The sequence below is a fragment of the Quercus lobata genome, chromosome 4 (assembly GCF_001633185.2).
Source record: "Quercus lobata isolate SW786 chromosome 4, ValleyOak3.0 Primary Assembly, whole genome shotgun sequence".
NCBI lineage: Eukaryota > Viridiplantae > Streptophyta > Magnoliopsida > Fagales > Fagaceae > Quercus > Quercus lobata.
This window is the reverse complement of record NC_044907.1, coordinates 40856061-40924073: the sequence shown is the minus strand read 5'-3', so window position 1 is coordinate 40924073 and position 68013 is coordinate 40856061. Positions and strand designations below refer to the sequence as shown.

At 32.6% G+C, this 68013-nt stretch overlaps 2 protein-coding genes across 5 annotated transcripts; one reads left to right on the top strand and one right to left on the bottom strand.

Moving 5' to 3' along the window:
* Nucleotides 1-7350: 7350 nt before the first annotated feature.
* Nucleotides 7351-16204, bottom strand: LOC115987173 (DEAD-box ATP-dependent RNA helicase 5). The gene is made up of 7 exons (XM_031110671.1): nt 15986-16204; nt 12901-13539; nt 12387-12475; nt 11924-12023; nt 10793-11047; nt 9363-9535; nt 7351-7977 (listed from the first exon to the last, which is right to left on the bottom strand). The coding sequence occupies exons 1-7, from the start codon at nt 16133-16135 to the stop codon at nt 7716-7718; spliced, it is 1668 nt and encodes a 555-aa protein (XP_030966531.1). The 5' UTR covers nt 16136-16204; the 3' UTR covers nt 7351-7715.
* Nucleotides 16205-44098: 27894 nt separating this feature from the next.
* On the top strand, nt 44099-47767 carry LOC115986510 (GABA transporter 1-like). Of its 4 annotated transcripts, none has more exons than XM_031109621.1 (7): nt 44099-44281; nt 44370-44600; nt 44788-44885; nt 45077-45263; nt 45344-45474; nt 45744-45977; nt 46670-47767. In XM_031109621.1, the coding sequence occupies exons 1-7, from the start codon at nt 44173-44175 to the stop codon at nt 47048-47050; spliced, it is 1371 nt and encodes a 456-aa protein (XP_030965481.1). In that variant the 5' UTR covers nt 44099-44172; the 3' UTR covers nt 47051-47767. The 4 variants fall into 4 exon arrangements, with proteins under 4 accessions (XP_030965481.1, XP_030965480.1, XP_030965483.1 ...); XM_031109620.1 differs by having other exon boundaries at nt 44788-44918; XM_031109623.1 differs by having other exon boundaries at nt 44171-44281; nt 44699-44885.
* Nucleotides 47768-68013: the final 20246 nt, after the last annotated feature.

The window sequence follows — 68013 nt, the reverse complement described above, 5'->3', positions numbered from 1 at the left end:
ACAAATGAGAGGATTGTTCGAAGAGGAACTCCTCCTCGGATATGATGAATATAGTTCAAAGTATGTACTCCAGCAATTAGGGTGATCCCTAAGAAGCTCCAATGATAGGGACATACCTCATGAACATATGAGAAGGAAGGAAACCTAAAAATATCTAAGGGAAAACTGCCACCACCGCGTTAAATGCATTGCAGCTATTTTTTTTTGCCACATTTATGTGAAGAAGACCTCTAAACAGTGTTACCTTGGCTACCACAACTCAGAAAACCAAAGAGGGTGTCTGATGAGACAGGTACTCAAGTAAGGGCTCGGATGATCAACAGGTGTAGGATGAAGATGGTCCAAAGGAGGATATATAATGTGAAAGACTCTTCATGAAAAGGGGATCGGAAAAAAGAGAAAAGAAAAGACTATAGCAATCTAAATGATCTTGGTATCCAATTGTAATTAATTTATAGAAGGAGGACCTCCTCAGACTGAAAATATATTAAGATCAAGTCTCTTGTTTGTGTTTTACAGTCGTTCAAATGAAATCTATCCGTTGTTCAATTCATTAGGGCCTAGTTCTTTAACTCACTCTCTACAAATTTATTGTATTAGGCTCATTGGGCCAACACCCCATACGTTTTGGGCTTAGATCGTAAATCGAGACCCTACAGCTACCTTTTGAATTCATGAGATAAATTATATTGTTTTTATTTTGGTGCGATATAAATTATATATATTACATTTGTGATTGTCCCTATAATGTATGAAAATATGATTATGAAATACATTAATATTTATTTAATTAGTCTAAATTGCAAAAAATAAATTTAATAGGACCACTCTAAAAATATTATCACCCGTAACGTGTGGGTTCGTGAGTCTGTGACTAGTATATATATAACACTCAATTTCTTTGGAAGTTTTAGCCCTCACTCATTACTTGTTTGGCATTCCATATTTTTTTGGTAGGTTTTTTTTTTTAAGACCCCAAAAAAAGAGGTTTTTTAAAACATAATAATTTTTTTAAGTGAAAAAAAGAGAAAAAGAAAAAAACAACAACAACTACAACATTTTGCCTTTTGCCAATTCCAGTCCTTTTGCAGTTTGTCAAAACCGCAACAATCAGCATCTGCAGAACATTCTTGTCTAAAAAAACAATCATGTTCCACAGCTACTACGGATTATATGCATGATATAGATGCTAAAGAGAAGATAAAGAGGGACTAGATATGTGAAATTTCCATAATAGATGGCTTCCAAAAGAAGGATTAAGAACATACAAAAAGTAGGTTTTTATTTTTTATTTTTTATTTTTTAAAAAACACAAAAAGTAATTGCTCAGTTTTTGAAAGTTTGTTTGATTTGGTTGTTATGGCATAGTTGCATGAGTTTCTCTTTTGCATTTTCTGCCTACTTCAATTACAGTGCATTTTATGAGTGGAAAAAATTAATTTCAGCATATCGAATTTTTTTTTTTTCTATACGTTTGGAATTGTTAATGTGCTTGTTAAAGTCAGATTTGAGAAAAGCATTATTAGTGATAAAAAATCCATTTCAAGATAAAAGATTTAATTTTTAATGCATCCAAATTTGTAAATTACATGGTATCACCCATTTAAATTCATAAGCTATTTTTTTTTTTTTTTTGAGAATTTCAATTTATGGCGTCCGCTCCTAATAATATGTTCCTGATGATAACTCTTTATCATCACACCAAGACACCAATCAGTTTTTTGTGTAAGCGGGAATTGATCATCAGATTTCTTATTCAACTATCAAAGACTTTACCAGTTAAGCTAGCTGAAACCCACAAATTCATAAGCTACTAAATAAAGAATCATAATTGATTTTAAATGAAAGGACACCAAGTTATTCTTTATACCCTTGGAAACTATCTTCACTACTTCTTCACCTTGAAATGGACATTCTATTTCAAAGTAAATTCTATTTCAAAGAAATGCAGGGGAGAGGTGTTGAAGATTAGACTGTGCTACAAGTAGTTTAGACTTTAGTATGACAGAATGCTACAAGTCGTTTCTGTTAGTGTAAATATTACGTAAGTGTGAGTAAGTTTAGCTTGGAAATTTTCTATTTAGGAGGCATTTAGGATTTTTTTTTTTTTTTTTTGAAAAACTAGGAGGCAGTTTGTTTGTTTATCTTTCCTGCTTTATTTTTCTCTTATATAAATAGAGCATAATGTATTTCTTTCTTAGTTATAGAATCACAGGCAGTAATTAGAGATATTTTCTCATAGCTTTTCTCTCTGTCCAAGCACTGTGTTTCTTGATTAGAGGGTTAAGATTGAAGGGAGAAGAAGGAGAGAGATTCAAATCAGTCAAAGACAACCTTAGCCCCAAAAAAAAGGGGTTAGAAGACTAAGTGACTAACAATAAAATAAGGAAAACAAACCCAGATAAATTTAAAGAAGCTTGGAGAATGAAATCTGGTTATCACAATGTACATAATGGAGTTAATGATTCAAATTATGTTCTTTCTTTTAAAATTGATATTAAATGTAACAATGGCAGTATTTAGATACAGTATTTAAGTACTGTTCTTTAGGTTTCCTCTTAAAATTTAGTCATATGACCGTACTTAATTAAAAATACACTTTCATCCTATGAGGAAAAAAAATCGTACGACTGAATTTTAAGAAGAGAACTTAAGGAACAATTGTACTTAAGTCTTTTCCATATAACAATAGAGTATTTTTTTTTTTTTTACTTGCATCAATACACATTCACCCAAATATCATGACTTTTTTAGTGTAATTATAACTTTAAAAAAAATTTGAGAACCTAATTATTATGACATTTCATCAGTGGAAATCACATTGTATTGAAAGGGAGAGAGTTCAATTCTTGTCCAGTGAGAAAAGGATGGAATATATTAGGAAATTTCCATGTGGATTACTCTCTTTTTGAACAGGATGAGCTTGAGCCATGCCTGTGTTCCATGTAAACAGAATTTCCCTAGAATTAATGTTTACTCTCTCTCTCTCTCTCTCTAATAATAAAAAATATATCAAAATATATATTTATTCTAATAATAGAGTGGGTGCGTTAATTTTGAATAAAATAAAATAAAACCTTGTTCCTCAAAATAAATTAATAGCATACGCATGCTTGTTGGTACTTATATGCCCAATAGATTAGGAAGTGTATGAGAATTTCAAAACCTAAATGGAGAGCATATTTTAAGCTTTGAATACAAAATACTTGTCTACAACTTAGGGTTCCAGAGTCTGGACGGCAAGTCTGCAACATGTGCTCAAAGGTTTTGCATTAAATTGTACAAAGATGAACCAGCTTGGCAAAGCTGGACTACACCATATATATATAGATGTATTCAGAATTAGCGATATTTTTTTAGTAGTTTAGATGTACAATGCAAGCTATATCATAAGGAGTCAACTCTAAATTCTTGAAGTATCAATGGAGAGCACGCTGGTTAATGATCAAGAAGGGAAATACCATGCATAGGTTGAACCAGTTTCGTGTTAAAATAATTTTCTTTTAAAAAGCCATTAGTCATCAAAATTCCCAAAATAAATTGCTGTTGAGTTTGTTTTTTGATTAGTTGACTTGATATACCAACAGTGAGTGGTGGAAAAAAAAAAAATTGATCTATGTAAAAAAGTGATGTAAATGGTGGATCCAAATGAAAACCAATAAGAATTTGCAAGGTATATATTAATATTTAAAATTATGGGGAAGAAGTCCATGACTCTCTCTGTCTCTGTCTGGCATAAGCTAACAAGTTGTTAAATCGGGTGTCTCAAAAATTCTTCTTCTTCCACACCATGAGAGAATAATAGTTTAGTTTTATAATTTGATAATAATGATGAGATGCTACTGATTAAGTACACTAATTCCTTTTGACAAAGCTGAGGCAAATAATTTAGTAATTAATATAAGTTAAAGTTAGTCAGTTTTTCATTTTATTTTATTTATTTATTTTTTTTTACAAGATAGAAATTCTATTCTAACTTAATTTAAATGTATCTCCCTCTTGGAAACTTAAACCTCAGCTCTTACTCTCCCACACTCCACAAGTTCTTATAATTGAAAAGTAACCATCGTACCAAGGGTTTGTTGTGGTTAAGATAAGTTAAAGTTACTGGAGGATTATTGTGAAACTACATGCAATGATACAGTCATACCTTTCTTGCTGCTAGTCTATTTCAGGAAGTGAGGGAAAGGCCAAAGGTATCTTAACATTTAAAAGATGAGTAATTCTAGTACTATATAAATTGTGACAATTTTTGCCACAACTATTTCATGTGTCAGACTATGACTAACTGCCAATCACTTTCAAATGGACTTAACACTTTTTCTCCATTATTTGCTACTTAGACTATTGTGGCACAAATTGTGTCATTTTATGTAGTCTTAGCATTTTTCTTTAAAGAGAGCCATGATTTTCAAATTTCATTTACTGTAGTCTGTAGGTCACTGCCAAAATATTTCACATAGCTTTTGTTTTCCTATCTTCTTTTTTAAGTTTTGTGATCCGTACACTTACATTTTAAACTGCAAAACTATAAGGATACAAATTTTTTTTGGGCATGTGAAAGTTACTAAATTATTACATATTGCTGGAGCATTGCTCCTACAGACAGAACCAGGATTTTTTTTTGGTGTTTTTTTGGGGGGGGGGGGGGGGGTGTGAAGGAATAAACGAAAAAAAATAGTACGGACCAAACCTAACATAAACTCAATCAATTTCATTGCATTAATTAACATCATAATTTTATTTGCGGACGCAATCCTAGATTACGATGTAATGAGCTAATAACAATTTTATCATGGGTGATTTTTCAGAAGTTTTTTTTTTTTTAAATGATTTTTAGAAATTGGGACCTCAACACTAGGTGTTGCCAGCACTTCATCATCAATATCAAAATTGCAGTTTACTTTTCTATCATCTTAAAAGAAAATGGTAACAATTAATTATAAGGAATGAATGCTACGCCTACCTACCATTCAAATAATATTTTGACAAATTTCTCACATTTCTTAAAAAGTAACACTATCATACAAATATCACTGCATGCATACTCTTAGTACAATGGTCAAAGGGAGGGAGGGTTAGAGCCGGGGTTCAAGTCTCTAGGAGGGAGTTTTACACACATATATACTTAGATTAAACTAAAATAAAATTTTTATCTTGTATGAAAAAAAAAAAAACACACTATCATACAATTTATTAAAGCAAACTCAGTAAATTTTCTTTTTAATTTTAAAAAAGTGACATTATAATTAGTTATTAGTTATTATAGCAAACTCAACATAAAACTTAAAAAAAGTACTTCTAAAAAGAAAAGTAACATTAAAGTTTAAACACTCGCACTATGAACTGAGAATCACATGGCAAGTTGTGATTAATGAAACGTAAAATAGAACACAAAAAATGGTACAATTTTATAATTTTTATTAATATTAATCACTTCACAGTTCATATATATATATATATATATATATTTTTTTTTATATAGATATAAGATAAAAATTTTACTTTAACTTAATCTAAATGTATGTTTGTGTGAAGCCCCTCTTAGAGACTTGAACCCTGGCCATTACCCCTACACCTTACAAGCACTTATACTTGTAAAGTAACCATCGCACCAAGAGTGTGCGGTGGTACTTCACAGTTCACATCAAACAATAACACTTATCACATTATTACTAAATATAGAAAGAGCATAGTGTAGACAGCAGTGACATTAACGAAAAAAAAAAGTTATCATTCTCAAAAAAAACACATAATCATAGCCATACCTCTTAGCTAATTAAATTAAGGTGGAGACGGGAGAGTGTGGAGATGCCAACAAAACAAAACTAACCCAAGCCACTGGCTGCGATTGAGTGAAGGAAAAATAAGAGTAAGAGAGCGAGATTAACCTAGAGATTTCTAAATGGGTAAAAATTGGGGATTTATGATTTGGGTTTTCTGATTTCAGGCTTAAGATTGTTTTGTTTATATTTTTTATTATTATTTAGAATGGAATTTGGGTTTGTCTAAAGGTTGTTCTAGTTATTCTTGGGATAATTGGGTATGTTTAGATTGGATTTGTGCCTTATTTTGTTGTTAATATTAGTTTGTCTACAGGTTATTCATGTTATTTTTGGGCGAATGGGTTCCTTTAGACCAAATTTGTGCCTTTATTTTGTTGTTATTGTCCAGTGGTTACTATAATTATTCTTGAGGCAACCAGGCAAAAGGGATGGAGCATTTTTTTTTTTTTTGGGATCTCATGCCCCAATTTATAAGTTTCTTCTAGAGGAGAGGGCCAAGATTACATATTTTTGGGACATTGTAAATTTTCTTAGTGTATATATACTAGGCAATATTTTTTCAATTTTTTTTTTTTTTTGGGTGGGGGTGGGGGTTGGGGGGGGCGGCCTAACCTAGGTCCGCCTTTGATTGCTCCATCTTCTCACATGATTGGTGGACCCCATGATGAGACCCACATGTAAGGCCCACACCTATGTGAGAGGAGGGAGTATTACTCCCAAACTATCTAATTATTTTCTATTACAATCACTTATTACCTAAAAAGTTACATAAAAAAATTATGAAATATATCCCTAACACTCAATTTTGTGAAAATTATGATCCTCACGGCTATCCACTTGATATCTTGTATTTTTTTAATAATATATTTGTTAAATGCAAAAAAAAGAAAAAAAAATACTAATAATTTTGTTAAATTGAAAAAAAAAAATTTAAAGAGAAGGCAAGACAACAAAGAAATGATCCAGTCCATTACTTTATAAGGTATCATAAGCGTCCATTCCTTTATAAGTTATGTCCAGCAGTTTGTCAAAATCATAAGAATCAATATAGGCACTCAGACAACACAAACTTGTCTCTAATACCTACAAAAGTTTAGTACCACAAAAAAATGCACAACTTCTGCCACAAAAACTATTAATATGGCTGACTATAATTGGTGGGAAAAAAAAAAAAAGTAATAGATCCTTGCAAATCTGACAAGCAATCAGTCATAATCTACCAGATAGAAGCGAAGAACTCAAAAAACTATCATCATCTTGTACAAGAATATGTAAAAAATCTATAGTTAATTGCTTCCAAAATAAGGATCAAGAATACACAGAAGTAGGATCTTATGCAGCTTTAGGTGACCATGTTCAGATTTTGAAAGATAGTTTGATTTGGTTCTTATGGCATAGTCGCATTAATTGCTGTTTGTATTTTCTCCTACTTTTAAGTTACAGCGCATTCAAATTCTTTTTTACCTATTATACGTTTGGAATTGTTAATATTCTTGTCAAAGTCAGATTTGAGAAAAGCACTATTAATGTCTCAACTTGAAGAATAGAATCGGGAGAAATGACATTTTGGGCATAAGAGAATATACATTGCTTCATGATTATCCTCAAAGACCAAAACTTTGTGACATTATCCTTTGGTAATCAACAAAACCAAGGCTCTTCAATACACTGATAATTGAGATTTGAGAGATTGCTAATTTCCTATACCATCTATCAAGACTCAAAATTGACCTCTGCCTTAGTTCAAAATCATATGAGAACATGACACTCTAATACTCTCATCAACTGCTGCAAAAGTAGTCAGGCAGACACTAAATGAACAGACAAAGCAATTTTATGCTTGTGGTAAAGATAACGTGGGACCTTGAAAGAATGACTCAGTGATAAAAGCATATCCAACTTTCATTGTTGCCACGTGGATGATGTAAGCTACAAGTATCTTAAAGCTTCAGGCACTGCCTGCCCACATTGTTCAAGGATTTCAATCAATGGTCCAGCAAGCGCAGAGTTTTCTTTAGTTACAAAGCTGTGCAACGTGCCATTGACGGTGTGGCGGGCCATCTTCGTAAGAACATGCACATAACTCTCTATTGGTAGTTCAAAACTTGGTATTATTACAATCTCATACTCCTCTAAATTAGCAGTACTTATCTGATCAACATTGATCATAGAGACTGGAGGTTTCTTTTTGCTGTCAAAATCAAGAGTACACAATTAAGACATTATTTATATGTGCAGAATAGTTCTAAGCATCAGATTTTGTAACTGAAAGAATAGATAACTGTAATTAAACTTCTACAGCTGAAAAATTTTGTTTGGAGTATAGGTATATTTGAATGTAACATGGAAAGCTCCATTCTCTATTACAATTTAAGGTGAGGATCTGAAGAATCCTGGGATGCAACCTACCGTAGAAGTGGTATGAGGCCTGAAGTTAAAACATCCTTCTCTAAAATGACACATTCATCTCTTTAATTCTTACTAGTAGAATATTCCATTTGCTGAAAACCTTTCTTTAGTATACAAAACCCCACTTCCACACCCTTGTTCCTCTCAACACCATTGACCCTTCAAGTCTACCACCCTAAAACCTTTTTGAAAAGAAGTAGATTATTTGTGGCACATTAAGTTCAAGACCCAAAACTTAGTTCTTTTTTTGCCTCAGAAAAATAAAAATCCAAACCCCACAACTGCTCACTTGCAGCCTTTTAGCCAACCATTTTTTAACAAGTCATGGTAAATAGCAGTATTCCACTTATCAGTGTTGTCCTAAATAAGATATTTGAATTTGGGGGGATATTACATAAAAATGGCTGAGATAATACACATTCCCAAGTTTTTAATTTTGTCAATTAAAGTCCCAAACTATGAAATCACTTCAGTTTGAAGCTTCCATCCATCTCCATTATTTTGGGCAATAACAAATTACTGAAAAGCATGAAGCCATTGATAAAATTCTGTGTTTCACCTATGGTATGTTCATAAATCAATTTGGCAGCCATTGAACACAGAGGGTTTAGAGAAAGATCTGATAAGAAAGAGAGAGTTTTGCTTAGAGTAAGAAAGTGAATGAATCTTCTATAACAAAAAAAAAAAAACTAGTTACCTAGGTGAAGGTATTCAGTATTTTTCTGCTCTGTTATTGCTCAGAATAGCATAGATGAATGGAGGCTTCAAATTGAAATGGTTTCATAAGTTTGGGACATTATTTGAAAAAATTAACTACCTCAAACCTAAATCTGAAACAGTGCATAAATTCTAGGTCAGTTTTTGTAATTTCCCTTTAAATTTTCCAATACATTCACTATAAAAATTTCTACCTTTTATCTACAAGCCTTACAGTTTACAACATGTAACCAAAATAAGACGAAAAGATCAAAAAATTATTATGAAGATTGATAAGGCTTGACTTAAGCAAATTTCTCTAACCAAACTAAGATGCATGAACAAATCACAGGAGCATTTCAAAACAAGAATTTATATTTTCAACAGGCAAATACGAGCAGGGTTTACTTATCAAAAATTATAATAATAATAAGAAGAAGAAGAAGAAGAAGAACAGGATTTTCCGTTCACCTGTTTTCAAAATTTGATATGGTACATGATGGACCAGTTGATATGGAATAATCCTTGACTTTGAGAGCAGTGACTAACTCACGGAGCTTGCTACCTTTATCACATATATATAGCACCTTCAAAGGCTGAGAGTAGAGTTTATTGCAATAAGCTTCGTCCAGAATTCGGATGCACTGCAAAAATCAATGATTGTAAGAAGATGCCATTTCAAGGAACCATTGTCCTATTGCCCAACAGAATGTAAGATGGAATAAAATGCTATTTCTCCATGAAACAAATTTAAAATGTTTGCTGATTTATTTTTGGCTAAAATACACTTTACACCACACCCTCTAAGTTTGGGTCTACTTCTAAATTGGTTCCTCAACCTTCAAAACTTACAATCTCACCTATTACAATGATGTCAATTTTCTGACCAAACAATGTTTGATATTCGCTCATATTATAATGCATTAAGAGGTTCCTCTTAGGTTATTTTCCCTTGGAAAGGTATATGGGGGGTCATGGTATCCAGACAGGTTTCATTCTTTGTTTGAACTGCAGCTTGGGGGAAGATACTCACTAGTAATAAGTTGAGGAGAAGCGTTTTCCCTATTGTAGATTGGTGTTGTATGTGTAGGTGTAGTGGAGAGACCAGGGATCATTTAATGATCCACCACAAGAAGGCATATTAGTTGTGGCATTTTGTCCTCAAATCTTTTAGTATTTCTTGGGTTTTACCAAGGTGATATATCTTATTTTTGGATGGAAGAATTGGTTGGGGAACACTTGACATTTGGAATTTGACTCCGTTGTGTTTGATGTGGTTTATTTGGAAGAAGCACCATAATAATACTTTTGAGGATGTGGAGAGCTCAGAAAATCAGTCTTGCCTCCTTTGTTAGCACCTTGTTTGATTGGTCTTGGGTTTGGGGACTCACAACTAGCGAATCTCTCCTGATGTTTGTTGATTCACTTTTTTCTTGTATATATTTTTCATTTTTTTTTTTTTTTTTGGTAATCTTTGACTGCTTTATGTTTTCTTGCATAAAGTAGTCCTTTAATAATACTTTTTCTTACCTAAAGAAAAATGACGTTTTAGGATGAGTTAATGAAAAGAGGTAATAGTTGATGGTGTAAACTGCAAGTTTTGAAAGTGAAGGGACCAATCAAGAAGTGACCCCAAACTTCAGGGTGTAAAGTGCATTTTAGACTTTGCTTAGCTCAACCACAACTAATCAAGACAACTTTTATTATATAGTATCTGATATGACATAATAGAATATATAAGTAAAACAAGCATTATGAGAATAAGGAGAAATGTCTCATTCTAATTCCATCTAGCGAAAGCAAACAATGAAGTCCCTTGAAAAGGAGATTTTCTTTCAGGAACTTTTATCTGTGCAATATAAGAATTCTTGCAGATTATACTGATGGAAACACAAACATACCTTTGATAGTTTTTCTTCTTCCGAGGCGCATACATTCACAGACTGGATAATGCATGAACTTAGACTGGTAATGGCATCATTAAGAGATAATCTGAAAGCTGATCCCAACAGAAGATTTTGAACCAATGGAACAGAGGTATGGCTAAAACAATCATCAAAAACCACAGTAAGGGGATTTCCCAATATAGATTTCCTAATTGATTTTATCATATCAGAAAAACCTCCATTTGAAAGAGGTTTGAGCCCATCAACAACCTGTACAATCATCACAACATTAAATTAGAAATTGAAGACCAAGCTTGAAGTAGCATTCCCATTATAATCAAGGGCTTTATTATAGTAACAGAAGACATTATTTTGCCAACTATTTAAGAACAATTCATATATCATACAGCAATCATTCAAAGGCTCATCAACTAAAAAAAAAAGGCAGAAAAATGGATGGGGTATGTATAAAACATAAAATGGAAACAAAGATACAAAGAATCTTGAAAAGATCCTGGATAGCATGAGGATCATCAAAACATACACAGGAACACACTCAGTTATATTGGAAACCACATCACTGACTTAATCAATTTCAGTCACACAAGCACTAGAGAAGGAATCTTTCATTCTAAAAGAGTTGTATGACCCAAAACCTTCACTTGTTTCTGTGTATAATCATATTCCTAATTCATCAAGACTAAAAAAATTTCAATCCTGACATTTGAGGTGACTTTAGTTCATGGAGTTGTGGATACATTTATAGAATTAGAAAAACTGTGAATTTGGACAAGTATCAATGAAGCATGGTAAACAGAACTGGAATAAATTACTGGATGAGTTGCTTGTAGAAGTATCTGCGCAGATGGTCACAAGCAAACATGGTTAACATTTGCATGTCACCCATCCAAAACATTAAATTCCACATAAGAAATGCCATAGACAAGCTTTTCAGATGAATCTGTAATAATAAAGATACTTCAATATTATAACTAAGCCTAAATTACCATTTTGATTTATTATACAAGGGACAAGCTGGTAACTAAAAAACAGTAAAATAATCATCACAGGTGAAAACACATACAAGGGGAGTAAAAAAGGAAACTTATTTTCATATCTACTACATATTCAACAAAAAAAAATTACCAACAAGGAGACACCAGATATATCAATGGCCTTAGATGTAACAAGCTCCAGTAGCCTCTCAGGTGTAGACACAAGGAACTCAGGCTCACAGCTCTTTAAACTGTCAAATACAAAATAAACTTTTAATGAAAAGGAAGAGAAAAACTTACAGTTTTTAAACAAGAAGACTGTTACAGCAGTGCACATTGGGTGTGTAACAGTGGCATAAAATTAAAAACTATGTACATACATACATACATAAATAAACAAGTACACCCATGCAGTTAGGCACAAGTGCATGCCTAAATGGTGCACGCATACAAACACAGCTTATGTTTGATTAAAAGAACATCCACTTGCAATAGAAAGTGGGTTGTGATTATGCGAACATGCAAAATATTACCAAATGCAAGCATAAGCTACCTTTTAATGATCTCATCACCACTTTACATTATAAAAACACAGATGCCAATTCCATACTTACCCTTGAATCTGGTGATCCAAGGATGCACCTGGATGTATACTCACAGTATGTATTCCAAGAGCCTTCAAAGGCTTGCAGATTGAGCGAACCTGCACATAATATTGGAAGACAAAGAATATATCACCAAAAAATAAATAATGGCTTCATACGCTACATACCCCACAGGCAAATGCAAATTAGTTTCCTTATTATTCCATATAAATGAGATAAGATCATTTGAATTTTGTAGCTTTTAGAGCTTATCAAAATTTTCCTGCAGATGGAGAGTATTATTAAGGCAGAAAGACAAAGGCAAAACACCCTTTCATTTAAGCATTTACAATGTCTATAAGACTAACAAATGATAGAATTTCCAAGCACCCCCAAATTAAGGTATTGACTAGAGAGTTAAAGAAAATATTTATGACTCAAACCAAAAAAGTCCATTGGGCAGTAAGAGAAGAGGATAACAGTTAAGGTTGAGAATAGTAAAGAATATATATATATATATATATATATATATATATTCACAAACCTTAGCAGCTTTCTCCTGGGATGGTACAAGGAATAAGAGAAAGGGACTGGCAAAAGATTGACCTTCTTTCTCCTTTCTTGCAATCGTGTCAGCAGCAATGGAAACAATCCAAGCAATTTGCTCTATGGAAGAACAAGCTCCACTTGTCTCCAAAACATCCTTCCCAGCTGAATAACATTTCCAGAACTCAACTCCCCAATCATTAACAAATAGAGGCTTTTCCTCTTCACTAATGTAGGTACCATCATGCCGCAATGCATTTTCTATTGAATTCAAGCACATAAAAAGAAACTTTGATGGAGTTGAGTTTTCAAAGGCCCACCTATCTTGACCATGTTTACCTTCCTTCTCAATCACTTGAACCTTTTCTTCCGGGTCAACAAGACATTTCTGTCCCATATCATTAACAGAAATCACTAAACCTTCTTCATCATCCATGAAATCCACAACCTTCACATTCTCATTTTCTAGATTGCTAGGTTGCTTTTCGTTCCCCAGTGCAACACCCTTCCCTTTAACAAAATCCTCCTCATCCTCTTGGGAAGGAATTTTGTTCTTGCGTCCCTTTCTTTTAAAATTCTTTTTATCATGCCTGTTGTTGAAAGGATCCTCAGGAGTAGGAAGGGTAAAGCACATCCCCTGTAATGTCAGGATAGTAATGTCAACACAGAGTCATCATATATGATAATTGACTTGGGAAATGAACAAAATAATCACAAAGACTTGCATAAATTAATATTAGCCATATCAGATCATAAGACAAAATAAAGAGCACATTTTCTTAATTTTCCACAGCTTCAGTGAATCTAATGTGCAAAGATCTAAATCACATAATTGCAAGAATTTTATGGACAATATGAAATTGGAAATTTTCACAAAGACCAAAGATGCCTGTGTAATCCAAAGCAACAAATTCCATTAGAGAACAAGTGTAACCAAAAATTTTATTTTCAGCTATCACTAGTACTTAATTCCAAATAAATATGTATTTTCAGGCAATTCCTTGATTCACACATCATTCACCTTAATATAAAAATATATATATTTATTTATTGGAAACCAGATAAACATAAAACACAGCATCTCTTTTGTAAAAATTCTCATTTCATATAACTCAAAATCAGAGAAAAACTACCATCTTTTTGGTAGCTAGATAAACTAACTTGTTTTAGATGAAAAGTTTCTTATTGTTGTTATTAAACTCTGAAAAAACCACAGCCAACTAGGCCATACGGTTGTCTGTTTTGGGACCCTAAATCAGTGTTGGTAAAAGCGAGGGGCGCACTTAAGCGCAAGCCTGATTGAAGTGAAGTGCACATTTTTATAAAAATTTAAAAATAATTATTAATGAGAAATGCAACAATCAAATTATCATATAAATTGAAATAAAATTTTTTATATAATTCATGTAACATTTAGAGCCCTACTTTTGCAATTTTAACACAAAAATTGCAAGTCAAGTTATTTTATTTTATTTTTGGATCAACTAGATATGAGTACTTCCTTGTAATATCCTTTCTTAAATCTCCAATATCCATAATTCCCTATGACTAATTAGTAATATTAGTTAATAATTTAATCACTTAATGACTATAAGTCTATAAGAATTAGTTTGCTATGTTCAACATCAACCACTAAAGTAACTAAACCATTACCACAAATATATTATATCATACTTTTTTTTTCCATGAATGACCTAAGAATATGAGGACATAGCAATATGGTAATTGGTACCAAGCAGATATCCAAAAGGGTAAAAATTAGAATATGAAGAAGAAGCTGAGTGGGTTACTGTTTCAAGGAGAAGAAATCAAGAAAAAATTAGAAATAAAAATAGAGAAGAACTGGGAGGTTGTGGGTTTCAGGACAAGTTACACTCAAAATAAATAAATAAATATACACACACACATATATATATAAGTTACACTAAAAATATGTCAAATCGATAGTTTATATCAATAATGTCAAGATCCTATAGTTTTTATTTAGTTTTATTTTTAAAAAAATATATATAAAAAAGCGCCAAAAGGTGCACTTTGAGCTTTTTGAAAAAGTGCAAAAAATCGCACCTAAAGCGTGCTTCTTTGAATGAGCCTAGATTAGTGCCTCATTGTTTGATATGGTGCATTTGGCATGATAGGAATGCTAGAAGCTTTGAGGGTTGTGAATGTTCTTTGCTAGAGATTAAATCTTTTTTCTTGCACACTCTCTTTGAGTGGAGTGTGGTCCTTCTTCATTTTTCTTGTTCTTCCCTTCCTGTTTTTCTTGATCATTGTAATTTTGGTTCCTAAGTTGTGGCCCCATAGTACATCCCCAACGTACTCGGTGTGGCACTTTAATTAATAATATTTTTAAAGTTATCTAAAAAAAAAAAAAAAAAAAAAAGAATGAGCCTAGCTTTTGAGGCAAATAGTGCTGGAGCCTTGGGGCTTCGCTATTTGAGCTTAAGCGCGCTTTTACCAACACTGCCCAAAATTGAAACCGTATAGTTCAAAATCTTAATTTACTTTCCATAATATTTTTTCACTAAACCAATCAGAGCATATGTGCTTCCACATACAACCAAATTCTCGTGATAGACGCAGCCATATATCATAGAAACAAAGGCATTGTCCAAGTGCCATTAGCAAAGCCATAATGTAACTAAATTACATACAAAAAACCAACTAAGAATCTTTAAAAGAACCCCAAAAAAAAAAAGTTCTCGAGTTTCATTACTCATTAGTCTTCTATTTCCATTTAATATATCTATTTAATGAATCATTGCTTCCTAACCCATTTGAATAAAATTCATTTAAAAAAAAAAAAACTTCAAAATCAAAGACCAATTTTTTCAATTATTTTTCTTTTCCAGGATCCCTCATCTTCCAAACAGAGCATATTAATGAAAACATGCTGCAAAACCCAATGCCCATAATAGAAAATCATCTAAAAATACCAATCTTCAAACAACAAGACCAAGTTCAATCAAGTTTCCATCTTTTTCCAACATATTTCTCAGCAACCAAACAGACCCACATAACCAAAAACCCCAAACTCCAGAACCCAGTTACCAAAACACAACAAGAAGCGAAAAAGAAGGTACCTCACACATGCGGCGTTTGCCTGACTTGCGGCGCTTCTTGGAGGCGATGATGGCAGCGACCCGAGAAGAGACCTTAGCCGAAGAGTCCCTCTCCTTCTTCCTGTTGGCTTTGTTTCTCTTCCTCCTCAATGCATCGTCACCTTTCGCCATTGCACAGAGAGAGAGAGAGAAAGAGAGAGAGTCACAGAGGTCGGCTAAAAGAACTGGGATTTCGCAAACCTTTTTGTAGGTCAGTGGCATGATCGATATTTACGTGACAAGTGTAAGGCTCAAAGAGTCATTTCGATAACCTTTGGAAATCTTGGAATGAAACCTTGGGCCCCTCTCATTGTATTTGAAGTTTTTGCTTTGGGCCCAACATTTTTTGAACTCATTTTAAAGTTATTTGGGCTGACAACATGAGTGTGGGGCCCAATAGTTTGTGGGCCAGGTCCATTCATTCGTTGGAGTCCAAAGGCCCAAGTCGAGGAAGGTTATGATCCAGGCTCGATAATACAAGTACAAAATAGCCTTGGAATACGGCTGAAGACGATTCGGTCCTCAGCATGTCCAAGGTCTCATCAGAAAAGAAGAGCAAAAACGGTACAGGACCATCTTGGAAGAAAATCTAAAATATCTAGGTCAATAGAGAAGGATGCACTGGAAAGTATAACGACCAGAGAAAACTGCTCTTACTACCATTCAATACTCTGCACTTGACAGAGCCATACTCTTCAACTTTTACAACCACCCCCAACCACTCTGGGTATGGGCTGATGGGACAAGTATCAGTCTGGGAAAAGTCGATCATACACGTGGACGAAGGATAAGAAACACATGCGAGTATAAAAGGAAAATGAAGGAATCCAGAAAAGGGGCTGGGAAAAATTGCCAAAAACCAGAGCCTCCCAGCCCGCCTCCAGGAGAAAGACTCCTAGGACAAAAACGACTTAACCATGTATGAACACTACGAAAAACCCACCGTCTGGTGACCAAGGTCTAGCCTTTCAAACCCACGCTCTACAAATAATATTGTTTGGGCCTTTTTACGTATGAACCCAACACTGTTACGAGTTGTTACGAATCGTGTCCTTACAATGAGTATAATTAATGTTTTTTTTTTTTAATGGCTATTATTAATTTTTTGTATAGGTGAAAATTGAATCTCAGATCTCTTATTTGACGATAATTAATAATTTATTTTACCAATTGAGTTAATTGAAACCCACAAAGTAGGAAAGTTAAGGATGAGGAACTAGCAAAGATCTAGTTAAATTAACACATGCACTTGATCGAGTTCGAATTTAAGTCACATAAAGTGACCTTTTGATATTATGCCACATAAGTTTTTGAGATTTCATAATTTTACATATCATTTTTTTAATATACATTTTTTCTTATTGAATTTAAATTCTACGTTATATTTAATAATAAATTTATTTTATAAATTTGAATGTATGGTATTTTTAAGTTAATAAGAAATGATTTTATAAATTTAAATATATGGTATTTTGGGCTAATAAGAAATGATTATGTGGGGGTTAGAAATTATTAAAAGGAATCTGAAAACCTTTAAGGGAAATTCCTAGTTAAAGGACTGATTAGCACAATTTATTTATCTAATGAATAAGGTGAAAACTCCACAATGGGAAGCTCAAAAAACTAATTTATGGAAGCAGGGTTGTATTAATATTACTAGCAACAACCATTACACTCATTTCTCGTTGTACTGGGACTCAAAGATAAAGGAATATCTCATCTCCTATTTTTGTTCTCTCTTACTTGGTCTCTTTTTTTCTCATGGCCCCCTTCTTTGTTGTCATCCCCTCCTTTTTTATAAGCCTTCTCCTTTCCTTATCCCTCCAGCTGGCTTACCTCTAGCTGGATCTTTTTGGAATATTTTCCCTTTTTTATTGGTTTCCCCTCCATTCTTATCTTGAAACAGGACTTTTGAGGGGTGTTTGTATTGTTCAAGTTGTCCTATATATATTTAATGTGGTAGAAATTAGGTGGAGAACTTCTCATTAATGCGCAGGCTCTGTGATCCTTATCCTCTTAGGAGGTTTCTCAAGGTATACATAGTGAGAATGATACCTCGATTTAAGAAAATAAAATTGGTTCTTCGGGATCACTCATTTGTATTCTCCAAGGTTACTCGTGTTTATTACCTTGAATGAGAGTTTTAATGTCGGTGCCATATCTAGAACTCCTTGGAAATTATCTTGGGGGAGGGGGGACACTTCCCTTTGTGATTCATAGAGATGGTCTAGCCCGTCCTTTCTAATATGAGCTTTCAAGTCCTTTGGGCCTCAGCCCAAAATTGAATTCACTCCCCACACATGTATTTTGGAATGAATTTTACTTTGTGGTTTTGAGTCAATAGGAAATGATTTTATAAATTTTAAAAGAAAATACTCTTTTAAGAAATGCAACTTATTGTTTGTAAAATTCATATAATCTCATTGAAATAAACTAATAAAATAATATCAACAAAATGGAGGAGAGACCCATCGTTTTTCTTAAAGGGGCAAATCATAAATTAACAAAAGTTTACTTCTTTTCCTTGGAGAGGATGTCATTGACCCCCCTAGATTCCCATCATATAGTGTAGGTAACAAAAACACTATATCCACGTATAATTATTTTAAAAAATATAAACGGAATTAAGCTCAAAGCATGATTTAATAGAAATAGAAATAGATTCATTCAAATACACTAAAAACATCCCAAAATACAAAGCCACGAGCTCTAGCTTCTAAGTTCTAAAAGAGAGACACGTGTGATGGCCTGGGCGATCCTTTTTGAAACCATCCGTTAGATACATGATACTTAAATGTAATAATAAAAAATAAAAATAAAAGTAAATTTTAACGCCCAATTAAACAGTATGGGCAACTTACATTTATTAAATAACTTAGGTAGACTTATGAGAAACCTTGAAACCAAAGTAAAATTTTGTTGAGTAATGTTTGTGGCTCGCTAGGGTCATGAATTATATTTTTAATTATTTACTATTTTGTGACTCCAAGGGCAAAGGAAAGAGTTGAAAGGGGCAAATAATTTTAAGTTAAAAATATAATGTCAATGCCAGTTCATCTTGTCAATATAATTTTATTTTTAAAAAAAATATTTTGATTTAAAGAAAATATCCACTTTATAATAGAGACTTTTAGGAAGACTTGATACTACACACATACAAACTAGTATGTCTAATCTATGGCTTCAGCTTTTTGGTAATCGTTCTCTGTCAACAAGATAAACAACTCTTTCTCAAAAAAAAAAAAAAAAAGAAAAAAAGAAGTTAAACACCAATTAATTTTTGGTTCAAGTATAAATTGAACCCTAAATACTTTATTCGATGTCAAATGACTTTATTAGTTGAGTTAAATAGAACTCACACACATCAAAAAAAAAAAAAATAGAACTCACGTAGTAGAAAAGTTAAGGGTGAGCAAAGAGCAAAGATCCAGTAAAAAATTAACCCACATGCTTGATCGAGTTTGATCTAAAGTTTCAATTGTTGACCTTTTGATATTATGTTACATAAACTTTTGAGACCTCACAATTTTACATGTCATTTTTTTAATATATATATTTAATTGAATTTAGACATCATATTTTCTCTAAATTGAAGAATATATAGTTTTATATATACAAACACAATCATAATAAATGCCTAATGATAGAATATTTAGTTTTATATACACACAATCATAATTTAATACTTACTAATCAAATTTCATATTTAGTGAAAGAAATAAAAGAGGAAAATATCATATCATATTTTGCTCGGATTACCAACAAATATATATATATATATATATATATAATTGAAACTAAATAAAATTTGGCTAAGTTATGACTGTAACTAGCGGTCATGCATTATATTTTGAGTTATTTACCATTCTGTGACTCTAAGGGCAAAGGAAAGAGTTGAAAGGGTTGAAATTATTTTAAATTAAAAATGAAATTTGATAAATGAACAGTTTTATTTAATAAAAAAATTATTTTAAAAAAGAGCTATTTTGGAATAATGACTTTTGGATTTCTTGAATCCAAACAAATATAATTAAGCCATGTTTGTTATTGGTTAGGGATCATGAATTTTAATTTTTAATTATTTACAAGCTTGTGACTTCAAGAGCAATGGAAGGGAAGGTAAACGGGGCAATGACACCCTCTCCAAGGAAAGAAATAAACCTCCTTGTTACAACCCACAAATGTGTAGAATATATTATTATAAATGATAGTCAGAAAATACTAGAAAATTTGGCATGGAATAGCAAAGATCCAGTTAAACTAACCCACACGCCGGACCAATTTTGACCTAAAGTTTCATTAGTTAACCTTTTGATATTATGTGATATAAGCTTTTGAGAGATCACAATTTTATATGTCATTTTTCTAATATATATTTTTAATTGAATTTAATTCTATTTTATGTTTAATAGGAAACAATTTTATAAATTCTAACATATGCTATTTTATTTCTCAAAAAAAAAAAACATATGCTATTTTGAGTTAATAAAAAAAATGATTAACCCATGGTATTTTGGAATGTATTTTAATATATGTTATTTTGAGTTAATAAGAAATGGTTTTATAAATTTTAAATGAAAATGAAAATACTCTTTTAAGAGATGCAACTAATTGTTTGCGAAATTCATATTCTCTTATTGAAAAAACTAATAAAATAATATTAACAAAATGGAGGAGAGCCACATGGTTTTTATTAAAGAGTGCAAACCATAAATTTACAATAATGACGAGGTTTACTTCTTTTCCTTGGAAAGGGTGCTATTGTCCCCTCCAGATTCCCTTCCTTTGCCCTTGGAGTCATAAGCTTGTAAATAAAAGATAAAAAATAAAATTCATAACCTCTGGCCAATAACTAACATGATTTACCCACATTTGTTCGATTACGAGGAATCCAAAAGTCACCGCGTTAAACTACGTTATAAATTATAGCAGGGAAATGCAAATAATTTGGCATGAAATATGTCAATACTAAGGGCTTGTTTGATTGGAAGAGTGGAATAGTGAGAGAATAGAAAATAAGGAATAGATAGAAAAATATAAGGATAGAAGAGATTTTAGTTTCTCTTATTTATGTTTGGTTGGGAATGAAAAAATAGAAGGATGAAAAAAAATGAGTTTTTATAAATTTACTCATGTGCATGGTTTTTAAATCCGGATCGTTCAATGAACTGAAAAAGAAAAGATTTAAGATTTTTAAGGTCGAACCGAAATTGAACCGTGATGATATCATAATTAATTTAAGCCCATGCCTTAAGCACAAATTAAACTAGCCCATGCCTGGATGCTCAAGCCCATTTGAACAGTCAACTTTCCAATGAAATATAAAAGTGGAAAACAAAAAGATAAAAGACTTAAAAAGAAAAAGCTTAGAAAAGAAGAAGAAGAAGTCTACTCATTAAATAACAACTTAAATACAAAACAAAACCCAAGAAGAAAGTGGTTGGTCAGTTAGTAGATGACAACCAAGCATTACTTCACCATCTCCAGCATCTGCAAAGCAACTCCAGAGTCCAGATACAGAAACAGAAACAGCAAAAGGCAAAAAACGCAGAAAAATGAGAGAGAAAGCATGAGTGAGACAGAGAAGAAGAAGAGAGGCGATGCGATCTAAAGGTCTAACAACATCTCACGGTAGTTTGAAGCATCAACAATGGTGATAAGTATCAAAAATAAAATCCAGATCTGAATCGCAAGAACCGTCAACAGTTTTCAAACCCGGGAGGTTCGACCACGGTTTGCACAGTTCACTGCTTTTCTTGTATAGGCCGGTTCTTGAGAGTTAAAAACCCGTATTGATGAACGGTTTTTCAGTTAATTCGGTCAGACCATAGGTTTGGTCCGTGTTTCACAACCTTGCTCATATGCTCTTGTTGAAAATGATGCCTAATTAAAAAAAAAAAAAGATTAAAAAAAAAAGAAAAGGCAATCACCCAAATTTATTTTAAAAAAAATCATACCAAAAAAAGTATAAAAAAAAAAAAAAAAAAACACCCGCACAACTATATGCTGTATCATGCCTAGGAAGCAAGGAAAAAAAAAAAAAAGCAACCAACAAGTCAATTACACCTTCGAGAGAGAGAGAGAGAGGAAAGCAAGGAAAAAAATAAAAAGCAACCAACAAGTCAATTACACCTCCGAGAGAGAGAGAGAGAGAGAGAGAGAGAGAGAGAGAGAGAGAGAGAGAGAGAGAGAGAGAAGAAGAAGAAGAAGAAGAAGAAGAAGAAGAAGAAGAAGAAGAAGAAGAATAAGAATAAGAATAAGAATAAGAAGCTATTAATAGGACCAACACCTAAAAGTAGGGGTGTCAATGTTTGACCCAACCCGCAAATACAACATGAACATGACATAAGTTTTTGTGTGTTAGGGTTGGGCCTTAGTGAGTTTGGGTCATAAACGGGTTGACCTGAGAGTGACACGATAAGAAACGTGTCATAAGCGGGTCAACTTGCGTGACCCGCAATAAATACATTTGACACGCCAATTTATTTGTGTTAACCTGAAATGACATATTTAACACAACCCGTTTAACTCGTATAACAAATAAATTTTTATTTTATTTTAGATTTATCAAATACCTTTTATATCCAACCTATATTTTAAACTTAAAAAGAAAAGTGAGTAATTATAGAAACTTACGAGTAATATAATTGGAAATTGAAACTTTATACACCTTAATCATGATCAGTCTACTGTTTGCACAAACTCTTTTAATATTAATACTTAGCACTTGGCAAGTTATGTGAATGTTATATTTTTGTTGAACTATGTTATTTTGAATTTGAATTGAAGTGTATGCACTTCTTTTGGAGTGTAAAGAACTTATTTCTATATAGATGTTATATTTTTGTTGAATTATGTTATTTTAAATGTGGGTTGAAGACATGAAATGCATGCATTACTTCTGGGATGTAAAGAACTATTTTCTATAAAGATGTTATATTTAATATTAAGTGGGTTGTGTCACATTTTTGTCAACCCAACACGGCCCATTTATTAAGCGTGTTAAATGGGTCGGGTCATGTCAACCCACTTCATTAACAGGTTGAGTTAGGATTGAAGAGTTATGACATGATTATTAAAAGGGTCAGGTTTGGATTGAGGCATTTAATCGAATATCCCTACCTCAACATGATACATACCCCGACACACTAACTCGAATTGACACCCCTACCTAAAAGGATGAGAGGAGGGTAGTTTAGACATTGATTTCCTTTCCCTTCTATTTTCACCCCAAATTGTAGAGATAGAATTTTGGTGGGCAAAGGGAAAAAACACATAGGCCCTACCAATTTTCCATCATCATCTTCTTTCCAACTAAACACCCATAAAATTAGTTTTCTTTTTCAGTTTTCTTTCATTTATTTTCTATCTTCCCTATTTCGCCCCCAACTAAACGGACCCTAAGATCCTAATTAAAAATGTCAAAACCACATATAATCATAATTTTATATTAAAATATTGCAAAGAAACACTTGGTAAATATGATTTTCTTTTTGGTTCTATTGTATATTTTTCATTTTATATCAAACTTTCGGATTGGAAAAAAAAAAAAAAAACATTTTTCTGAGTTAAAATCACTTTAAAACTATATTTAATTTAAAACTAATTTAGAACTCATTATTCTAAAACTCACCATATAAGGATCAAAGTCTATGAATTTTTCTTTAGAATTCAACTTTCAAGTTCTCTCAAGATATGGGAAATAGCATGTGGAGTCCTGATTTGATTATAATGGCATGGGTTATGCTTACACTTACTGTGGCACAAGCTAATCACCCTTTGCCTTCTAGCCTTCCTTCCCACTCCATTGACATTATGAATTTCTATCCACATCTCCATCCATCTTTTAATGACCCTAAAAGTGTCTTTTCATCTCCTAAACTTAAAGATATTAATGGCGACTACAGGTTTGAAAGAGAATGCATGGAACATTGCACGGAACATTGCAATTCGCTCATGATCAGAACATTGCCATTTCATGTGTTTATTGCTGGTTGTATGTTCCCTTGCATTTATCAAAATGTTGAAAGGGAAGAAGCTACACAGGCCCCCGTAGACCTCGACCTTGAAGTCCTAAGAACAATTAGACCCAGTAAGACTTTATATGTCTAAAACGAAGAATTTCTCTTTCAATCTTTTTTTGTCCATGAATTTGTATGTGTTTAATGACTATTTACTTTTTTTTTTTTTTTTTTTTTTTTGAGAATACTAAGTATTTTAACACGGAGAGAGGAGAAAAGGTCTTAAAGAAACTGACAGTGGTATATATCCAAAAGGATCTAACTTTTGGATACATAGCACATATTTTAAACTTTTTTAATGACTATTTATTTATGTGTCTAAAAGGAAGGATTTGTGATTTTCATTTAATTTTAATTTTATTTACATTTGGGTAGATAAGCTTACAATCAATTCTTTATTTTTAATCATTATTAATATATTCTAAAAGTTATTTTTCCCTATATATTTTTGTGACAAATAATAAAAGTTTATATTCCTTTCACTTAAGTAATTTAGAGAAAATTAAAGTTGAAAATTTATAAGATATTTAAACCAGAATTGTTTGATCCTGCGGGTTTTGTTAATCTCATTTTTTAGCCTCACAGTTATTCTCGAATAATATTTTATGAATTTCAAAATTAATTGAAACGTGCGAGGGAAATTTGGGCCATGGAAAGACAATTACTATAATTTATTTATTTTATAAAATTTCAACCTATGATACCGCTTATGATGATTGTTAAGAATGTCAATTCAGATTAGTGTGTTGTGTTCATGTCGTGTTGAGGTAGAGTATTTAACTAAATGCCTCAACTCGAACCTGACCCACTTGACATGATCCTTCAACCATAACCTAACTTTTTAATGAAATGGGTTGACACAACTCTATCCACTTGATACGCTTAATAAATGGGTTGTGTTGGGTTGACATGAATATGACACAACCCATTTCAACCCGCTTATTATTAAATATAATATTTATATAGAATTAAGTTATTTACATCTCAAACGTAGTGCATACACTTCAAGTCTTGAACCCACGTTCAAAAGAATATAGTTTAACAAATTATAAAAAAGGTTTAGAGATTTAGGGTTTGTAGGGTTTAGAGATCTAGTATTTGTAAAGTTTCAATTTACAATTACATCACTTATAAGTTTTTGTAATTACTCACTTTTCTTTTTAATTTTAAAATATAGGTTGGATGTAAAAGGTATTTGATAAATCTAAAATAAAATGAATATTTATTTGTTATACGAATTAAACAGCGTGTGTTAAATGGGTCATTTCGGGTTGACACAAATAAATTGGCGTGTCAAAGGTGTCTATTATAAGTCACGCGAGTTGACCTGCTTATGACTCATTTTTTATAGTGCCGCTTTCATGTCAAGCCATTTATGACCCAAACTCACTAAGACCCAACCCTATCCCGCAAATACTCATGTCGTGTTCACAGGTCGTGTCAAATATTGACACCTCTAATGATTATGCTTTCTGTTATTAGATCAAGACACCAATTTTTTTTTTTTTTTTTTGAGAATCTATCAAGACACCAATTAATTTTTGGTACAGGTAGAGATTAAAGCCTGGGTCACTTATTCAATTAAATTACTATGATTTATTTATTTAGTATAATAATGAAACTTGTACAATATAATAAGCGAAAAAAACAAACAAAGTTTAGTGAAGCTATGTTACTTCTTCTTCTTCTTCTTCTTCTTCTTCTTCTTTTTCTTTTTTATTTATTTATTTATTTATTAGGAACTGCTACATGTATTGAGTGTAATCTAATCTCACTGACTTTCGTTACCCTTCTTGTCTCATTATACGTAGATGCCATGAAATTTAATCGAAAACTCAAACCTTAGATTTATTATTTGTCAGGCAGCAAGTGACGAATTGAAAAACATTCTATTATTATCCCAACTCCTTGGAGCTACTCTCAGGACAAGAAATGAATGAATGTTAGAGCCATCCAGCTAATACCAAAGCTTGTAGGTTGTAAATTAGATATACTTTAAAACTTGTAGATATATTGAAACTTGTGGGAACACCATATTGCTACAATTTATGATTTTGGAGAGTGTGTGGTGTGTAAAATGACCTGCCCCATCTTTCTTTAAAAGTTACCATAATTTTTAAATGAAGTTTATAGTGTACTTTTGTGTTAGAACTAGTAATAGCTCTAGTATTTTTTTTCTAGGGGATCAACATTGGTTGAGCTAGGAATTTTTCGTGGGTAGGGATGCAAAAAATAAATTGACTAATTTTATTTTTCTTTATATACCACTTTCATACAATTTAGTATACAATACAACTATATTTTACAATAATTTAAAGAAATTATTAATAGTTTAAAGATCGGTAAGACAATAACTATTGAATGCATAAACAAATAGAATTAAATAACTAATTATACATTCTTGTCAAATAACTAATCATGCATTTAATAGAACACAGATGTAGAAGAAAAGTGCAGGGAAAAATAACTTCATTCCACTATCAATGCCAAAGTAAGCCAAAGTTCGAGAGAGATTTTTTTTATTTTTTTAACGAATGAGCACAAATTTGTAATAGTTTTTCTCTTTTTTATAAAATTAAATATTTTAAGAGTAGTGTTATTGACACAACACTTTCACAAAAAATTTACAACAAAATCTAGATGGCAAGTGGTTAAAGGTAAGTAAAAAAGTTATGTTAGTTGCAAGTTCAGATAAAAACCAGTTACAACTTACCACTTAACTTTTATTGTGAAATTATTGTGAAAAATATTGTGAAAATAGCACTAAGATGATCATATTTAAGTTAATTTCAATTGGTTGTTTAAAAAAAAAAGAATTAGGGTCAGGGTTTTCAAAATTTTATTTTAGAAGGGTAAAAAAAAAATTAAAAACTTTATAAATAATTTTTTTTTTAGAGTAGGTAAAGTCAGGGGCGGCTTTGCTTGGAGCCAAGGGATTCAAATGAACCACTACAACTAGCCGAAAATATATACATACAATGTGTTTTTTTTTTTTTTTTTTAATTTTATTATTTTATTTTTTTAAGTCCAATTGAAATAAGTTTGAATATGATCATCTTATTAATATCTTGGTCTTTTTAAACACACAAAAAAAAAAAAAAAGGCTAAATAACAAACCAATTTTATCTAAAATCTGGAATTAAAAAAAAAAAAAAAAGCACAACAACAAAAGTAAAAATTTGTTAATCTTACACCTTAGAAAAAGCCCATTTAAATTTTAATAAATTTGAAATAAATCAATCAAATGGGAGATCAATGGATGAATGATTGCTTGGCTATGTACGTTAAAAGAGATGTAATTTGTAGGATTGATAATGAAGATGTTATGCAATGATTTTAAAATATAAAACATCATAAAAACAATTGTAAAACTTTATGTATTTCAGTTTTAGTTTTTTGAGTTTAGTTTTTGTTTTTATTTTTCGTTTTTTCATTTTTTTTTTGTGGCATCGATATATATATATATATATATATGTATGTATATATCATTTTTATTTTTAAGTTCTCTTTTGTTTTAAAATTTGTATAATTTATGTTTCTTATTAACTCTCCCTAAAAACTAATCTTGGATCCACCACTGGGTTGTGTGTAATGCCGCCCCTGGTTTGAACCTCTTTTCCTCTTTTTTGCGTGTTTGTTTCTAATAAACAAAAAAGAGAGAGGTTATTACATCTAAAATTACATGTACTGAATTCATATATGAAAATTGTAGCTTCAAAGTTCTCTCTCTCTCTCTCTATTTATATAATTCGATACATAATCACAAGATACTTAGATGCCAAAATATGTTAAATATTACACGTAATTAAAAAAAAAATAGACAACTTAAATTTATTGAATAATTTTGGTCTTTATTTCTTGATTTCAAAATCTAATGGGACTACAAATTATTCAAAAGTTATTGGGCGAAAATATATATACAATTTACTTATGCAAGAAATTGTTCTGTCTAATATTGCTTCTTTATTCAAGATTCTAGAAATTTTCATTTTAACATGATATGCTTATAAATATTCTTAATGTGACAGGAATTCTTGACGTGGAAGGCAGAATCGCTTAGTGAAGACTATCTTGAAAGTTGTTGCAAGAAAATATAATAGATATTTTGTATTAGTACTTTCTTATACTTGTTTGAAAATAAAGAAGTGTTAGCGTATGTAATAAAAGAAAGGCTAAAATGAAAACTGACATTCTAACGTTCTTTAGATTTCATTTCAGTTCTCTAACTTTACTTTCATTCATTTCAGTCCTGTAAATTTTAGATTTATTCAATTAAAGCATTTCCGTTAACTTTTGTTAAAAGTTTTTGAAAAAAAAAAAAAATAGAAAATATTTTTTAATCATTAATTGAATTTTTTTAATTTAAAAAATTTGAAGAAAAATTTATAAAATTGAAAAATTAACCACAACATATAACAAAAGTTGATGGAAAAGCCTTAATTGAATAAACTTGAAAGTTAGAGGACTGAAATGAACAAAAGCAAAATTAGAGAATTGAAATGAAATCTAAAGAAATTTAGAAGATCAGTTTTGCATTTTATCCTAAAAGAAAATATAATAGATATTTTGTATTAGTACTTTCTTATATTTGTTTGAAAATAAAGGAGTGTTACCGAATGTAATAAAGTGGCTGAATTTGACTCCAAATCTTTTGTCCCAACCTATATGCTCCAATCTATACTTCACCAAACATATCAAGCCTTGTGAACATTATTTATTAAACACAAATGGAAGACTTCAACGGAGTCTGTTTCCTCAAGCTCCCAAATCATGTTCTAAACCCAAAAAAATATCAAAGGACCACAATCAAAATACTTAGCCACAACCGGATTCCACCACCACCTAGAGAAGATGACAACAGTGAATCTCATCAACCACCAACTCCTATTCCGGTATACCCAACAACAAGAAATCACAGGACAATCACCCATGGTGGTGCATAAAAAATTTCACAGCCCCTATATTGTTTTAACACCAACACCAGTATTGGAGAAGATGACAACACAATCCATTCATTGAGACAACTCTTCTACCCACAGTTGTTTTCTTGGCCAAACACCCATCAACACAAAAAAAAAAAAAAAAAAAAAAAAAAAAAAAAAAAAAACCCCACCAAACTCACCAGATCCTAGCCCCCATCATTAATTTTTCTCTTTTATATATCAAAATAATGGAAAGAAAGCAAAAGAGTCCACAAACCCTCACTTCTAGATCTGTACAAATGGATTTGGGAACAATCTCATATAGGTTTGTGAGAAAGAATAAAAAGAAAAAGAAAAAAACAGAGTATTGGCTTGATCATGAAGGATTTCAAGCTCTATTGTTGAGATTCACCATTGTCATCTTCTTTAGGTAGCCATGGTGGTGGAATCTAATTGTCAACCTTTTGGCTGGGTGATGTGGGTATTAGACAATGCTAGTTCTAATTATATGGCTATTAATGTGGTAGGGTATTAGACAATAGCTAGTTCTAATGATGTGGCTATTGATTATGTGAAGAAGAAAACAAAAGAAAGAGATAGTAGCATATTGGGTGGTGAGTTCATGCATATGCGTTGTTGTGCGCATATCTTGAATTTGATAGTGCAAAGTGGGTTAAAATCCATTCATGAATCAATTGCTAAGGTTCGGAATGCGGTGCAATATGTGAGAGCCTCTCCTGCAAGGTTTGAGAAGTTTCAAGAATGTGTTGATAATGAGAAAATCAAAGCAAAATGTTTGTTGGCCCTTGATATGCGAATAAGATGGAATTCGACTTATCTCATGTTAGATTGTGCTTTGAAATTTGTGAGAGCATTTGATAGGTTGGAAGAGGAGGATGAGCATTACAAACTTTATTTTTGTGAAGCAAATGGAAATGAGAAGAAACCCATTTGTCCTATGGTTCTGTAATACTTTATTAAGTGGATACATTAATGCTTATTGTTATTGACACTAACACAAACAGTGACACTAATGATATTATATGCTACATGATAGTGTTTTGGGAATTAAACTCTTATTGAGGCTATTTGAAAACTTTTTTGCATGGTGAATGAAATGATGAAATTTGGACAGATTTTTTATGTGTGAACAAGTTGGACAAGTTTATAATTAAATGTGGACAGATTTTTTAAGAAGTTTATGTGTGAACAGATTTTTTTGGACAATTTTTGAACATAATTTTTTTATGAAGTTTATGTGTGAACATTTTTCTTGAAAAAAAAAATATATATATATATACACACACACACACACACACTGGGTCAGGGGGTTCATTTGAACCCCTTAGGTTGAATGTAGAGATGCCCCTAACAACTTGTCATCTAGAATTTATTGTAAAAGTATTATGAAAATGTTGTGAACATATCACTTATCTTAATTTAAGCCGAATCATTACTAACTAAAGCAATCACTTGACTTATAAATATCATCTATCCCACATTCTTACTTTTAGTTTTCCATTTTATTTTTCACAAACTCTAATACGTTGGATTTTGTTAACAAATTTTATTTTTCACTGATTATAATACGTTGGATTTTGTTAACAAATGCTTTATGGAAAATAGTTAAGATATATTTAATACTTTATTAAATAATATTTTTATATAACGTGTTAGGGTCATAATTTTATGTAATTAGTTAATCCTTTGACAAAATGCACTTTACTTGTAATTGGGTAGATCTAAGTTGGGTTTAATATATCGAGAAATATGTTGTTCAAACATATCAAGTGTTCGTATTAAAGACATGGAGATTGATCCAAGAAACAAGTGAAGAAAAGCTTTTTTTATTAAGTCTTAACAGATAGTTCGACAGATATTGCTATCGAGACTAAATGAGAAGCTCGACAGATAGCTCGTTAGAAGCTCGATCTGTCGAGAATTACAATTTTCAGTTTTCCAGATCTGAAATTTGGCCCAAGCTTATGTATTTGTTTAGGGTTTCTTTTCTCATAACCTTAGACATATATAAGACTTATTTTAAGAACCGTCACACACGGATACTGAGATCAAGAGTTTATTTTTCTCTGTGAGAAGCTACTGTGTTTGTACGCTATAAGATTTTGTAACTAAGTGCTTCATGATCTTCATTGTTGATGAAGTGAAGAACTTTGCAACCAACAACATCCATTCAAGTTGTTGGAGTTAGTCATGTACTGGGATCCGTACAAAAGGGTTAGTCATAGATTAGAGATTTGTGCATCAAGGGAAAGAAGGTTGCTACAAGATCAAGTCCAATTGGGTATTGAAGTGAAAGTTCAATTGTAGATTGGTATTTTAGGATAGGTTAAGGTAGTGGTAAGATTCCTCGTACTTGTAACCACTTGATTGTTAATTAATGGATTCTTGGGAGTGGTGACCCTAAAATCACCTAGTGGGGTTTTTGCCCTGCTAAAGGTTTTCTCCATTTGTTAACCAATTACCGTGTCAATTTAATTTTCGCTGCATTTAGTTTAATTGGTGATTTGTTGGTGCCTTCACGATTTGCATGCAATTTAACCTAATTAATCAACTTGGGTAATTGAATTAATTAACTGAGGTCAAGTTATCTTAACCCAACAAGTGGTATCAAAGTAGGCACAATCTAATTAGGTTTTAATCTTTGATGTGTGATCTATTGACCCTTGTTGTTATGGATCATGGACAATCCTTGATTATTCCTCCTTTATTTGATGGTATTAACATGCATACTGGAAAGTACACATGAGAGCCTTTTTGCAGTTTTTAGATGAGAAAGTTTGGCTTGCAGTTGAAGTAGGTTGGACCAACCTGATGATCCACCAGCATCATGGGATAATACTAAGATCAAGGCTGTAAATTTTAACAGTAGAGCACTAAGTGCCTAGTTTAGCATTGTGACCAATGAGAAATTCAAGAAGATCTCCTTCACAGACAATGCAAAGGAAATATGGACTATTCTTTAGAATACCTACGAGGGCACAAAAGCTGTTAAAAACTCAAAACTCCAAAGGCTCACTACAAGCTTTGAGGAAATAAGGATGGATGATGATGAGTCATTCGATGAATTTTATGCCAAGCTCAAGGACATAGTGAATTAAGCTTTTGATCTTGGAGAACAGATTTCAGAACCTAAGATTGTCAGAAAAACTCTCGGATCTCTTCTAGAGTGATTTCATGCCAAGATCACTGCCATAGAAGAATCAAAGGATCTTGACTCTATTCCTCTGACAAAACTGATTAGGAATTTGCAAACCTATGAACTAGGATTAGTAAGGGTTGGTAAAGGTAGCTAAAGCAAGAACATGGCCTTAAAGGTCAAGAATGATGATAAAGATGAATTGTTTGAACATGAGGACACTAAGTTCAAATCATACATCACTAAACAATTCAAGAAGTTCATCAAAATGTGAATGTCAAGGCAAGTGACAAGGATCGCAAACAATCTAGATTTTCTCAGTTCAAGTCCCAAGACAAAAGCAAGAGAGAATTCAAAGATGCTGGACAAAGCAATAATGTTCCTGTTGGGCCAAAGTGCTACGAATGTCAAGGATATGGACACATGAAGCAAGAATGTCCCACATATCTCAAATCCATTGGCAAGAGCAAAGCCCTAGCTACCACCTTGAGTGATACAGAACCAGAGGCAGATTCTAATGATAGTGATAAAAGGGAATAGTGAGTGCTTTCACAGCTACTGTTTAGTCTCCTGAGGAAGCAATAGAACTAGTTGATGAGGAAGAAGAGCTGATGGAATCCAAGTTTGAGAAGATGGATGAACAAGATGACATCCACACTGCCTACTCTAAGTTGTACAAAGTCTTTGAAGCATGTGAAGCTTTACATGTTAGCTATGAGGAAGCTAAGTGAAATGAAGTTGGAACGAGAGGAACTCTCCACCAAGGTTGATGAAGCTAATCAAACCATCAAAGCACTGACGTTTGAAATAACTTTCTTGTTGAAAAGATCAAGAAACTGGATGTAGAATTGTTTCAAGTAAGAGTACAATTGGAAAGGACCTCAAGTGCCAAGTTGAATGAAATGCTCAACTTCTAGAAGTCTGCATCTTACAAAATAGGTCTTGAGAATAATCATTCTCTTTCTTCTTGTAGTACCTCTTCTAATGCTTTAAATAGAGTCATTTTTGTCCCTCCTACTAATAATGATAATTGTGAAGTAACTAAACCTAAAATTGAAAATGTGAGTGAGGATAAAAATGATAAAGGAAAATCCATTCTAGGAGCATCCCCTAAGATTGTTAAGAAAGAGACTAAGCAGAATAATCATAGTTCTACTAACAAAAAGGCTCAACCAAAAAAGCCACACTTCTGCCATTACTGTGGAGCATCTGGGCACACTCATCCAAATTGTTATAAGTGGCTAGCCACTCAACAAAACAATAGTGTGTCATCCTTTGGGAGCCAAAATCAACTCCAACTCTCTTTAGCCCCTCTTGGAGAACTTCCCATGGCTGTTATGTTACTCTTAAATTTCAATGGATTCAACTCTCCTTCTTATTCATCTGAACAAAGGTTTATGCAAAAGAAAGGTTCTCCATCCAGGTCTCATGTCTAGAAGAAAAAAGATTCCAAGTGATTCATTCACTTTCTTGATCTCATGCATGGTTGGTTGTTGTGGTTTGAGTTAGTCTAGTTTTTGATTTTTTGATTTATTTATTTTATTTTAGTGCTTTATTTTTTTCTTTTTTCTTTTCAATAAAAAAAAAGGAAAATTTTGAAAGATACAAAAATAATGTGTGTTTGTGTATATTGGTACTTGTGTACCTTGGATGGCCTTTGAAACAAAGTTTCTCAACTTTTTATCTTGTAGCTTAGTTGAGTATTTTCATGGACAGCTAAGCAATGTAAGCTTTGTAGCTCGTTTATGTGATTTGTATGTTTTGGTTGATCTTTTATCATTCATATCTTAATTACTCTTTTTGACAGGAATGACTAAAAAATCCTAAGAGAAGGCATAAATAATCATCTCACCACTAAAACTCGTCAATCATAAAACATCTGTGTGCAACAAACAAAAGTTGTGCTCGGTAAGATGTAGCACTTGCACAACAAAATCAAGATGTTTGGCTTACATAATTGGGTATTTCTTTTCTCTCTTTTATATGCCCATACATGATATGCTTAAAAGAAGAAAAAAAATATGCAAAGAACATAAAAAGAAAAAAGAATCAAAATGCTTTTAAATATGGTTGCAAGCGTGTTTTTAGGAGATGTGGGAGTTATAGGATGTACTTTAAAGGTGATGGTCCCCATCAAACAATTATGATTGTGTGGATGTAATTGATCCTCTAATATCATTACTCTTCATATAATGGATTACTTATACTTTCTTGCAAAAGTTTCACACACAATACGCGTACTGTTTGCTACTCTTGATACTATTGTACAAGTACAATGTGATTTGACCATCACAATAAATTCCTGTGGTAGTATGTGCTCTTTAAACTATCTAAAATTGTTTTTGAAAATAAAGTTGGTCAGACTTGTTTAGTGTGTTTTGATCTAGGAATGCTTTGTATCTAGAGTTGATGATGTGTTTAAGTGCTTAACATGCTTCTTGGTTGCTTGTTTTGGTGTCTATCTTGATTGCATTTATCTTGTGTTATTTTTCCCCTTGAAAAACCTTATTTTAGGCTTCTCGATAAATGCTTGATACCTCCTCGATAGAAGCTTAATAGCACCTCGATACATGTCTCTTCTATCAAGATTTCTAGGTTTGTTCTCGATACCTCTCGATAGATAGCTCGATCCATCGAGCCAATTCTCTGGAGTCTTTGTCTACTCAATAGATGCTTAATACCTCCTCGATCTATTGAGAACCTTTTGCCATCGATACCTCCTCGATAACTCTCGATCTATTGAGTTTTTGTTCTTGATACCAACTTGATACCTTCTCGATCGATCAAGTTGCATTTTTCTATATATATTTGAGGTTCGACCTGGTTTTGCTCAAACTTAAATATCTTGATATCTCTCTCCTCTTTCTCAATCCAAACCACTATTTTCACTAAAATTGTCATTCCCATCATTTTTTCGGCTTCAATCCTCTGGTAAGTGTTCTAAAACTCTTCCTTTTCTCATTCCACATGCATTTCATGCATTTAGATCTAGGTTTTCAAGTTTTGGGGAAATTTTTGGGTTTTTGAGTTATTAGTGAAATTTTTGGGTTGGGTGATGTTAATTTGTTCTCACATGTTCATGCATTGCATTCTCTAGCATTATACTCATGTTTTCATGTACTCTTGGTTGTGTGCTTGATTAAACAATGTGAGTGCTATAGTTTGGATTGAATTTTTGCCCATGATGCAATTATTTTTGCACGTAACATGCTCATGCATTGTACTTCTTTTTTTTTTTCCTTCTTTCCTAAGCCTTGCCTTCTGCTATGTTTCTCCTTTTCTTTTTCTTTCTCTATTTAGCTTCCTGTCTTTGGCACCCAAGAAATCTATTCCTTCCAAGAACCTAATCTCATGTCGTGGTTCTTCTTCTTCATCTTCTTCTCCCTTCATTCCTGATTCTGTGAGGTTCCATGATGAGAAGGCCAAACAAGACTTCTATGAGAACTTTTCTAACCTGGCAATTCATTCAAAACGCTAGGTCATTCTGTCTGATTTTCCAAACACTCCTCTACTTGGTGTGTTTAGCTCTTGGAGTTAGGCTTCTCTATATAAGATACCTAACAGGTGTCTCGGTGTATTCATTTAAGAGTTCTACTCCAACATGCACACTATCGATACCTTTGTGCATAGGTTTACTATAGTATTCTGAGGTACACGTATCATAGTCATCCTGAAGTTCATTTCGAAAGTACTACATGTCCTTAAAGTAGATCGTTTGGACTACCCTAGACACATTCGTCTCCATTCTATCTCTCAAGACAAGATGGCCTTACTATTTTGTGAGAAAGCCATGGTGTGGGGAGAAACTCTAAATTTCTACACAATTGATTTTTCTAAGGGTCCAAGGATCCTTAATATGGTGATGACCTTTGTTCTCAGACAACGGTCACACTATAACACTATCATTGAGCCTCGTGCTCGTTTTCTTCTTTCTCTCATGGAGGTTCTTTCTATAGATTTTCCTTCACACATGATAAAATCTACAATAAATATCTATCGAGACACTACTACATGTGATAAGCTCATCTTTCCTTCAGCTATCACACGCATCCTCTCATACGTGCATGCCACTATTCCTCTCTCTGCTCTTTCCTATGCCATGGGTGCCATTAGTAAGGAATTTATTCGGAGGAGTGATGCATAGCTAGTTGCCAAACGGCCTCGTGTGGAGTCTACTTCAACGGATGCTACCCCCACTTCTTAACCCTTTTCCTCATCTGCTCCTCCTCCTTCCTCTTCTAAAGTAGAGGTCTCTCTTGCCGCCATCATGGATTAGCTTTAGCTCATGTGTGCTGATTTTTGTGGTCGTCTTGACTATCTTTTCGATGAGATGTGTCAGATGGACACCAGGATTGGTCGCATCGCTCACCACTAGTCTCGCCTTGGTGGTTTTGCTCCTTCTCCCACACCCGAGCCTGCTGAAGAGTCTTCTTCAGATGGTGGAGATGATGATGATGATGATGCTTCTAGCTCCGAGACTAATGATGAGATGGTTGCCTCTTAGTGATTCACCCTTTGTCACCCGTGACAAAAGGGGGGAGTAATTTTGTATATGAGAGTAGTCATGTTGTCAGAGGGAGAGCTAGCATAGGGATAGACTAGTTAGGGGGAGAGTTTTTTGAGTGATGTAGTGAGGTTTTGTTGTATCTTTCTCACTATCATGTACCATGGTCTTGTGACCACTTTTACATACATTGTTGTACTTCTTGACACACACACACACACACACACACACACACACACACACACACACATATATATATATATGATGTATGTTTCTTCACATTTATCTCACGTGTTTTTTTTTTTTTTTTGTGTTTTCTCTCTTTAAGCATATGTTTCTTCTTTTATATAACTTGTCTACATTTCACACTTGATGACTTGATGGATCTTGTTTAAGTGTTTCAGATAAGACAGGTTGCAAGTCTCTCATGCCATGATCTCTTTTCTTGCAAAGTTTTTCAAGAGTTCATAGTAATTGTAGACATCGCATTTTGTACCCCTTACAACTCAAGTCCCCGTTCCCTAATGATGCTCGAACTCTAAGGTCTAAGGCCAGTTTAGAGCCCAATCAAATACTAAATTGACTTGAAGAGTATTAAAAAGAAAAATATAACTTTTTAAACGAGTAAAAATCTATTTTTGGAAGTAAAAATCTATTTTTGGAAGTAAAATGACCAAAGTAGCCATCGGTCTGCGTACATGGGTCGCAACTTGCGTACGTAGACCAAAGCATGCATACGCAGGCACATTCTTGCGTACGTAGCTAGGGTTTCAGAAGTATAAGAAAGGCAAGTTTTCTACAATAATGGTTGGGGTTTAGAATGAATCCCACATCGCTTGGGAGCTGTTTCAAACCCCATTTTTTCAACTATAAAAAGCCTTATATGGTACATTTTCAAGACACATAGAAATCCCACAGGAAAACCTAAGATTCACTAGAAAATTCTAAGATTCAGCAGAAAATAATGAATCAAAAGGGAGTTCTTCACAAAACACCCTCAAAGCAATTTTATTTGATTGAGACCTTCTCTAGCCCTAATCCTTTTAGTTTAAAGTTTCTAATTACTATTTTATTGAATTATGATAGATTTGACTAAGGGAAACGGTCAGAAATCAAGCCTAGGAGCTTTTCCTTTAAGGTATTCTTTCTAACTTTTCTTTTAATTTTCTGTCTTTCTTTTCTTGTTTTAATCTTGTTTTCGGTTTGGTTTATGTTTATGCATGTTTGCCTAGATTAGTATATAGTTCTATTTATGTTTTGAGCATGCTAGGTTGTTAGAATTAGTGTTTTCTTGCTTGTGCCCTATTTTCCATTTCGTGTTTCTGGGTTAGGGATCTGGGTAAGTCCCACGCACACATGCCATGAGCATGCGTACGCGAGCTTCAGGCTGTGTACGTAGGTGCTTGCCCAAAAACCCTAATCTAGATTCCTTATGTTGTTTGTTTGGTTTGTTTCATATGTTTTGTCCCTTTTTAAAGCCTTTTCACATGTTCATATGTGTTTATGCTTTTGTCTTATGTGCTTGTTGTCTCTAACATGCTTAGATTAGGGTTTTTATATTTATTTCTTGCTTTTATGCTATGCCATTCATTCACATGTCCATGCATCAATACCATAGGTGCTGTGTTGCTGAAAGGTAAGTAAAGGGTAAGTCATGCATTAGAAATGTCCATGCATTTGTGTTGGTTTTATTTTGACGATTTGATGAAGTATGCTTAGATATATGATTAGGGTTTATAATGTGTTAATGCCTTGTTTATGATATGTGATGTATGATAGGGTATTTGCCATGTTAGATGAATGCTAGGGTTTTTTTTATGTGTGTTTGGCTTTCTTTTGCTTTGTGGATAGATAAACATGCTTGTTTAGGGATAAAGATGCCATGTTGTTTGCTAGATTCATGTTAGTGTGTGTGTGAGTCTAGAATACAAGTGTTGAACTAATTTTTAATAAAGTTAAGAATAAGACACAATGATGGGAGGCCAACCTTAGGCTTGGGCGATCTTTGGTGCCTAACACCTTCCCAAGAGCGTACCTAAACTCCAAATCCATACTTTGGTAGTAAAATCAATGGTCCTTCATCGATAAGGACACTATATATATGGTTTCTAGACCATTGCAAAAACTAGATGACGACTCTAAAATGATTCCTAGTGTCCACAATAATAGTTAGACTTTTGTACTTTTGTGTAATAGTTATGAAGATTGGTGTTTATACTTCTCTCATGATTATGTTTGTGCTTTTGTCATAGATTGCCAAAGGGGGAGATTGTTAGGGTCATAATTTTATATAATTAGCTAATCCTTTGACAAAATGCATTTTACTTGTAATTGGGTAAATCTAAGTTGGGTTTAATACATCAAGAAATATGTTGTTCAAGCATATCAAGTGTTCGTATTAAAGACATGAAGATTGATCCAAGAAACAAGTGAAGAAAAGCTGTTTCATTAAGTCTTGACAGATAGCTCGATAGATTCTGCTATCAAGACTAAATAAGAAGCTTGATCTATTGAGAATTATGATTTTCAGTTTTACAGATTTGAAATTTGGCCCAAGCTTATGTATTTGTTTAGGGTTTCTTTTCTCACAACCCTAAACACATATAAGGCTTATTTTAAGAGCCGTCACACACGAATACAGAGATCAAGAGTTTATTTTTCTCTGTGAGAAGTTATTATGTTTATACGCCATAGGGTTTTGTAACCAAGTGCTTCCTGATCTTTATTGTTGATGAAGTAAAGAAATTTGTAGCCAACAACATCCATTGAAGTTGCTGGAGTTAGCCATGTATTGAGATCCATGCAAAAGGGTTAGTCATAGATTGGAATTTTGTGCATCAAGAGAAAGAAGGCTGCTACATGATCAAGTTCAATTGGGTATTGGAGCGAAAGTTCAACTATAGGTTGGTATTTTGGGATAGGTCAGGGTAGTGGTAAGATTCCTCATACTTGTAACCGCTTGATTGTTAATTAGTGGATTCTTAGGAGTGGTGACCTTAAAATCATCCAATGAGATTTTTGCCTTGCGAGAGGTTTTCCCCATTTGTCAACAAATCACCGTGTTAATTTAATTTCCACCACATTTAGTTTAATTGGTGATTTGTTGGTGCCTTCACAATTTGCATGCAATTTAATTTAACTAGTCGCTAACCCGTGCGATGCACGGGATAGTTAAACAATATTTATACACATTCACTTTTATTGGTACAATCATTTGAAAATAATTCTAATTAATATCCAAATGTAAGAGACACATAAATTCAAAACATGGAAAGAAAATAAAAATTACAACAATTAATTCCATTATCTTTCATGCTATACTTTGTAATTGTACGGAATTAAGTCAACTCAATTTAAGTAGTTGTAATAAAATTGGCTTCTACTATTCTCTATTCTATAGAGATATGAACATATTGGATTTCTCAAACAATTACCGGTATTGCAATAAAATGATTTATTATTGAAAATAAGAAACAAAGAAAACCTGTCTATAACTTAAGAAACACAATATACTAAAATTAAAGAGATAAAATTTTCAGAGGACAAAATATTATAGATAATTTTAGAAACAGATTATACACTTAAAAGGGTTAGTAATTTATAGCACTTACCTCCCACTATTAGTATACAGACACCAAGTGCGATCGTCGTAACCCTTTGAAAGAACCTTTCCCAATTGGACCCTATAAAAAAAAAAACCCAATTAACAAAATTGATCCAAAAGGGTCTAAAAAGCACACAAAATCAATTCAAAAAACAAAAATATCAGACAAAGTACTTACTTTCCACTGCTAATGAAATCGTCTTTTATATTACTATTCCAAACTGCAACACTTATTTCTCTAAGGCTTTCAATTAACGAAAACACAAACTTCTCTTGGAATACCGGAGTATTATGACCATCTATATACACACACACAAAACAAAATCAGCATAAGTCACTATAACTCTATAGAAGCCTCAAAAATATAAAGAGAAATTAAAGGGGTTGAATTTGATATTTATGTTTGGAGAGAGAGAGTTTGCAGAAACTGTGACTTTATATTTCTTAACTTGAGAGAGGGGTAAGATTGCTAGGGTTTTGAGGTGTTATAATGTTTTTATTTTTATTTTTTATTTTTTAAATATTGTGCTGACGTGGAAAATTGTAGTGCCAGCAGAGGTTTCGGTTTTATATATATATATATAGATTAATCAACTTGGTTAATTGAATTAATTAACCGGAGTCAAGCTATCTTAACCCATCATAATGTTTAAAAATAAAGTAAAATTATACACATATATCACACACAACCATAATTAATTTGTAAGTGTAAGGTTTTTTTTTTTTTTTTTTTTTTTTTTTTTTTTTTTTGAGAAACCAAGTGTAAGCCAATTGATCATTACCATGTATTTTTTATTTTTATTCTTTGAAAAAGTGAAATTTATAGCTTATAGCTATTTAGAGCATTAGCATCTGGGGATGCCACCAAAAAAAAAAAAAAACCTATTTTGCATCCTCAAACACTACTTTATCTATTTTACTAACTTATTTTACAACTCACCCTACATCTCAGTTTTTATTTTTACATACAACCCAATAAAATAATATAAACTACATAATAAAATAATAAAAACTATTATTCTCTCTCTTTTTCCCCACTCACCTTTTCTCTTCACACACAACTACATATTAAAATTATATATATATATATATATATATTTTTTTTTTTTACAACCTATGAACAGTAAGGTTGCATGTAGGTTGCATACATGCAACCTTACTATTCATAGGTTGCAAATTTGTTTTAGTTTACAAACTTGGATGTAGTAGATTTTGGGTGGCTTAGGTTGTAAAATAGCTATCGGAAGGTGTTTACACCCCCAATGTTGGTGCTACCCTAATATGTTTTGTGTTATTTTTCTATTCCTACTTGACTACTAAGACAAATGATTGTCCACCTTTGAGCAGGTCTAGAGGAGAGACAAACACAAATTTTCAAGTTTGAACTATGGACAAAAGTTGCTTTCTTGTTCTTGTTTTCTCCGTATCATCCCAATAATTGAGAATAAGATGAGTTATTCTATTACCACAAGCAAACTTACAACTTTTGCTACAACTCCTATGTACTAAGCTATGATTGGTTGTATATTACTTTTATATATACTCATAACTTTTTATGTATCAATCACATAAAGAGTTGATTCTCAAAAAAAAAAAAAAAAATCACATAGAGAGTCGTGACGAAAATATGTATTTTTTTTTGGTGATACTAAATTTTTTGTATAACTATTCATTGATACTAAATAGAGTAATATCAGAATCACACATTTTATCACATACATTTTTACAACTATTATATGTGATAAATTGTGATTTATTATCTATCACTTTTATATGAACCCATCGCTTTTTCTATATTACTTACAGTTTGCCACATCAAAGTTATGGCACCCAGGGATGGAACCAAGATTAAAACTTAGGGGGGGGGGGGCAAAGTTCTTTGTTCAAAGATTTTAAAAAATTGAAATATCAATACTAGAGGTTGAAAATGATGCATTATTAGAATTAGTTTTTTAGTTATTTGTATTTTTTATTTTGAAAAAAAAATCACAAATGACAATTTATAATCAAGATTTTTATAAGTCAATTGGCACATCATAATATTTTCAAGGTTTGACCAAGATTAGTATGATTCTTTATTCTATTGACATTATAAATTTTAAAAAATTATGTATTCTTTTCACATAATTCTATAAATAATAACTTCATAATGCTATACATACATATATATATATATATATATAGTTAAAAGATTCTTAAAAAAAAAAAAAAACAAAAAACTATAGTGAAAAGTTCAAATCTATGTCAAGCATTATATTAATAAAACAGCTAAAATAATGGTTAATAAATATCATGCATTAATATTCAGGGAAAAAAAGGGTAAGACAATTATTGGTGTCTTGGTAAGGTTGTGATTTTTTCCTTTGAAAAATTTCAAGTTTGAAAAAATAGTAAAAAAAAATTAAAAGAGATCTTTTAATCAATCACATAATAATGGACGTTAACTTTGAGTCTTTAACTAAGTAAACAATAAAGTTTTTCTTATCATTACATTAATTTAGTTAAGTCACAAAATTTATTACCAATAGACTAATCTCATACATGCTTTGGTGGCAGTTTAGGTAAGGCACAAAACAATAAATTGTTATTGTTTCACACATGTATTACCATTTATGCATGCATGCCAAGTGTGTCCCAAAGTTAATAAAACATTAAAAATCAAAAAAATTCTACCATTCAAAAAATAGATAAATTTTTTCCACTGATTGAGTTAAAGACACCAACTAATCCAAGCCGTTGGTGATTAATTGGTGTAGATGGAGTGATTAGCAATATAAGAATTGTCTATGTGGCTATGAGGTGGAGTCATTTGAGAGGGGCATAAAGCTCTCAAATGAGATGGAGAAATTGGATAAAGGTTATTGGGTTTTTGTGATTTGTTTTGCTAGGATTTGTAATTGATTTGTTGTTATTGTTTTTGTTTAGATCAGATTTATGATTTGTCCAAAGATTTTTCTTATTATTAGGATATATGTTTTTTTTTTTTTTTTTTTTTTTTTTTTTTAAGATTTTCCTTGTTATCTATTTTTCAGATTTATGGGGTCAACTTGTCAAGTTTTTGAGGGAGGGAGGCTAAGTATATAAATTTGAGAGTTAAAAGTAATTTTTTTTTTTGATAGGGATAACTCCCAAAGCAGACGGATCCAATTAATAGAGTTAGTCATAAGTGGGGATGTTGCCAAAAGAGACGGTCTAAATGGCCTAACAGTCAAAGAACTGATACAAGGAAATCGTGTCTCGAACGAAAAGGCAAAAAGACGGTCGGGCTCTTCGTAGTGGACGGATTCCAATTAGATGGATATACATGAGGGAGACGGGTACAAAGCCACGTGGCACCTACGTGGCCTAAGTGTTCTCCAAGGAACCTAATATAGAAATGTTTTGCATTTCACGCTTAACTGTAATCAAAGGAATCCCTACAAGGAAAAAACTCCCACAATATATGAGCACTAAAGAGGATCTTTTCTACAAGGAAATAGCTTCTCTATCAAAAAACAGAGGTCAGCTTTATATCACTATAAAAACCTCAAATCCCTCACAAACCATGGTACGCGTAATTCTCCCGGCTCTAGCACTCTAGAGTTGTAGAAATTATCTCTAACTTAACCTTTACAGGGTATTTGACCGGTACCACATCGGTACTCTCTATAAAGTCTTCTTTGTTTCTATTTCGCAGGTTTTGTCTAGAACACGTGAGGACTGTATAGCTGTAGATTATTGACGATTTTTGACATTATCATTTTGTATAAATATATATATACTATGGGATTTTTTTTCAAAGGCGGGCCCCCTCAGCCTTTGAAAAAAAAATCGCTGGCGGCACCAAATGTGTGGTCATAAATTTTTTCATTAAACATTTAAAAAAAATGCAAGTAATATCCATGGATTTAGAATCTCCAATTACATAGGTGTTAAAACTTAGAACACGCAGAGGTTAACTCACAAATATTCACAGAGAGAGATGGGATCCATCCCTCCAGATAATGTAAACGCAGCTGCAAGACAAATGGAAGATGGAAACACCCCTAAGGAGCTTGATGCTGGAGCTTTATTTGTGCTCAAGTCTAGAGGTATGGCTAGAAAGAGTTTCCTATACATATGAAGATGCATCTCTATTCCTTAATTTGGGTGAAGTACCTAATTTATTAATTGTAATAGGTTCATGGTTGCACTGTGGATATCACTTGACAACTTCAATTGTAGCACCAGCACTTCTAAGTCTTCCCTTTGCACTATCATTGACGGGCTGGTTTGCTGGTGTTTTGTGCCTAATTGTGGCTGCATTGGTTACCTTCTATTCCTATAACCTTCTCTCACTGGTTTTAGAGCACCATGCACAGCTTGGTCAGCGCCAACTTAGGTTCAGAGACATGGCTAGAGATATATTAGGTAGGTAGCATACTACATCTTCTGTTTCTTCAGGCACTTACAACTATTTGTATAGCTAATAAGCTCATTCTCCTTAATGGCTTGAGTTGCCCTTGCAGGGTTGAATTTACTTCATAATGCTTAGACATCAAAATGTGCCAAAATACATGTATAACTGATGGGTTTAGTGAGTGGACTAATTTGACAGGACAAGGATGGGGCAGATTTTTTGTAGGTCCAATTCAATTTGGTTTATGCTATGGTGCAGTCATTGCATGTATTCTTCTTGGAGGGCAGAGCCTCAAGGTTGGTCTGTCATTTTTGCCAATAGGCCTACTGGTAAATTGCCATTTTAATCTGATTATCATGTATGAGGGATTTATAGGATGGTATGCCAGACCAATTGCCATTTCATAAACTCTTCAATGTTGAATTTTTGTGAGTTGCGCCCCATGGAATTAATCTATTTACTAGTTCCTGCCTTCTTTTTCTTTTAGGCTATTTATCTACTCTCTAGTCCAAAGGGAACCATGCAGCTCTATCAATTTGTTAGTATATTTGGTGTATTACTGCTAGTCTTGGCACAAATTCCATCTTTCCACTCCCTAAGGCATATCAACCTTGTTTCTCTAGTCCTTTGTCTTGCTTATAGCGCTTGTGCGACATCGGGTTCCATATACATTGGTAAGAAGTCAAATGACAACCATTTTTATGGAGTTTGTGTCTTTAGTCTAGTCTCTGTACTTTAATGGATTGTCTAGCAGGTTATTCCAAGAATGCACCTACTAAAGACTACTCCATCAATGGAAGTGCACAAAATCGTGTCTTTGGATCCTTTAATGCTATTTCAATTATTGCCACCACATTTGGGAATGGAATTATTCCTGAAATACAGGTATTCCAATTTTTTCTTCTGTTTAGTTTTGTAAAAAAAGTAAGAACAAGAAGAAAGTAACAAAATCTATTGTTTTCGAACAATACTTAATAAAGTAAATATTAAATCATCTGATTTGTTTAATCTAAATGGCTATTTACTACTCAAAATGTAACATTTTATATATATATTGGCATGTTATGTAAAAACTTGGTATCTGTACTATCATGTTATTCGATACATAGGAGTTTGGAAGAGAATTAAATTTCCCAAATCAATTTTGGTTGCAGGCAACTATTGCACCTCCAGTCAAGGGGAAAATGTTCAAAGGACTATGTGTGTGTTATGCTGTTGTAGTATCTACATTTTTCAGTGTGGCGATTTCTGGGTATTGGGCATTTGGCAATCAGGCCAGGGGAACAGTTCTAGCCAATTTTATGGTTGATGAGAAGTCTCTTTTGCCTACTTGGGTTCTCTTAATGACCAATGTTTTCACCCTCTTGCAAGTAGTAGCTGTTACTCTGGTAAGAATGTCATACTCTCTTATAACTAGGTACAACCGGTAAACAGTGAAGAGAATTAGACATCTATTTGGGGCTAAGGTTGCATCATGTCTCTTCCTACCTTGAAATCGAATGATGTTTTGGCACCCACCACCAAGATGTGGGCTTGTTAATGAAGGCCTAAAGGAGTAGCCTAAGTCCTAAGCCTAGTTAACACGAGTACTCTTAGCTCTTGGGATAGCTTGAACACTTATATAGTCATGATCTAACTCTATCCTTAATGAGTTGAACAACAGTTAGAGGGAATTTACAAATTTACATTTCAGTTGGTCAAGATGATTTTACAGGGCAAGATTTTGGAATAGATATGGGTTAGAACTTAGCAACTGTCCCTTAAGATAACGATTCTGCCTTCGTTTCACTACGATAAGTGTCCATAACACAGACAAAAAGCACAAATAAATTGTTTGCTTGCAAAATGAGATCACAAAGCTCACCAAAGTTGATCAAAACCAATTAAAGTTTACTAACTCCTTTAATTTAGTTATGGAATCAATAAACTAACTGATAAGCACAACTCAATTGATGAAAGGGCATGGTTTATATTACGTGTGTCAAATTTAAGGTCAATCGATAAGAACATACTACTATTTTTACATTACCCGAGTCTTGTGTCACATCTTGATTTGATTAAGCTTCCTAGCCTATTGCAGGCTTACTTACAACCAACAAATGAAGTGCTTGAGCGGAAGTTTGCAGATGCAAAGATTGATCAGTTTGCATTTCGTAATGTTGTACCAAGGTTGGTTTTTCGGTCACTATCAGTTGTTATAGCCACAACTGTAGCTGCCATGTTTCCCTTCTTTGGAGATATCAATGCAGTGATTGGAGCATTTGGATGCATACCTCTTGACTTTGTTTTGCCCATGGTCTTCTACAACGTGACTTTCAAGCCCTCCAAGCATGGCCTAATGTTTTGGGCTAACACATTGATTGCCACAATCTTTTCAGCATTTGGTGTGTTGGGAGCAATATCCTCAATTCGTCAGATAGGTCTTGATGCCAAAACGTACCACTTGTTTGCAAATTTGTAGTTAGAACAACTGCTATGGTAATTAGACAATGACTCCTTTCACTGTTACTTTTGTCAAGGAATTCAAAAGTGAGGCAAATCTATATATGACTAAAAACTGAAGCGTAACATTTAATTTGCTATGCTTAGGTTGAGCCACATCAATAGTCATGTCATTACAATTTTTTTTCTTGAATTTGTCCTATAATTTAAAAATACTAATAAGAAGAAAACAATTCCCAACCCTATCTCTTATACGGTTACAATTTTAGACTACAACCTTTTGTGTTCCATAGTTACAATTTCAAACGGCAATCCTTTGTATTCCATGGTTACAATCTCAAACGGCAACCCTTCAGCTTCCTAATGCCAGACTTTGGCTTTCTAACTCCATCTCTTTCTCTCTTCACATTATATTAATACAATTTAAAAATAGTTTTCCTAAATTTAAAAATACTAATAAAAAAGAAAATACTTCCCAACTCTATCTCTTACATGGTTACAATTTTAGATAGCAACCTTTTGTGTTCCATGGTTACAATCTCAAACGGCAACCCTTCAGCTTTCTAATGCCAAACTTTGGCTTTCTAACTCCTTCATCTCTTTCTCTCCTCACACTATATTAATATTGAAAAGTTGGATGATTTAGTTCAGATATCTCTAAATCCTAGTTGCTCTTGACCTCTATTCTTGTGACTGCCCTACATAATAGTTCAATGTAAAGATTAGATTAATAGTATTGTTCTTTTTATTGCTGTTTTTTATTATTATTATTATTTTATTTTATTTTATTTTTTTGTTACTACCTCTTTTGTGTTGTGGGTCATATATGGGTTTTTATGTATTTAGGTTGGGTATTTGTACTAATATATGATTGTTTGTTTCTATGTTTAAATTTATTTTTTATTTTTTATTTTTTTAATGTTTGAGACGGTAACATTATTGGTTTATATTGTATAATCAGTGTGATAGAGTTTTAGTAGTTAGAAAATTTAATGATAGAATTTTAGTAGTATCTGTGCCTGCAAAAATTCAATTGAATGGTGTAATCCATGCCTGCAAAAATTCAATTTGCTAAGGTGTTTTAGTAGTTAGCAAATTGAATTATAGAGTTTAAAATCCAATACTATACTCAAAACATGATACTTTTCCTTTTTTCTTAATCTCCCCATTTAAGTGAATCCCTCCATCACTTGAATCGATTTAAAATTCCTTCTATTAGCTTTGATTGTATTTGATTGTACTCTTGGCCATCACATGGATATAAATAAAGCGATTACACATCTATAGTTTTGGAAGGAGATTCCATTGTTGGCCGAATAGTTTAGGTAACCAAAAGAATATTTGGCTCTAAAGTGGATGATATGTAGAGTATCCTTGACATTGGAAAAGAATTGTCTACTGAAGCATAAACTACAAGTGAGAGAGGCTGAACAATTTATGTAGATATTGTTTAATGAGAAAGGCTGAACAGTTCATGTAGAGTATCGTTGACATTGAGAATTTGTATTGTTGTTGCATTAGTATAACTCAAGCGTGGCGTGAATTACCAGAAATTTGTATTGCAACTCACCGCTATTGGTGACTAGAATTTGTATTGCAACTCACAGCTGTTGGTGAGAGTTTTTATTGCTCTCTTTATTTGTTTGGGTTGTTGAAATAATTAAAGTTTACTGGTGATATGTTATTAAGTTCTTTAGCATGGTGAATCCCACAAAAATTGGTAGTTACATATTAAAAGTTCTAGATGTTGGCCTTCTTGGGCCTCTATTTAAGGTGGATTTGCTCAGTTTTTATGAACTCAATATATGTTCCAACATGAATATATAGTCTGATGGAAATTAAATTGTACTAATTTCTAATAGAAATTGAATTTGAATAACTATTGGTATTCTCAAATGCTAATAATAATTGGGGTTGATGATATTCTCATGAACTAGCTGGTATGAATATCCTTTGCTAGAAGTGTTTATGTTGAATAGAAACTTATGTCCTTTGTAGCAAAAGAGAAATATTGGGTTTTGTGTAGAGCATCAGATATACAACAAAGAAAAAAAAAATTAGCACTTCATTGTCCTTATTTATTTTGGTGGTGGTGAAGTTGTTTGATTTGGTTTAGTATGCAATATTATGTATTAATCTAGCTCAAGTGGAAAAAAGTAAATATAATATATTCTTGATGATATGATGTAGAGCATTCGATCAATTATATTTTGGTATTGATCAATTTTAAACTCATCCACATATTTATATTTTAATTAAAAAAAATGTATACTAATTTTAAAACTTAAGTACTATTGCAAATTTGCATAAGCATATGCCAGAAGAAGTTCATGGTGTTCCACGTCTCTATTAAGGTAATTTTATCATTTTATCATTAAAAGAATAACAAAAGAAGTCACAAGACACAAAATTTTCTATTTCTTTATGTGTTTAGTTTTTTTTTTTTTTTTTTTTTTTTTTTGGAGGAAAAAGACCACGCTTGAAATTATATTAAGAAGCTGGAAAATCAGCAAAAAGAAAAGCATCAACGCTTGATGGATTAGTATCCAAATTAATAAAGAAAAAGAAAGCCTTGCTTTTTAGGCTAAAACATGTGCAACAACATTACGTTGCCTTATATTATGAGAAAAAGAGAAACTCCTCAAGGAGCTAACATTAATTAAAGTATCTCTAAAAAGAATGGGTACATATGTATCATATGGAATGTGGCATGCATGAGAAAAAAATAAAAAATAAAGCTGTCATTTTACAATTTGCTTTGGAGTCCAGTTGGAAAGGTATACATATTCTTTCTCCTTTATTTTGGAGTAATGGTTGAATTAAATAAAAAATTGGGATGAAAGGAGTAAATATTGTTAGGACATATGTGGAATTTGTTAAAACATATGTTATTGTAAATTGGCTAATCTTTTGACAAAACACACTTTACTTGTAATTGGGTAAATTTAGGATGAGTTTAGTACTTCAAGGAACAAGAGTTCAAGTATAGTATTGAAGTCATGCAAGTCTGTCCAAGAAATAAGTGAAGAAATGTTGTTCATCAAAACTCGACAGATAGCTCAATAGATAATATCTATCAAGGTTTAATAAGTGTTAGGACATATGTGATTTACTTGTTAGGAATATATGTCACTATTTCATGTAATTGGCTAATCATTTGACAAAACGCACTTTACTTATATTTTGATAGATCTAGGATGTGTTTAATACTTCAAGAAACCTTGTTTCAAGTTCAAGTGTTAAAGCTATGCAAATCTGTCCAAGATTCAAGTGTGAAAAGTGCTGGTCATTAAAACTTGACAGCTATCTCGACAGCTAGCATCTATTAAGACTTGTAGAACTGTTCAAGCCCGTGGCTTGACAGCAACTCGATAGATAGGCATCTGTCGAGATTTATGAAGTTCTGTTTTTCATCCAATACGTGATTGTATGTTTGGGCTTTCTTTTCTCACAACCCTAAACATATAAAAGGATTATTTTAAGAGCCGTCAAAGGTGGAACAAGTTGTACAAGTGTTGAACAAAGTTTGTTCAAGCAAATTGTGACCGAAGACAGAATTTGCCTTAGTTCATCTTTCTTGTGTAGAAGCTGTTGTGTTTGTGCACTGTAGGGTTTTGTAACCAAGGAGTTTCTCGATCTTCATCGTGTGATGAACTAAAAAATTTTGTAGCCAACAACCTTCTCTAGTTGGTGATTGAAGTTGCATACTAGGATCCATGCAATTGATTAGTCACATACTGGGAGCCGTGCATTACAAGGAAAGATTGTCATTACAGAACAAGTCCAATTGGGTATTGGGGTAAGGGTTCAATTGTAAGTTAGTATAAGGTACTGAAATTCCTTTACTTGTAACTGCTTGTTGTGATAATAGTGGATTCTCGGAAGTAGTGATCTTAAAATCACTCGATGGGGTTTTTGTCGTGTTGGTTTTCCCTATTCGTAAATAAATTACCATGTCAATTTATTTTCCGCTGCATACTTTAGTTTATTGGTGATTTGTTTGTGTTACCATGCGTTTGCATGTTAATTTGATTAATTAATAAACTTGTCTAATTAATCAATTAATTCATCACAAGAGGTCAATTCGTTTTTGGCCTATCAATAAAGAATTTCGGTAGTTGCTCGACAGAAACAGTATCTGTCGAGAATTATGAAATTCAGATTTTCAGATCTGTTTTTCACGCATATCTAAGTTATTTGTGTAGGGTTTCTTTTCTCACAACCCTAGACATATATAAGGATTATTTTAAGAATCGTCAAAGGTGATGCAAGGTTATGCAACTTGATGAAAAGTCATTGTGCATGCAAATTGTGACCGGAGACAATTGCCCTAATTCATCATATTCTTTGTAGAAGTTGCTGCATTTTTGCGCCGAGGGTTTTTTAATCAAGGAGCTTATTGATCTTCATCGTTTGGATGAATTGAAAAACTTTGCAACCAACATCTTCCTAGAGCTGATGTGTTAGTCACGTACTTGGATCCGTGCATCGATTAGTTAATCACGTACTAGAAGCCGTGCATTGAAATGAGAGATTGTCATTACATTACAAGTCCAATTAGGTATTGGGGTAAGGGTTCAATTGTAGGATTGTATTGGGTACTGAGATTCTTTTTACTTGTAATAGCTTGTTTTGATAGTAATGGATTCTCGGGAGTGGTGACCTTAAATTCACCCGATGGGGTTTTGCCTTAGTGGTTTTCCCCATTCGTAAACAAATCACCTATGTCAAATTTATTTTTTGCGGCATTTAACTTAGTTGGTGATTTGTTTGTGCTACCACGCTTATTGCATGTAATTGAATCTAATTAATTCACTTGACTAATTAATTGATTGACTAATTAATTGATTAATTTACCAAAGGGGTCAATACATTCTTGGCCTATCAAGTGGTATTAGAGCAGGCACACTTTGATAATGATTAATCTTTACTGTATGACCCATTGACCCCTATTTGTCATGGATAGAGGACAATCTTTAATTATACATTCTTTATTTGATGGCATTAACTATACATATTGGAAAGTACGCGTGAGAGCTTTCTTGCAGTTCTTAGATGAAAAGGTGCAACAAGCTGTGGAGATTGGCTGAACTAAGCTAAAGGAAGAGCCAGCTGATTGGGATGATCTAAGATTAAAGCGGCAAACTTCAATAGCAGAGCATTGAATGCTTTATTCAATGCGGTCACCAATGAGGAGTTCAAGAAGATATCCTCTACAGAAACTGCTAAGGAAGCATGGACTATCCTCCAAACAACCTATGAAGGGACTAAGGCTATCAAAGATTCATAGCTTCAAAGGTTTACCACTAGTTTTGAAGAAATTAAGATGGAAGAGGATGAGTCGTTGATGAGTTCTATGCCAAGCTGAAGGATATAGTCAACTTCGCCTTTAATCTTGGGGAAACCATTTCCAAACCCAAGGTTGTAAGAAAGGTGCTTAGATCTCTATAAGAGATTCCATGCCAAGATTACCACCATTGAGGAATCAAAGGATATTGACAAAATTCCTTTGATAGAGTTGGTTGGCAACTTGTAAACCAATGAATTGGGTTTGACTAGGATCGGGAAATCAAGCAAAAGTAAGAACATGACACTGAAGGCCAAAAGCAGTGATATAGATGAATCCTCTGATGAATGAGGACTATAAGATGAAATCCTACATCACCAGGCAATTTAAGAAATTTGTGAAGAATGCCAATGCAAAAGGATTTGACAAGGACCGAAAGCAATCTAGTTCTTCACAATTCAAGAGCCAAGATAGAAGGAAGAAGGATGCTACGGAAGGTGGTCAGTACACTGTTCCCTTTGGACCAAAGTGTTTTGGATGTCAAGGTTTTGGACATATGAAACAAGAATGTCCAACTTATCTCAAGACTATTGGGAAAAGTAAGGCCTTTGCTGCTACACCGAGCCTGAGGATGATTCAAATGACAATGATGATAAGGGAATCTTGAATGCCTTCACTGCTACAGTTGATCCTACAGATGGGGTTTTAGAAACAATAGATGATAAAGAGGACTTGGTAGACTTTAAGTTTGAGAAAATGGACGATTAAGATGATATCCATATAGCTTATGAAAAATTGTATAAAATTTCTGAGAAGCATGAGAAACTATATAGGCTGACCATTAAGAAGTTGAGTGATGTTGAGCTAGATCGAGAGGAGCTCTCCACAAAGTTTGACGAAGCTAATCAGACCAATGAAGCATTATGGTTTGAGAACAATTTCTTGGCTAAAAGGACCAAGAAACTTGAAGCGAAGTTGCTTCAAGTCAGAGCTCAACTAGAGAGGGCTTCTAGTGCAAAACTTGATGAAATGCTTAGCTTTCAGAAATCTGCTTTTGATAGAATCGATTTGGGGTATGATTTTTCTTCTTCTAATATTGCCTCTTCTAGTACTACTGTGTTTGTCTCACCTGCTAATAATGTTAATTCTAAGAACAATGAATGTAAAACTGATATAACTAGTGAGAACGTAGACAAGGGCAAATCAATTTTAGGAGCACCCCCTAAACTTGAAAAGAAAGAGACTAGAAACCTTAGGACTAAGAAGGTTAGTAACCAAAAGTATAAATAGAAGAAGTAGCATCTCTGTCATCACTGTAGAGCTTCAAGGCATACTTGTCCAAATTGCTACAAGTGGTTAGCCACTCAACAGAGCAACAGTATGATCTCATCTGGAAACCAGAATCAGTTTACATCTTCTTTTGCTCCTCTTGGAGATCTTCTTAAGGCCTTCATGTTCCTTTCGAACTTGAACTGTTTCAATTCTTCCCCCTCACCGCTAGATTAAAGGTTCGCTCAACGGAAATGTTCTTCTAAGGTGTGGAAGGAAAAAGGCTCAAAGTGATTTAGTCACTTTTTTTCTCTCTCTCTCCCCCTCTTTTTGTTTATGCATTACTTGTGTGTTTTGCTTTCTTATTTTTGAGTCAGTCTAGTTTTATTCTATATTTTATTTAACATGTGTTTGTTTGTTTTTTTGTTTTTGGTTTTGCTTTATTTTGTTTTCATAAAAATATTAAAAAAAATTGAAAAATCAGAAAAATACAAAAACAGTGTGTGTTTTGTGTACATTGGTACTTGTATACCTTGGATGGCCGTTGAAACAAAATTTTTTAAACTTTGTATCTTTTGTAGCTTAAATGAGCATCTTAATGCACAATTAAACAAGTGAGTTTTGTGGCTCATGTTTGTGATGAGTACGATTAAGTAATCTCTTATACTTAACACTCATACCACTCTTTTGACGGAAAGGACTAAAAAATCCTAAGAGAGAGGCATAAATAACCATCTCACCACTAAAGCCCGCCAATCATGAATAACATTTGTATGCTTCGGCGTAGCAAAATTGTGATGTTTGAAACTTAACATAATTGGGTATTTCTTCTCTATCTCTTATATGCCCATGCATGATATGCTTAAAAAGAAAAATATGTAAAGAAAAATAAAAGCAAAAAGAATCAAAATGATTTTAAATATGGTTGCAAGCATGTTTCTAGGAGATGTGGAAGTTATAAGATGTATCTTGTAGGTGATAGTCCTTATCAAGCAGTTATGATTGTGTGTGAGTTAAAATTGATATTCTCATATCTCAAATCTTTCTAACTTGAGACACTTATGCATTCTCGTGATGTTTTCACACACAACACGCAAATTCTTTGCTACTTTTGATACATGTGTAGGTACAATGTGATTTGACCATCACAAGGGATACATGTGTTAATGTGTACTCACTAAATTATCTTGACTTGTTTTTGAAATATAAAATTGGTTAGACTTGTTTAGTGTGTGTGTGTGTGTGTGTGTTTTGGATCTATGAATGCTTTGCATTTTTCTTGTTGAGAGATGTTTTTGAAAGCTTAAAATGTTGTTTGGATCTTTGGTTGAGTAGTTTGCTTGATTGCATTCATTTCTGTGTGTTTTTCCTCTCTTTGAAAAATTGCCTTTTATCTAGCTCGACAGCTTCTCAACAAATCCTCAACAGATAGCTATCTATCGAGACCCTTGGACTTCTTTTCTTGATAGATCTTATCGCTTCTTCAATCCATCAAGCTATCTGGAATTTGTCTTGATAACTTCTTGACAGATTCTCGATCCATTGAGAAAGTTTCTGTCTGGCTGATAGCTGCTCGAAAGTTGTTCAATCCATTGAGGTATTTTTGCCGTCGACAGATTCTCGACAGCACCTCAACAGATCTTGATAGATCCTTAATCCATCAAGTTGCGATTGCTGTAAATAGCTTTAGCGCGAAATTAGTTTTCATTTCTCTCATTCTCTCTCAACAGAAACTATCTTTTTACCTCCCAAACACCCTTATCTCACTCAAAACCTCCTACCCACTTGGATTTTGGCCTAGTTTGAGCATTTCTCCCTTGGTATGCTTCTCTCATCCTTCATTCTTCATGCATTTCATGCATTTAGACCTAGGTTTTGGGTTTTTGTGAATTTTTTTGGGGTTTTTGAAAATCTTTGAGTTTTTGTAAAAAAATTTGGGTTAGGTGTTGTGTTTTTTATGCTAAATGATTATGCATTGCATTCCATTTGCATTTTCACAATGTTTCATGCATTTAGATGTGTGTTTATATGTTGAAAATTGTGTTGATAGGTTTGGATTGGATTGAACTCATGATGCAATTTTTTTTTTGCATATCACATGTTCATACATTTTTCATGCATACGTACCCTTTCTTTTCTATCTTTTGGTACTCTATTATGATACTGCTTTTCTATTTGTCTCCCTCTCTCTTTCTCTCGGATAGTCAGCGCATGACACCCAAGCGCAAATCCACTTCGTCTCGGAACCCTCTTTGTTCTGAGGAATCTTCCTCTAATCCTACTCCTCTTCACATTCAGTTTCGTGATGAGAAGGTCTGTCAAGACTTCTCGAAGAACTTCGCCAAACGTGGCATTCATTCGGAATGCCGCGTGATTCTATCGGACTTTTTCGATACTACTCTACCCACTGTCATTTACAGTCGGGGATGGAAATCTCTATATGATATACCCGTGAGTTATCCCACTGTGATCATAAAGGAGTTCTACTCCAATACCTCTATACCTTTATACCTCGGTACCTCTATACCTCGGTTTATTATGCAAGTTCAAGGTACTAGTATCGTAGTTACTCTGGAGATTGTTTTCGAGATACTACATGTTTCATAAGTATCGCATCCTAATTACCCTGCTTGTTCATGTCTGAGGACTGTGTCCAAAGATGGACTTCTATCTCTTTTCTGTGAGACACATTCTTCATGGGGTGAGCTCTAAAACACCTCACGCTCGGGTTTTGTAAAAGGTTTGAGGTTCCTTAACATGGTGATGACATTTGTTCTCCATCCCTTGTCTCACTATAATTCCATTACCGAGTCTCGTGCTCGCCTTTTGCTATCCCTCATTGAGGACCACTCTATAGACTTTCCTTCTCACTTCATTCTCTCTCTCTCATCGATCTCTATAGAGATACAATGACTAGTGATAAGCTTATTTTCCCTTTGGATATCGTGCGGATCATTCGTCATTTTTCTATCTCTATCCCTGATTCTCCTTTCTTTACTGTCATGGGTGCCATTAGTGCGGCATCTGTTCGACGGAGTGAGGTCCAACTTCGACTAAAGCGGCCACGGACCAAGACAGCGACTCCTTCAGCCCCTTTTGTTCCATCCACCTTCGCTCCTTCCTCTTCTTCAGCAGGTGGTGTGACGCTTGAGGCTGTCATGGCGCAACTTGAGCGCATGGATGCTCTCCTTGATACACTCACTCCTGAGTTGTATCAAGTGAATACTCGTGTTAGTCATATCGCACAATGATAGGCTCGCATGGGTGGCTTCGTCACGTCTCCATCTCCTTCCCCTTCTCCACAGGCTTTTGAGGATAAGGATGCTGATGATGGTTCTGATGATGATGAGGAGGAGGATGAGGATGCTAGCTCTTCCAGTGATGAGGAGATGACGACTTCTCAGTGACTTACCCTTTGTCATTCGTGACAAAAAAGGGGGAGTAGTTTTGGGATGAGAGTAATCCTGTATTTAGGGGGGGAGTTAGCATAAGAAATTTTTTATAGGGGGAGTGTCTTTGTTTTTGAGGGATGTAGTGAGGATTTATGTACTTTTCTTTCTTTGTAGTTACATTATCCTTTTGTACACCGGTCTTGTGACCATTATTTGATAACATACATTGTACTTATTTCTCTTTTATATATATGATGATGTTGTTATAATTCACCTATCTCTCCATGTGTTGTTTCTTTTCTCTCTTTATATACATGTTTCTTTTTTGTATGCAATCCTTTATTTTTGTTTTACACTAAGATGCCTTGATGAGTTTTGTTTAAAGTGTTTCAGAAAGACAGGTTGTCAAAATCTATCATGCCATGAACTCTCTTGCAAAGTTTTTCAAGAGTTTGTACTAGGATTAGATTTTATTGTATTCAACAAGTGATCATGAGTTTAGTGATTTATGACTTCTCTCATACTTCATTTATTTGTTGTGGTTTTGTTACGGATTGCCAAAGAGGAAGATTGTTAGGACATATGTGGAACTTGTTAGAACATATGTCATTGTAAATTGGCTAATCCTTTGACAAAACGCACTTTACTTGTAATTGGGTAGATCTAGGATGGGTTTAGTACTTCAAGGAACAAGAGTTCAAGTCTAGTATTGAAGCCATGCAAGTCTGTCCAAGAAACAAGTGAAGAAGTGTTGTTCGTTAAAGCTCGATAGATAGCTCGACAAATAATATCTATCGAGGTTTAATAAGGAATCTCGACAGTTGCTCGACAGAAACAATATCTATCGAGAATTACGAAATTCAGATTTCCAGATCTGTTTTTCACACATATCCAAGTTATTTGTGTAGGGTTTCTTTTCTTACAACACTAGATATATATAAAGATTATTTTAAGGGCCGTCAAAGGTGATGCAAGGTTATGCAACTTGATGCAAAGTCATTGTGCATGCAAATTGTGACAGGAGACAATTGCCCTAGTTCATCATATTCTTTGTAGAAGCTGTTGCGTCTTTGCACCAAGAGTTTTGTAACCAAGGAGTTTCTTGATCTTCATCGTTTGGATAAACTGAAGAACTTTATAGCCAGCATCTTCCTCAAGTTGGTGTGTTAGTCATGTACTTGGATTTGTGCATCAATTAGTTAATCATGTACTAGAAGCCGTGCATTGAATGGAGAAATTGTCACTACATTACAAGTCCAATTGGGTGTTGGGATAAAGGTTCAACTATAAGTTGGTATTAGGTATTGTGATTCATTTTACTTGTAACAACTTGTTTTGATAATAGTGAATTCTCAGGAGCGGTGACCTTAAATTCACCCGGTGAGATTTTGCCTCGGTGGTTTTCCCCATTCGTAAACAAATCACCTGTGTCAAATTTATTTTTCTCTGCATTTTACTTAGTTGGTGATTTGTTTGTGCTACCACGCTTATTGTATGTAATTAAATCTAATTAATTCGCTTGGCTAATTAATTGATTAATTGACCAAAGGGATCAATACATTCTTGACCTATCAAATATATTATAATTATTACCCAACCTTTGTTGTGAAGTATCACAATGTCTTTTTTATCTTCATAATTTTTCATTTCAGGGCTTGCAGTAACTAGAGCCACATTGTCTAAGGAAATGAAACACTATAATGGGTGTTCTACTTCTGTTTATATGTGTCTTTTTGTTTAGTTCATAGGTTTGTTTATTATTTATTCCCCTTGATGTGCTATATCATAAAAGGCTATTTTTTTATATAATTTTTTATGGTAATTATCTTTATTTTTGTTGTAGTTGAATAAAAATAAGATTATTCTAGATCTACATAATTAGTAGTTGTTGCATCTTCATCATTATCACAAGTTTAAGATAGAGATTACCACTATCAATAGCGGTTGCGTCTTCTTCATTGCCAAACTTGATCATCTTGACAAACCTTTTATTTATTTGATTGTACCACATGTATTTATTTACTTTCAAGAGGGATCCTACTTGATTGTAAGATTTTTATGTCTTCTGATATAAATTAACTAGCTGGTATGCTATCCAACCGCTTGCTTCTTCAGTTTTTATTTTTTATTTTTTTATTATTAATTTTTTTAATCTTTTACTTTGCCTCCAACACTATCATAATTGGTTGTCTCTTTAATTGGTTCTCCCTCTATAATAGCTTGAGTCTTCACACACTCTCTCTCTATCACACAACCCTTACAATCAAATCCCACAATAAATACAAGGTACAAAAGATTAATTAAAATTACAATCAAATTTGACACAAAATTAAAGCTAACAAAACACATAGTTGTAAATCACAACTTTACACCCTACTTGGGCTAAATCAATGCAGAGAGCTTTGGGCGTGAAGAGCAAGTTAGGGTTTACTGATGAAAGTCTTTCATTGACTCCTGCCATGGAAAAAATTCCATTACTTGTTCAAGCTTGGACTGAGGGCAATAATATGGTTGTATCTTGGATACTCAATTGTGTTTCTCCAAAGATTCTTACAAGTGTTGTCTACAAGAACATAGCTTTGGAAGTCTAGAATGATCTCAAAAATCAATTTTCTCAGAATAATGGACCAAGACTTTTGCAACTCCAAAAGGATCTTGTGACAATTTCTTAAGGAGATCTTTCTATCACAGATCATTTCACTCAATTAAATGTTTTGTGGGATGAGGTCGAGAATTATAGAGCTCTTCCATGTTGCACCTGTGGTTCTTGCACTTGCTCAATCAATGAGAAATTGACACAATATCAGCTACAAGATTCAGTGATGCAATTTCTTTTGGGACTTAATGAGTCATATAGTCAGATCCGTGGGCAAATCTTGTTAATTGATCATCTTCCTTCAATTAACAAGGTATACTCTTTGCTAATTCAAGATGAGAGTCAAAGTTCCATTGGTCATTCAATTGGAGCTTATGTTTGTCACGTCTATTGGTTGTTCTTGATTGTTTGCCACATGATCCCCCCACAGGTTTCTTCATGTTTGGAGAATAGAGTGACATATTCATATTAAATTGTTGGTTTTAATTGCTTTTTTCCTTGTCTGAATAATATCTTTGCACGTGTGTGTACTTTCTAAATTGGAAATTTTTGTTCAATAATTATTAAGACACACTCAATTTCACAATATGTTGAAGTGATAGACACTTTTTTCACACTACTTTTTTTCCACAACCCACAATCGGATCACTTTAACATAACCTAAAATCAGGTGTGTCTATACTCAGTAGTATTATTGATTTTTGTTTCTTCATTTATCAAAAAAGGAAAAAAATTGCCATTTCAATTGTTTGTATAACTCTTAAATTTTAAAAAGAAAAAGCATATGAGATTTTAATTAAATATAGTGGGTTTGAATTAGCTTTTATTCCACTTAGCTTATTAGTTTATTTGTTCATGCACAACTTTTTGAAACTTTTTAAAACTTCACTTTCTTTAATTATAATTCAACTTTTATCAATTTTTAGTAAATAAACTTTTAGGATAAAAATTAAAATAATAAAATAAAAACTAATCTAATAAACTAAAGTGGAATTTTTTGTTCGATAACCTAGGGAGACACCCTTTTTTTAAAATTAAAAAAAAAAAAAAATTCAATAGCTTACAATATGGGAGAGGGGATTTGAACGTTGGATGTATCTATAGTATGTTGATTTTTGTTTCTTCATTTATTTGTATTACTCTTAAATTTTAAAGAAAAAACAAATAAATTTTAATTAAATATAGAGTGTGTTTGAATTAGCCTTTTATTTTCCCCACTTATTAGGTTATTGGTTTATTTTTTAATGTTCAAAATTTTAAAATTCCACTCTCCTTAAATACAATCCTACTTTTGTCAATTTTTAGTATAAAAACTTTCAGGGAAAAAAAATTAATAAACTAAAATTTCATCCTAGTTGTATGCATAATTTTATTTAAAACTAGTGAAAGTCCCGTGCATTACACAACTTTAGTCATGAATTTTTTTTTTCTCTCTCTCTCTATATATATAGATGAGAAATAATAACTGAGTTATTATTGCATAATTTTAGAACTCATTTCTAACTAAATGAATGATTATTATTATATAAAATGCATAATTTTGTATATTTGTCCTTATATATAATATCTCTAATTAAAATTATTAATAAAAAATTTTCTAATTATTTTTTTATAATTCCTTATTTATTAATGAAGAGGGTGATTTGAACTCAAGCAGTAAAATCTTTTCTAATACTTGCATTAATAAGGTTATCCTATAATAATTAATTCCAAAATTAAGATTAAAAAATAAATTGTATATGTACACTTAAAAGATATTTCGTTCTAAAAAAAAAAAAATCATTTTTAAGTCTTATTTTGATATTTAAATCATCTATGATTTTATTCTAATGGTTAACACCCTAACTTATAAAACTTAAGTAATGTCTCTAATTATATTGTTCTTTAGCCTTTAAGATTACATATATTAATATTACACTTAAAAAAAATTAACAATTCAAACATTTGAAAAAAAATTAAGCCAAAATCCCAATGCATTAATAAAAAAAATTCAAATTTCTGAACTTTTAAAAAATAAATAAAAAATAAGTTAAGTAAAGATAAACTTACATAAGAATTTGGACCGATGGATCTAATTTAGCTAATTATTATCTATGATCTAAAAAGATATAGGAGGAATTCTAAATTGAATTTAGTTAGACTTTCGAAGAAATACAACCATGAAAAAGTTCACAAGAACCTTATATTATATGATCTAAAATGATATGGGAGGAATTCCACATAATAAGTGTGGGGGCCGGTTAATCAATAAATTATTAAAATCGTGTTAACTGGGCCTATGGCCCATCTGAGGACGTAAAACTGTTCGAGGAGGCCCATATCAAGTTATAAGGGTAACCACATGAAAATAAGAGTAGATATCACGTGAGGTGAGTTTAGTATTCGTCCGAGGACAAAATCCTTCTCGGCAGTGTAAGTCCGAGGACGATCTGAACGCCACATCGTTGCAAACACACTTCAGAGCTATATTACCACTAAAGATGGGACATGGGACCAAGGGTAAGAAAGAAAAGATAAACAAATATCTTTAACAACAGCTGCCTCCGCATTAATTGCCTCTCAACCAACTCTCTGACTGCATTAATGTGGAGGTGATGCTTGAACAGTGATGAGACAGCCTTACAGCTGCTGAATGGAGGTTCCAGGAGGTGTTGGATGGGACAGGAAGGGATCCCCCGAACCCAACCTACACGTGTGTGGTGAAGATGACACCAAGAGGGCAGTATATAACATAGAAGAATGCACCAAGAAAAAGATCGGAACTTCTAAACGAGTAGTACTTAGAAGAAAACCTTATGAAATAAAGAACTTGTTCTCAAGGAGGAATTGATCGTTATATTAGTGTTAATCCATCATCTATAAATGTTTAGTTTAATCGTTTTTCTTTTGGAATTAACCTAGTTCTTTGATATCCACGCTTTACAAATTTATTGTTTGGGCCTTTAACTTTCGAACCCAATACGAATTTGGGATCGTTACAAATTGAGTCCTTACAATAAGAAATTAAAACAAAGCACAAAAAAAATTTTAAAATATTAAAATAAATAAAAATTGATAAAGTCTTAACAATCAATAAGTAAAAGTAACTTGGAATCAAATTACACTACAGCACATGTAAGACATATTTTGAACCAAATTTTTCGTAGTGATAGTCAATTGAAAAATCAAAACACTTACAAACTAAATACATAGAATAACCAAAACCCAAAACACACAAAATAGTTCAAAAGTTGAGAATTTAAAAATAAAAATAAAAATAAAAATAAAAAACTTACCTAAGAGAAGCCAAGAACTTAAACGGGTGTCCCTAGTTTTGCTTCCTTATAGTAGACTTCCTTTGACATAATATTCATACATGAAAATTTAGAATTAAATAACAATAAGTTAAGATGAATTTATTTAATTAAAACACAATATTATATAGCAATAAGTTAAGATGAGTTTTATATATACAAACATAATCATAATAAATGTCTAACGACAGAATATTTATTTTTATATACACATAATCATAATTTCATACTTATTAATAAAATTTCATATTTAGTGAAAGAAATAAAATTGAGGAAAAATAACATATACAAATACATATGCGTAAGTTGCAACATGAAAAAAAATAAAAAGGGGGTGAGGGACCAAGAAGGATTCTATGGAAAGACCATTGGTGAATTTATAAAAGTTTTGAAATTTTAATAATAGATATTTATTCAGAGTAGGATTTAAATTTCTGAAATTTAGATGATAAAATTTTAGCTAAATTAAATTATAATTAAATCTTATCCCTTAATTCGAGGAAATATATCCTATAAATTAATAAAATATTTTTGAAAAATAGTTAATAAAATGTAAGATGCAGATTTAGGGGAAAAAAGTGTGGGGTATTGTGCATAGTTTTCAGACCCAGATCGTTCAAAGAACCGATAAAGAGGGAGATTTAAGGTTTTTAAGATTTGACCGAGGTCGAAAGGTGATAATGACATAATTAATTTAGTAATTAATTAAAATAAAATAAATGTATTAAATTAGTAAATATTAGCAAAATTGACTAAAATATCTAAAAAATTGAAACAAACTTTCAAATAAATTTTCTTGATATTATAAGGTTAACATAAAATAGCACATAAGGTTAATAGAAAATAGTATTGCATAAATAAGCATGAATAAATATTGTATAATAATTCCTCTAGTAGAAATTATTTTGATTAAAAAAAAATTCACTTTTAAAATAAATTCATAAATATTAAATTCCTATGCAAATGTATTATTCTTAAATCAAAAGTTAATTTAGCAATGAAAAAAAAAATAGTATTATTTAATACATTGAGTTGGAGGTGATATGGAAGTCCAAAATCTATAAATCATGTAAGCTAATATAAATTTAATAATACTTCATATTAGCTTGCAATGAGCTTGCTTGGTTTGTTGGTCACACTATCAGCCACAGACAATAGGGTTTGAGATCTTAGGTTCTACACCTAGCAACACCATTTCTCAAATTTTTATGAAATAAATACACAATAGAGCTTGCCTGATCTGTAAGAACAAATAAGTTATTGTTTTTATCAACTAAAACTTAGATACATGTTACATGTTTTGTTAAAATGCTTATTGTTATTTTTATCTAAAATGCATGTTGCATGTTTTGTCTAGCAACACCATTTCTCAAATTTTTATGAAATAAATACACAATAGAGCTTGCCTGATCTGTAAGAACATAAGTTTTTGTCTTTATCAACTAAAACTTAGATACATGTTGCATGTTTTGTTAAAATGCTTATTGTTATTTTTATCTAAAATGCATGTTGCATGTTTTGTTAAAACACTTATTGTTACTTTATCTAAAAAAAATTAATAAGAATAAGTTGTTAACTCTATCAACTAAAACTTATGTGCATGTTGTGCATGTTTTGTTAAAACACTTCTTGTTACTCTATTTTAAGAAATTGATAAGAACAAATAAGTTATTGTCACTATCAACTGAAACCAAGGTTATTAAAATCAGGATTCTACATAGGATCGTGGGAGGTGGGTAAGACCATGGATCGTAAGATCCTACATTATTTGAGAAAAATAAAAAGTAAAAAACACATTGGTATGTTAAATAATCACATAAATTATACAATTATTCATAAATTTGAATCCATTTGATGTAATTCCATATATTACTACCTTCATTTGTAAGCATCATTTGAAAATGCCAAAAACCTCAAAACGTGACACTCTATTGGGATGTTAATTTAATTTAGGTCCAACTGACACTCTATCTCTCTACATTAAAATAGCAAAACTTGGTCTATACGGATGTTATTTTTCATTTGGGTTCAATTGAGCCTTTCGTCTAGTTAAAGATGATTACAAGAAATCAGAATCGTTTGGGATCGTTAGAATTGTACGATCCTATCGATCCTGAATGATCGCAAATGTTAGGACATATGTGAAAAGTGTTAGAAACATATGTGATGTAAATTGGCTAATCATTTGACAAAATGCACTTTACTTGTAATTGGGTAGATCTAGGATGAGTTTAGTACTTCAAGAAACAAGAGTTCAAATTTAGTATTGAAGCCATGCAAATCTGTTTAAAAAACAAATGAAGAGGTGTTGTTCATTAAAGCTTGACAGAATCATGTCTATTGAGGTTTGATGTTGAAGCTCGACAGCAGTTGTATCTGTCGAAAATTACGAAATTAGAATTTTCAGATCTAATTTTACGCATATCCATGTGTATTTGTGTAGGGTTTCTTTTCTCACAATGCTAGGCATATATAAGGATTATTTTAAGGGCTGTCATAGATGATGCAAGGGATGCAGCTTGATGCAAAGTGATTATATATGCATATTGTGACCGAAGACAATTTGCCCTAGTTCATTTTTCTCTCTGTAAAAGCTACTGCGTTTTTGCGCCAAGGGTTTTGTAACCAAAGAGTTTCTTGATCTTCATTGTTGGATAAAATGAAAAACTTTGTAGCCAACATCTTCCTCAAGTTAGTGTGTTAGTCACATACTAGAATCCGTGCATCATTGGTTAGTCACGTACTGGGAGCCGTGCATTGAAATGAGAGATTGTCACTGCATTACAAGTCTAATTGGGTATTGGGGTAATGATTCAACTATAGGTTGGTATTAGGTACTGAGATTCCTTTTACTTGTAACCGCTTGTTTTGATAATAGTGGATTCTCGGGAATGGTGACCTTAAATTTACCTGGTGGGGTTTTGCCTCAGTGGTTTTCCTCATTCGTAAAAAAATCAGCTGTGTCAAATTTATTTTCCGCTGCATTTAACTTAGTTGGTGATTTGTTTGTCCTACCATGCTTATTGCATGAAATTGAATCTAATTAATTCACTTGGCTAATTAATTGATTAATTTACCAAAGGGGTTAATACATTCTTAGCTTATCAGCAAAGAGTCTTAAAAGATCCAAATCATTTTAGGTAGGCGGGATCATAAAATCGTAGGATCGTAGGATTCAGATCAAGATTTTGACAACCATGACTGAACTTATATGCATGTTGCATTTTTTGTTAAAAAGCTTATTGTTATTTTTATCTAAATGCATGTTGCATGTTTTGTTAAAACACTTATTGTTACTTTGTCTAAAAAAATTGATAAGAATAAGTTGTTAACTCTATCAACTGAAACTTATATGCATGTTGTGCAAGTTTTGTTAAAACACTTCTTGTTACTCTATTTTAAGAAATTGACAAGAACAAATAAGTTATTGTCTCTATCAACTAAAACCAAGGTTATCAAAATTGGGATTTTATGTAGGATCATGAGAGGTGAGTGGAATTGTGGAATGTAAGATTGGATCGTGGATCGTAAGATCCTACATTATTTGAGAAAAAAAAAACATAAAAAACACATTGGTATGTTAAATAATTACATAAATTATATATTCATTTGTAAATTTGAATCCATTTGATGTAATTATCATGCATTACTACCTCCATTTGTAAGCACTCTATTGGGATGTTATTTTTTATTTAGGTCCAACTAACACTCTATTTCTTTACATTAGAATAGCAAAACTTGGTCTATTGAGATGTTATTTTTCATTTGGGTTCAATTGAGCCTTTTGTCAAGTTAAAGAAGATTACAAGAAACTAGGATTGTTTGGGTTTGTCAGAATCGTACGATCCTACCAATCCTAAATGATTGCAAAGATCCTTAAAAGATCCGAATCATTTTAGGCAGGTGAGATCATAAAATCATAGGATCGTAGGATCTACATCAGGATTTTGACAACCATTATTGAAACTTAGATGCATGTTGTATGTTTTGTTAACAAAATTATTGTTATTTTATCTAAAATGCATATTGCATGTTTTGATAAAACACTTTTTATTACTTTATCTAAAGAAATTGATACGAACAAATAAGTTGTTATCTAACTTATTTTTTTAAATGAAATAAATCAATACAAATAAATTATCCCAAACAGAAACAAATAAAAAGTTAAAAACAAAAAACAAAATTGGGGGCCATGGTTGATGTTAATTTGATTTGTCATCATTCATCTGTTGTTATCTAACTTATTTTTTTTAAATGAAATAAATCAATAAAAATGAATTATCTCAAACAGAAACCCATAAAAAGTTAAAAGAAAAAACAAAAATGGGGGCCATGGTTGATGTTAATTTGATTTGTCATCATTCATCTATAACAGGCTAACAGCTAATCAAAGACGTCTTTGAGATTGACAGAGTTCTCAGCTGGTAGGCTGGTTCTCTCCAACTCTCATGACTGTAGTAGTCAGTTTCCTTCTTATCCTAGTGAAGAAGATGTTTCTGTTTCCTTGCAGTAACTAGGTTGCATGCAAGACTAGGGTTTCTTTCTTTGTGGAGTTTGGGAAACAATTCTTCTAGATGATGGATGATCTCTTTGATCGATGGACCAAGCTTTCCCTTTCTCATAAGGATGGTAAGAAACTGGCCATATCCAAAAATAAACAGTTGCAAGAATATGTGTTGGTGGCATGGTTGTCAAAATCACAATCTACATGGATCGTAAAATCACACATTTTATGATCTCACCTCACCAAAACATTTAGGATTGCACTATAGGATTGTAAAAATTGTAAGATCGTACGTAGACTCATATGAAATCCTACCGTTCCTACCAAAACATAAATTTTTGGTTTTTTTTTTGATGGGATGAATTTTTAGTTTTGATGAAGTTTTAAGGGTTTTTTTTTTTTTTTTTTTTTTTTTTTTCATGTTGTGATGGTATGGCTTTTTGTTTTTTCTAGAAAATTATGCTAATGTAGGCAAATGATTTTTAGGTTCTAGTAAACTTATAATCAAAATGAAGGAGTGCTTATGATTTCTAAATGAAGAATTTGATGTTGGTTTTGCTACCTTTTAAGTTATAATGTTGTTAAATTTGTTTGATTAGTATACTAATTTGTGTTATGATATTACTAAAATATTTTTTATA

Bases quoted from the DNA above. Each gene is read 5' to 3' on its own strand.
- LOC115986510 (XM_031109620.1), top strand. From the start codon at position 44,173: ATGGGATCCATCCCTCCAGATAATGTAAACGCAGCTGCAAGACAAATG. The intron at 44,282-44,369 runs GTATGGCTAGAA...TAATTGTAATAG, and splicing joins ATTTGTGCTCAAGTCTAGAG to GTTCATGGTTGCACTGTGGA. The intron at 45,264-45,343 runs GTAAGAAGTCAA...ATTGTCTAGCAG, and splicing joins ATCGGGTTCCATATACATTG to GTTATTCCAAGAATGCACCT.
- LOC115987173 (XM_031110671.1), bottom strand. From the start codon at position 16,135: ATGGCGAAAGGTGACGATGCATTGAGGAGGAAGAGAAACAAAGCCAAC. The intron at 12,476-12,900 runs GTTTGTGAATAT...TATTATGTGCAG, and splicing joins CCCAGGAGAAAGCTGCTAAG to GTTCGCTCAATCTGCAAGCC. The intron at 11,048-11,923 runs GTAATTTTTTTT...ATGATTGTACAG, and splicing joins TATCTGGTGTCTCCTTGTTG to GTTGTTGATGGGCTCAAACC.